Source organism: Oncorhynchus mykiss, chromosome 19, assembly GCF_057628025.1.
Source record: "Oncorhynchus mykiss isolate SJ-2025 chromosome 19, ASM5762802v1, whole genome shotgun sequence".
NCBI classification, from domain to species: domain Eukaryota; kingdom Metazoa; phylum Chordata; class Actinopteri; order Salmoniformes; family Salmonidae; genus Oncorhynchus; species Oncorhynchus mykiss.
The window spans coordinates 2,451,773-2,512,631 of NC_143040.1; the positions used below are offsets into that span (position 1 = coordinate 2,451,773).

Here is a 60,859-nt window from a genome sequence, read left to right on the forward strand (position 1 = left end):
CAGAGTACAATTCATTACTAGAGACATACAGGTATTCTATCCTACCTACTGCATACAGAACGGAGAACAATTCCAACGGGATATCAGAGATGCAGAAGAAGAGTATTCATGTGGTGATGATGTATGCTGTGTTGGATTGCTCAGCCTGCTGGGTAAACGTCCCCTTAATTCTACCATCATGTCCTCATGTTACTGACCCTACTACACTACATATGACACAACCACTTCTCACACTATTAGGACATCTATTCTGACTTACTTCAGCTTCATCAGTTTATATGTGGGATCCCTCAGAGCAGCTGAAAGCAGTCCCCCTGCAGAGTCTCCTGGGTGATTGTAGCTCAGGTCCAGCTCTTTCAGGTGGGAGGGGTTTGACCTCAGAGATGAAGACAGAGCAGCACAGCCCTCCTCTGTGACCAGACAGCCAGACAGCCTACAAAGAGACACACAACAGCTGTCTAGGTTGGTGTACGGGTGTCAATCATCTTGTAGGACACCAATTCATTTGTACACGACACAAATATTGTGATGAAACATCAGATTTTGAGAGTTTTTGTTTTACTAAGCTCAGTACCGACCTGAATGTAACAGCTGTACTTACCCAAGTGTGTGTAGTTTACAGTCTGGATCCTCCAGTCCAGCAGACAGCAGTGTAACTCAGCTCAGTACCGACCTGACTGAAACAGCTGTACTTACCCAAGTGTGTGTAGTTTACAGTCTGGATCCTCCAGTCCAGCAGACAGCAGTGTAACTCAGCTCAGTACCGACCTGACTGAAACAGCTGTACTTACCCACGTGTGTGTAGTTTACAGTCTGGATCCTCCAGTCCAGCAGACAGCAGTGTAACTCAGCTCAGTACCGACCTGACTGAAACAGCTGTACTTACCCCAGTGTGTGTAGTTTACAGTCTGGATCCTCCAGTCCAGCAGAGAGCAGTGTAACTCAGCTCAGTACCGACCTGACTGAAACAGCTGTACTTACCCCAGTGTGTGTAGTTTACAGTCTGGATCCTCCAGTCCAGCAGACAGCAGTGTAACTCCTGAGTCCTGCAGGTCATTGTCTCTCAGCTCCAGTTGTTTCAGTTGTGAGTTGGGTGAACTCAGGACTGAGGCCAGATCTGAACAGCAACCCTCTGTCAGACCACACTGACCTAGACTAGAGGGCAGAAGAGCACATGATTAACAAATGTTCAAACACACATAATAACTCATTGTCAAGTTATTTAACTCACACTAGTGTCTGTATGTTGCAGAGTGGACTGGTTAGTCCAACACAGAGCAGCTCCACTCCTCTGTCTCCCAGGTCATTGTAGCTGAGGTCCAGTTCTCTCAGGGGGGAGTTTGGTGTCTGCAGAGCTGAGGTCAGAATCTCACAGGATTTATATGTGAGGTAACAGTCAGCCAGTCTGGAGAGAGGAGATATGTTGATTCACTGTTAAATATGCAAAGATTTAACAATAATGAGATGCATTAAGACAATAACAGAAGGACATGATTTACCAATGTTAAAACATACTTTATTTATTCATATATTTTTAGTATACGTTTTTACAAGATGAGTGATGAGAAGAGAATCGTCCAGCTCATTGGGTCTCTCTCTACACCCCCTATATGCCATGTCTTGAAATATGCAGACAGATGGATTAAAAGTATGTTTACATTGTAATACTTCTGACAGACAACTTCTATCTCCTCCCATAACTTTAGGAATTATAGCATTCCCAGAAAGCATGAATTATTGACTCATTGTTAGTTTTACACTTAAGACATGGCTCTGTCGTTGTGCTGTAGAATTTGTTAATTTTGTCTTGTGTAACAAATTCTATACATTACTTTATACTGGATTAACCGCACATTTTTGCTGACTTTAATTTCATTAGTTATGTTCCAACATTCCCTCCATCTTGTGCCAATTTCAGTTATTTTTAAGTCTTGGTTCCAATAGTAAAACATTTTTTTTTCTCTAAAAACAAATACTAACTCACACAAGATATTTAACCTTAGTTTGATATATTTATCACATTCGATTAATGTTTCTGCATATTTACCAAGATGTTCAAATAATGTTAAAAACCTAACACATACTAGCTACATACAAAATATATAAACACTATAGAGACAGTGGATACTGGAGATATTTAACTCACACTAGTGTCTGTATGTTGCAGAGTGGACTGGTTAGTCCAACACAGACCAGCTCCACTCCTCTGTCTTCCAGGTCATTGTAGCTGAGGTCCAGTTCTCTCAGGGGGGAGTTTGGTGTCTGCAGAGCTGAGGTCAGAGTCTCACAGGATTCATATGTGAGTTCACAGTCAACCAGTCTGGAGAGAGGAGATATGTTGATACACTGTTAAATATGCAAAGATTTAAGAATAATGTTATTCATTAAGACAATAACAGAAGGAAATGATTAAACAATGTTAAAAACATACACATACTTACTATATACAAAATATATAAACACACAGTGGATACTGAAGATTACGGACATATTCAATCAATCCTTATCCCAGTCTGCTGTTCCCACATGCTTCAAGAGGGCCACCATTCTCCCTGTTCCCAAGAAAGCTAAGGTAACTGAGCTAAACGACTACCGCCCCGTAGCACTCACTTCCGTCATCATGAAGTGCTTTGAGAGACTAGTCAAGGATCATATCACCTCCACCCTACCTGACACCCTTGACCCACTCCAATTTGCTTACCGCCCAAATAGGTCAACAGACGACGCAATCGCAACCACACTGCACACTGCCCTAACCCATCTGGACAAGAGGAATACCTATGTGAGAATGCTGTTCATCGACTACAGCTCAGCATTTAACACCATAGTACCCTCCAAACTCGTCATCAAGCTCCAGACCCTGGGTCTCGACCCCGCCCTGTGCAACTGGGTACTGGACTTCCTGACGGGCCGATCCCAGGTGGTGAGGGTAGGCAACAACATCTCCCCAAAACCTCACACTCAACAAAACAAAGGAGATGATTGTGGACTTCAGGAAACAGCAGAGGCAGCACCCCCCTATCCACATCGATGGGACAGTATTGGAGAGGGTAGTAAGTTAAGTTCCTCTGCTTACACATCATGGACAAACTGAATTGGTCCACCCACACAGACAGCATCGTGAAGAAGGCGCAGCAGCGCCTCTTCAACCTCAGGAGGCGGAAGAAATTTGTCTTGTCACCAAAAGCACTCACAAACTTCTACAGATGCACAATCAAGAGCATCCTGTCGGGCTGTATCACCGCCTGGTACGGCAACTGCTCCGCCCACAACTGTAAGGCTCTCCAGAGGGTAGTGAGGTCTGCACAACGCATCACCGGGGGAAAACTACCTGCCCTCCAGGACACCTACACAACCCGATGTCACAGGAAGGCCATTAAGATCATCAAGGACAACAACCACCCGAGCCACTGCCTGTTCACCCCGCTATCATCCAGAAGGCGAGGTCAGTACAGGTGCATCAAAGCAGGGACCGAGAGACTGAAAAACAGCTTCTATCTCAAGGCCATCAGACTGTTAAACAGCCACCACTAACATTGAGTGGCTGCTGCCAACACACTGACACTGACTCAACTCCAGCCACTTTAATAATGGGAATTGATGGGAAATGATGTAAAATATATCACTAGCCACTTTAAACAATGCTACCTTATATAATGTTTACATACCCTACATTATTCATCTCATATGTATACGTATATACTCTATATCATCTACTGCATCTTTATGTAATACATGTATCACTAGCCACTTTAACTATGCCACTTTGTTTACATACCCTACATTACTCATCTCATATGTAAATACTGTACTCGATACCATCTACTGCATCTTGCCTATGCCGTTCAGTACCATCACTCATTCATATATCTTTATGTACATATTCTTTATCCCTTTACACTTGTGTGTATAAGGTAGTAGTTTTGGAATTGTTAGGTTAGATTATTCATTGGTTATTACTGCATTGTCGGAACTAGAAGCACAAGCATTTCGCTACACTCGCATTAACATCTGCTAACCATGTGTTTGTGACAAATGCATTTGATTTGATTTGAGATATTGAACTCACACTAGTGTCTGTATGTTGCAGAGTGGACTGGTTAGTCCAACACAGAGCAGCTCCACTCCTCTGTCTCCCAGGTCATTGTAGCTGAGGTCCAGTTCTCTCAAGGGGGAGTTTGGTGTCTGCAGAGCTGAGGTCAGAGTCTCACAGGATTCATGTGTGATTTTACAGTCAACCAGTCTGGAGAGAGGAGATATGTCGATTAGAGGTCGGCCGATTAATTAGGGCCGATTTCAAGTTTTCATAATCGGTAATCAGCATTTTTGGATGCCGATTATGGCCGATTAAATTGCAATCCATGAGGAGACTGCGTGGCAGGCTGACCACCTGTTACTCCATGAGGAGACTGCGTGGCAGGCTGACCACCTGTTACTCCATGAGGAGACTGCGTGGCAGGCTGACCACCTGTTACACAAGTGCAGCATCAAAAGGACCTTGTTGCTGCAAGGAGCCAAGGTAAGTTGCTAACTAGCATTAAACTTACCTTATAAAAAACAATCTATCTTCACATGATCACTAGTTAACTACACATGGTTGATGATATTACTAGGTTAACTAGCTTGTCCTGCGTTGCATATAATCAATGCGGTGCCTTATAATTTATCATCGAATCACAGCCTACTTCGCCAAACGGCTGATGATTTAACAAAAGCGCATTGCCGAAAAAAGCACAATCGTTGCACAAATGTACCATAAACATCAATGCCATTCTTAATCAATACACAGAAGTATATATATTTTTTAAACCTGCATATTTAGTTGAAAGAAATTCATGTTAGTGGGACATATTAACTAGGGAAATTGAGTCATTTGATAGAGCAGTCTGACTGAGCGGTGGTAGGCAGCAGCAGACTCGTAAGCATTCATTCAAACCCCTTTACTCCGTTTCCCGGCAGCTCTTCGCAATGCTTGACGCCGTTTATGACTTCAAGCCTATCAACTCCTGAGATCAGGCTGGCGATACTAAAGTGCCTATCAGAACATCCAATAGTCAGAGGTATATGAAATACAAATGGTATAGAGAGAAATAGTCGCGGCGTCATAATTCCTTTGCGGCTGAACTCGAAAGGGGTTCCTTCATTATTTTACCGTTCGTGTCTTCCATAGAGAATGTCTTGATCTACTTCAAATACGGTCTGTGTTTTGTGAAGGCTTAAAACGCCTCGGAGTTTTGATAGTCGTGTAAATCTCGCTAGGATAAGGTAACGTTTGTCAACATATTTTCAGAAATCCACTCTACAATTTAAAAACAAATCATCGTTAATATTTAGCCAATACTGATCAGAGTTACCTTGTCCTATGGATATCTACACAGTTATTAAATTGGCAAGGTGGTGTAAACCTACACGAAACACAGACCTGATTTGAAGTGAATCTAAACATATCCTATGGAATATATGAATGAAGGAACCGCTTTTCAGATTTTGCTGGAAGGTGTCATGGGATTTATGACTCACACTTTGGTAGTCAATACATACCATGTCCATTATTAAAATAGGATTTCCTGCATATAGAAATTACAGTTGTTTTCAACATTCATCACAGGTAACTTCAACTCTAGTTGAATTATTCAAACAGTTGAGAGTATTTGTGTCTCCTAAGCAGACTCTTCAGTATCCCTGTCACTTCAGAGAGCTGTGTGTGTGTGTGTGTGTGTGTGTGTGTGTGTGTGTGTGTGTGTACGATTATATTAATTTTACAGATAGCAGAGAAAAGCAGAGCACCAGTGTGGGACAATGACATTGAATTGGCACCAGGGAAAGCAAGGTGTCTAATTTGTGATAAAAAATACAAAATTGTCCAATTAATCGGTTTCGGCTTTTTTTGGTCCTCCAATATTCGGTATCGGTGTAAAAATCATAATCGTTTGACCACTAATGTCGATACACTGTTAAATATGCAACCCTTTAAGAATAATGAGATACATTAAGACAATAACAAAAGGACACATGATTCACCAATGCTAAAAACATACTATCTCACTCGAGATATTCAGCCTTAGTTTGATATATTTATCACATTGTATGTATGTTTCTGCATATTTACCAAGATATTCAAATAATGTTAAACATACACATACTAACTAACTACAAACTATATAAACACACAGTAGATACTGAAGATATGTAACTCACACTAGTGTCTGTATGTTGCAGAGTGGACTGGTTAGTCCAACACAGAGCAGCTCCACTCCTCTGTCTCCCAGGTCATTGTAGCTGAGGTCCAGTTCTCTTACGGGGGAGTTTGGTGTCTGCAGAGCTGAGGCCAGAGTCTCACAGGATTTATATGTGAGTTTACAGCTTTCCAGTCTGGAGAGAGGAGATCATCTGTTAGATATACAAATCCTTCATTATAATGATACTGTATACATCAACTCAATAACATAACTTACAGTGCTCTCTTACAGGTTCTCACTACCGACAGCAACCTCTGATAACCTTTCTCTGATGTGTTGTATGTCTTCAGGTCAAACTCCTCCAGCACCTCCTCTGACATCAGTAACAGGTAGGCCAGGGCTGAACATTGGTCAGGTTCTAGTCTTGTTTCTGAAAGAGTTCCTGAATGCAGGGAGGTCTGCATGTCTTCAACAAGAGAATTGGCACCAAGTTCATTCAGACAGTGGAACAAGTTGATGATCCTTTCTGGTGAGGATTCCTGGTTGATCTTGTCTGAAAGGTACCTGACTGTTCTCTTAACTGTTTCCTCATTGGTCTGTGTTGTACTTCCTGTCTGTGTCAGAAGGCCTGGTAACAGATTCTGATTGGACTCCAGTGAGAGACCCAGAAGGAAGCGGAGGAACAGGTCCAGGTGTCCATTTTCACTCTTCAAGGCCTGGTCCACTGCTGTCCTGTGTAAGTCAGACAACTGGATTGACTCCTTCTCTTCATCATAACTAGTGACTTCTTTTCTGATTGACTCCTCTTCATCATAACTAGTGACTGCTTTTCTGATTGACTCCTCTTCATCATAACTAGTGACTGCATTTCTGATTGACTCCCTCTCTTCATCATAACTAGTGACTGATTTTATGATTGACTCCTCTTCATCATAACTAGTGACTGCATTTATGATTGACTCCTTTTCTTCATCATCATCATCACGAGTGACTGCTTTTATGATTGACTCCTCCTCCTCATCATCACTAGTGACTGATTTGGGGGAGAAAACATTTTCCTTCTTGCCGAGACATGATTCTAAAGCATGCACTGCTGCTAGAAACTCCTGCATGCTCAGATGCACAAAGCTGTAGACCTTGTCTTGGTACAGCCCAGATTCTTCTTTAAAGATCTCTGTACACAATGCTGAGTACTCTGATGCCTCTGTGACATCAAGGCCACACTCTCTCAGGTCCTCCTCATAGAAGATCAGGTTGCCCTTTTGCAGCTGTTGGAAAGCCAGCTTTGACAGTTTCAGGATCATCTCTTTGTCTGACTGAGACAGTTCCTTTGGGTTTGTCTCTGTGGTTTTGTTGTACTTCCTGTTCTTCACAATGATTTGGATGAGCATGAAGTGTAAGTACATCTGGGTCAGAGTTTTGACGACTTCATCCTTCTCTGCCCCTTTCAGTACCATCTCAAGGACAGTGGCTGATATCCAACAGAAGACTGGCATGTGGCACATGATGTGGAGGCTCCTTGATGTCTTCATGTGTTTGATGATTTCATTGGCCAGATTCTGATCTGGGATCTTCTTCCTGAAGTACTCCTCCTTCTGTGGATCATTGAAACCTCTTACCTCTGTCACCTGGTCAACACACTCAGGAGGGATCTGATTGGCTGCTGCAGGCCGTGTGGTTATCCAGAGGAGTGCAGAGGGAAGCAGATTCCCCTCGATGAGGTTTGTCAGCAGCACATCCACTGAAGTTGGCTTCGTGAGATCACAGCACTTCTCATTGTTTTTGAAGTCTAGAGGAAGTCGACACTCGTCCAGACCATCAAAAATGAAAACAGTTTTGCTTTCACCATCTTCAATGCTGTCAATCTCTTTCAGCTCTGAGAAGTAGTGGGAAAGAAGTTGCATGAGACTGTATTGGTCCTTTTTCAGGTTCAGATCACGGAAAGGAAGAGGAAACATGAAATGAACGTCCTGATTTGCTTTTCCCTCTGCCCAGTCAAGGATGACCTTCTGCACAGAGACTGTTTTTCCAATGCCAGCGATTCCTTTGGTCAGCACAGTTCTGATTGGTTTGTCTTGTCCAGGTAAAGGCTTGAAGATGTCGTTGCATTTGATTGGTGTCTCTTGTGTGGTTTGTTTCTTGGATGCCATCTCTATCTGTCTAACCTCATGTTCATTATTGAGCCCTCCACTTCCACCCTCTGTGATGTAGAGCTCTGTGTAGATGTCCTTGAACAGACTTTGGTTTCTATGGTGTCCAATTCCTTCAGATATGTGTTGATACTTGTGTTTCAGTTTAGCCTTAATGTCTTGTTGGACTGTCAGCAGAGTTTGACCTGTAGGAAAACAATGAGAGTTGGGACTCATAAGTTGGTGTGTTTTATAAGGGCCTTTGTACCATTCTTTGTGATATTGTATGAAACACAGTCTTACTTCTTCTGTCCAGAAGGTTGTGTGTGATTTTTAATGATTCCTCACTGTCCAAACTCTCCACTGCCTTATTGTCATCTGGTAATGGTTCCTGGCTGAAAGCAGGTGGCTGATCACTCTTCATTGATACCAGGCTGGTTGTAGGTGACTCTGCTCTGGGCTTCTGGACACTGAACAAAACAGGGAGACAGATCACCTCATCAATATCACATTAATACCTCATCTACTTCATTTTAACAACTGTATAATGGAACTTCTAGAAGTCCTGATATTTATTTTAAAGCTACAGTCTGCAATTGGTAAATCCATGTTTGGCCATTTAAATGAATTATGTAGATCTACATTCCATGTCATTTGGGAACACTTTTCATTAGTTTTCATTAGTTAGATTTTTTTAATAGCAATGTATATTTTGCAATTCATCTCTTACTTCTTTGAACTGGTGTCTTGACTCATTTTAGAGGCAGTGGTCCCCCCCTCTCTCTCCCCAGAGAGACTCATTTTAGAGGCAGTGGTCCCCTCCTCTCTCTCCCCAGAGAGACTCATTTTAGAGGCAGTGGTCTCCTCCTCTCTCTCCCCAGAGAGACTCATTTTAGAGGAAGTGGTCCCCTCCTCTCTCTCCCCAGAGAGACTAATTTTAGATGTAAGTCACAGCTCACTCAGCTGCAATAAGAAATAACAGAACAGTCAATATTTCTGAACATTGTTGAAGAACCATTAACAACACATTTACTGTCTGAGGTCAAAGAGTTCAATCAGACTTTATATTGTATTCAAACATACACAGTCCACTATGTTATTAAAGATACACAGTCCACTATGTTATTGAAGATACACAGTCCACTATGTTATTAAAGATACACAGTCCACTATGTTATGAAAGATACACAGTCCACTATGTTATTAAAGATACACAGTCCACTATGTTATTAAAGATACACAGTCCACTATGTTATTAAAGATACACAGTCCAATATCTTATTAAAGATACACAGTCCACTATGTTATTAAAGATACACAGTCCACTATGTTATTAAAGATACACAGTCCACTATGTTATTAAAGATACACAGTCCACTATGTTATTAAAGTCACACAGTCCACTATGTTATTAAAGATACACAGTCCACTATGTTATTAAAGATACACAGTCCACTATGTTATTAAAGATACACAGTCCACTATGTTATTAAAGATACACAGTCCACTATGTTATTAAAGATACACAGTCCACTATGTTATTAAAGATACACAGTCCAATATGTTATTAAAGATACACAGTCCACTATGTTATTAAAGATACACAGTCCACTATGTTATTAAAGATACACAGTCCAATATGTTTTTCATTTGATTTGACTTGGATCCCGATTAGCTGACTCCATAACAACAGCTAGTCTACCTGGTTGGATCCCCATTATCTGACCCCATAACAACAGCTACTCTACCTGGTTGGATCCCCTGACTCCAAAACAACAGCTAGTCTACCTGGTTGGATCCCCTGACTCCAAAACAACAGCTAGTCTACCTGGTTGGATCCCCTGACTCCATAACAACAGCTAGTCTACCTGGTTGGATCCCCTGACTCCATAACAACAGCTAGTCTACCTGGTTGGATCCCCTGACTCCATAACAACAGCTAGTCTACCTGGTTGGATCCCCTGACTCCATAACAACAGCTCGTCTACCTGGTTGGATCCCCTGACTCCATAACAACAGCTAGTCTACCTGGTTGGATCCCCTGACTCCATAACAACAGCTTGTCTACCTGGTTGGATCCCCTGACTCCATAACAACAGCTAGTCTACCTGGTTGGATCCCCTGACTCCATAACAACAGCTAGTCTACCTGGTTGGATCCCCTGACTCCATAACAACAGCTCGTCTACCTGGTTGGATCCCCTGACTCCATAACAACAGCTAGTCTACCTGGTTGGATCCCCTGACTCCATAACAACAGCTAGTCTACCTGGTTGGATCCCCTGACTCCATAACAACAGCTAGTCTACCTGGTTGGATCTCCATTAGCTGATCCCATAACAACAGCTAGTCTACCTGGTTGGATCCCCTGACTCCATAACAACAGCTAGTCTATCTGGTTGGATCCCCATTAGCTGACTCCATAACACCTGGGGTCCAAACACAACTAACTAAAAGACATTACAGACATCGACTTTACAGTTTACATTGAAAGAAGGTAGTAGACATTATAAACATTTACCAAGTAGACATTACAGACTGTTAAAATAGCTGACAGGTATTTCTTCCTAACCCTTCGGCCTCATCAAGCAGCTCTTCCGAAAGATCAGAGTGAACACTTTGTCTGAGATTGCTGGTGTTGTGAAGAACAGCACAGTGACAGGGGTCACCATCCCACAGCTGGTTGGACTGGAGGATGGTACGGTGCAGGTGGAAAGCTATGGCTGGCAACAACACCTGACTCCGGTCTTCAGGCCACTGCCACAGATAAAGCAGAACCAGTACTTCAGGTGAATATCATTTTCATTGCATTGTATGAGGTTATTCTTCATATCTAAACTAGGGAGGTGAATTGATGTTATGCAAGGTTGTAATGTCTGTCTCAATTGGTTTAGTTATTTCCTGTTTTGCAGCATTGATGCTCTGAAGCCTGGTGTTGTTGTCAGCAAGGAGCATTGGGACTCAGTCGGGACCAGGTTTCTGTAGAGACCCATCCACGTTGCTAGATGTGGCTGGGGGTTATAGCATTTCTATCACATGACCCATCCTCGTTGCTAGATGTGGCTGGGGGGTATAGCATTTCTATCACATGACCCATCCACGTTGCTAGATGTTGCTGTGGAGTATAGCATTTCTATCACATGACCCATCCACGTTGCTAGATGTGGCTGGGGGGTATAGCATTTCTATCACATGACCCATCCACGTTGCTAGATGTGGCTGGGGGGTATAGCATTTCTATCACATGACCCATCAGTTTAGTGTCTGGATTAGCATCATCTAACATTTATACAATATTTATATCTGGACACTTTCTGTTGATCTGGAATTGTTCCTTATTTTAAGCTACTACTTTTAGTCGTAATCTTTGCTACACTACTCACGGTTTATCACATGACCTCACATGTGAATCCTTAAACTGATGGGTGGGGCTAAGACTTAAAGGGGGTGTGAACAATGCTGAATGGGTGGTGACAAAGGAGAGCTCTCCAGTAGGTGCACCAAAATTCAGGGGCCATTTTCTCAATGGTGGGGTTTCAACTTTCAAAGCAGAATTACTTTGCCATTGTTCCTCAAATGCAGAGTATGATATACATTTTTGTATCTCTGTCTCTGATTTTTTTCCAATGTAAAAAACACATTTTCAAATGTTGCTATATAAGACTGAATCAAGGAGGTCGGTCACGTAAAGATTTAATGCCCCTTACCGCGCGTCACTTTTTACCGAATTGATGAGAGGGACTATTGTTCCTAAAAAAAAACTACTTTAGATAATAATCACCTTAATGTGCTGTCAATCACCGATTACAATAATACCATACCTCCTAGCTCTGTAGCCTTTGTCAAATCACATTGGATCTTATTGATTAGGCTAATCACTATGAATCAATACCAACGTAAATAAGCCTAAAATATTAATTCTTGAACGTTTAAATCAATATTGTATTAACTTGGCGGATGTCTTAAACCCTAAATCATCTCTCTCTTTATGATGAACTAACTTCTCAAAAATACTTTTCTACATTACATTGTAAAAGAAAGCTACAAACATCTGAAACATTTTTCTTCGACGATAACGTCCGTTACTTCCTCTACTTCCTTATACAAATATTTCCTGTTTCAACTAGTGATGGGTCGTTCGATAACGACAGGTTGTTTTTGAACGGATCTTTTTGGTGAACGTCGGTAACCGAATTGCATCGGTGAAAGAGCCGTTCATTTCGCTCCCTGGTTTACATACAGCTACGAGGTGCTTTTTGAACTCAAAACAACGATTACCTGCAGATAAATTACACAATAATTCTCTGAAGAGGGTGAATCCTTACTGCAGAAACAATAAATAGTGGGCCGAGCGCGTCATTCTTGTCAAGGCTTTGTAGTGCGTAAAAAACAAACAGTTGATCTAATCATTTAAATACTAGTTATTGAAAAAAAAAAAAACGCCCACTTAATTCTTTGGCCAAAACTTTTGTATTTTCCTGATGTATGAATTTTAGTGACGTTGCCAGTTCTTGTTCCTGAATGTGTTTCGTTATTTGGTCCTCAAAACTTGAACTCGAGATTTACCATTTGGAGATTGCAGCGTTTCCCGGAACCATATGATTGGTCGGGTAAGCTAATGCGTCATCACACTCCCTCATCTGATTGGTCGGGTAGGCGGACCTTCTGACTTTGTGGATGTGGTAACTAGTGAGCAAAGCAGATCACCACCTTTCTGAGTTTATCAACTTAATGTCGCATTCAAAACCACAGGGATCTCGGTAAAAAACTAAATCTGACTGGGAAAAATCGATTTGAACCGTCCTCTTTCTCGAGAGCTGACATCGTATTTTTCAGAGCTCCCAGTTGTTGTGATCGCGGCAAAAACTTTTCACATGAGCCCTTCATTTGGTTTCAATACCCATTGCCGCACGTCACTTTTACTTGCCCGAATTGACGAGAATTACTTTTATTTTTCAAAGAAACTAGTTTACGTGATACACGTCTTCCTCCGGGAAGTGAAAGAGCGCAAAGACAATAATCACGTTCATGTGCAGTCAATCGCCCACACCCTACCTACCTCATAGCCCTGTAGACTGCAATATAACATTGATTCATATTGACTAGGCTGATCAATATGAATCAGCATCAATGTAAGGAAGCCTAAAATAATCATTATTGAAAGTTTAAATCAGTATTGTAATAACTTAACAATTCTGCAGATGTCTTACCCCTCTCTGTGCGATGGCCTCACTTCTCCGAACCACTTTTCTCCATAAAATTGTAAAAGAACGGTACAGTACAAACCTTAGAAACATTTTTCTTCTACCGATATTGTCCATTTTTTCTTTTACTTCCTTATAAATGTACTTCCTATTTCAACACAGTGGGCTGGTTCAACATGGATCAGTTTATATTATATATTCACATTCATGTCATGTAACGTTTTCATACACTTAATGCAAGTATTCAGCCCATAAATTCATATTCTATCTGGTACAAGTGCATTTTGTATTATTTTATATCAGGATTTGTTTGAGTGATGTTTTACAGTGCTACCAGCAGAGGGCAGTGTGACAACAACCAGGTTCGGCAGAAGGACGCAAGACGGTCATATCTGTGTTGTTATGGTAACATGATAGGATGGGTAACCAATGACAGACAATGATTCTGCAAACCCCCCAAAATATTGCTTATAATGTATAGCATATGAAGTTAAAAAATAGACTATTTATAATGTGAAGTTACATTGAACTAATCACACTAATCAAAGACACATTCACACACAGAGACCAACACACATTCAGAGATAGACATGCACAGACAAATACATTCCATTACTTTTCCTGTCATTTATTGAAAATGTATTTGACAGAGATACTTCACATCAATCATCATTTCTGTAAATGTGACAGATTTAGCCAGCTAGCTAGTTTAACTGTAGTCCCTGGGCAGGTAGATCTACGTAGGTTGAACAGCTCCTTATATGTCCTTCAGACACTCTCAAGTCATTGGTAAAGGAGTGACAGGTCACACAGCTCCTTATATGTCCTTCAGACACTCTCAAGTCATTGGTAAAGGGGTGACAGGTCACACAGCTCCTTATATGTCCTTCAGACACTCTCAAGTCATTGGTAAAGGGGTGACAGGTCACACAGCTCCTTATATGACCTTCAATGGTCAATGTGTTCCAGACATGAGGCTCTCACTGAGAAAACTGCTGATAGACTGAGATGATTGTGTTGATATTCAGCCTCTCTCATGAACCTCTAACAGGCCAACACTGTACAATATATTCATAAAATACATTTGTGGTTTAAAGTTGAATGCCAAATTCTCAGAGCCAGTTTCCCAGACACATTCACAGTGATTATGCAAATACAGTAAGTACATTCCAATAACATCACAATACACGTTTACAATCCATATATAACACGTGTTTACAATCTCCTCCAATAGGGTGTCATTTCAGATGGTAATCCTAGACTCCCCTCATCTCCTCCAATAGGGTGTCATTTCAGATGGTAATCCTAGACTCCTCATCTCCTCCAATAGGGTGTCATTTCAGATGGTAATCCTAGACTCTCCTCATCTCCTCCAATAGGGTGTCATTTCAGATGGTAATCCTAGACTCCCCTCATCTCCTCCAATAGGGTGTCATTTCAGATGATAATCCTAGTCTCCCCTCATCTCCTCCAATAGGGTGTCATTTCAGTTGGTAGTCTGTTTTCTTATACTCATACTAACCACACTATCTGTACTATTTGTGTGTTTGAGCATATAGTACACTTATTGGTCATAGTATGATATAGTTTAGTATGCCAAAAGTTCCCGGATGTCGTACATATTCGCCAAAATATGAAATTTACACGCAGAGGACACTAATTCCTTAATTTTGGGCCCATAATGCAATTCTTCATGAAGTGGGCGGGGCTTCACATAGTTTTCAGATTTGAAGAAAATAGTGGAAAGTATGTTGCTGAAGTCCAACGAGAGCGGATACAAATTCATTGCTTTAACTAATTATGACAAATGTTAAGAAAATGTTGAGCAATGTAAGAAAGTAATTACTTTTCAAATAAGTTACCTTACACGTAATGTTGGCTGATAATTTGCTAGCTACGCTGTCCTTACGAACCACACATCATATCATTACAGCTGTATGTACCGGTATGTTAGCTACCTACCTAACGCTACAGTAGTTGGCTACTTATACATCACACGTGTCAGTATATTAACTACAGGCCAACTAACTACTCAACGTTTATTGACTTGATTATTCCCGTCATTCTTAGCTTAGCTAAATGGTATAGTCGTTGTGTTTTCGTAAATTCTCTCTGTTTCTACTCCGATTTCAGAGCATCTCGCCTGAGAGACCAGAGCGCAGAATAATGAATTTACGAGGCGCTCAACACCCGTTGAATATGACCAGTGTCAGTAAACATCGGGGGAAAAAAACGTAATTAAATTGTTTCCAGCAGCACAAGAAAGCTCAAATCAACCCTACTCCTCTGTCTGAGCGTCCAGATTTAATTTAATAACACACCCAAAGTCTAACAATGTCTAACTAGTAATTTGTTACGCTAACTAGCTAGCAAGAGGTTGCATAGCAACAGCATCAACTTCCGGTAGAGAAGGCAACGAGCTGGTCGGTTACAGTATACTAAAATTAACTAATAGTATGTAGTATATAAATCATTAAGTATGTAGTATACAGTATACTAAAATGAACTAATAGTATGTAGTAAATAATCATTAAGTATGTAGTATACAGTATACTAAAATAAACTAATAGTATGTAGTATATCCTCATTAAGTATGTAGTATACAGTATACTAAAATGAACTAATAGTATGTAGTATATAATCATTAAGTATGTAGTATACAGTATACTAAAATGAACTAATAGTATGTAGTATATCCTCATTAAGTATGTAGTATACAGTATACTAAAATGAACTAATAGTATGTAGTATATACTCATTAAGTATGTAATATACAGTATGTTAGTATGGGTATTCAAACACAGCTCTAGACTCCTCTACCCCCTCATCTTGGCACACAAGACTGTCACCTCTAAACCAGAGACAATCACACAAACTCTGACTGTTGTCTACGGTCACACCCTCAAATAGCACCCTCCTCCTTATATAATGTACTGCTTCGCCCTATTCCCTATGGAGTGCACTAATATGACCAGGGCCCATAGGGCTCTCTATGGGGAATAGGATGCCATTTGGGACAGCTTTGGCTGATCAGTAAAGGTCGAGGGTCATGCTCAGGGGGTTGCCATGGAGATAGAGGAATATGTAGAATTAAAACGGGACCGCCAAACCTACTCCTGGAGAGATACTACTGGCCGTGCAGGCTTTCACTCCGACCCTGCTCTAACACACCTGATTCTACTAATCAGTCTAATCAGAACCGTGACTGGCAGAATGAGGTGTGTTAGAGCAGGGCTGAAGCAAAAGCCTGCAGACCCAGTAGCTCTCTGGGAGGAGGGTTGATATCACCAAGACCACTTTAGGTTCATACGGCATCAACTAGCTTTCTGATTGGTTTACCGGCCATCAACTAGCTTTCTGATTGGTTACCTCACATATAAAGCTAATTTAATGCCATAAGCAGATTTCCGTTGTGTGTAGTTGTGATTTCAACTGTAATCTCAGTTCATGATTGGATCTTGGTCACCCCTTTTATATTCTTTGTCTGGTATTTTTGAACAGGTGTGTTATGATCCTAGCAGATGTGTGTATGAATGATCACATAACAGGTGTGTATGTAACAGGTGTGTATGAATGATCATGTAACAGGTGTGTATGCAACAGGTGTGTATGCAACAGGTGTGTATGCAACAGGTGTGTATGCAACAGGTGTGTATGCAACAGGTGTACATGTAACAGGTATCTTTGTAACAGGTGTATATGTAACAGGTATCTTTGTAACAGGTGTGTATGAATGATGACATAACAGGTGTGTATGTAACAGGTGTGTATGTGACAGGTGTGTATGAATGATGTAACAGGTGTGTATGTAACAGGTATCTTTGTAACAGGTGTGTATGAATGATCACATAACAGGTGTGTATGTAACAGGTGTGTATGTGACAGGTGTGTATGAATGATGTAACAGGTGTGTATGTAACATGTATCTTTGTAACAGGTGTGTATGAATGATCACATAACAGGTGTATATGTAACAGGTGTGTATGTGACAGGTGTGTATGAATGATGTAACAGGTGTGTATGTAACAGGTATCTTTGTAACAGGTGTGTATGTAACAGGTGTATATGTAACAGGTATCTTTGTAACAGGTGTATATGTAACAGGTGTGTATGAATGATCACATAACAGGTGTATATGTAACAGGTGTGTATGTGACAGGTGTGTATTAATGATGTAACAGGTGTGTATGTAACAGGTATCTTTGTAACAGGTGTGTATGTAACAGGTGTGTATGTAACAGGTATGTAACAGGTGTGTGTACAGTAAACTACCCAGAAACAGAATACTTTCTCTTTATCATGTTAAAACTCAAACAAGAGCACTATGGAACCATTTTAGAAACCAAAAACTATATTTAATTGGTCTAGGATCAGGATCAACACTGTTACTACCCATTCTACCATTAGGTTGGTACCCCAACACTGTTACTATCCATTCTACCATTAGGTTGGTACCCCACCAGTGTTACTATCCATTCTACCATTAGGTTGATACCCCAACACTGTTTCTATCCATTTTACCATTAGGTTGGTACCCCAACAGTGTTACTATCCATTCTACCATTAGGTTGATACCCCAACACTGTTACTATCCATTCTACCATTAGGTTGGTACCCCACCACTGTTACTATCCATTCTACCATTAGGTTGGTACCCCAACACTGTTACTATCCATTCTACCATTAGGTTGGTACCCCAACACTGTTACCATCCATTCTACTATTAGGTTGGTACCCCAACAGTGTTACTATCCATTATACCATTAGGTTGGTACCCCAACACTGTTACTATCCATTCTACCATTAGGTTGGTACCCCAACACTGTTACTATCCATTAGGTTGGTACCCCAACACTGTTACTGTCCATTAGGTTGGTACCCCAACACTGTAACTACCCATTCTACCATTAGGTTGATACCCCAGCACTGTTACTATCCATTCTACCATTAGGTTGGTACCCCAACACTGTTACTATCCATTAGGTTGGTACCCCAACACTGTTACTGTCCATTAGGTTGGTACCCCAACACTGTTACTACCCATTCTACCATTAGGTTGATACCCCAGCACTGTTACTGTCCATTAGGTTGGTACCCCACCAGTGTTACTATCCATTCTACCATTAGGTTGATACCCCAACACTGTTTCTATCCATTATACCATTAGGTTGGTACCCCAACAGTGTTACTATCCATTCTACCATTAGGTTGATACCCCAACACTGTTACTATCCATTCTACCATTAGGTTGGTACCCCAACACTGTTACTATCCATTCTACCATTAGGTTGGTACCCCACCACTGTTACTACCCATTCTACCATTAGGTTGGTACCCCAACACTGTTACCATCCATTGTACTATTAGGTTGGTACCCCAACAGTGTTACTATCCATTCTACCATTAGGTTGGTACCCCAACACTGTTACTATCCATTCTACCATTAGGTTGGTACCCCAACACTGTTACTGTCCATTAGGTTGGTACCCCAACACTGTTACTACCCATTCTACCATTAGGTTGATACCCCAGCACTGTTACTATCCATTCTACCATTAGGTTGGTACCCCAACACTGTTACTATCCATTAGGTTGGTACCCCAACACTGTTACTACCCATTCTACCATTAGGTTGATACCCCAGCACTGTTACTATCCATTAGGTTGGTACCCCAACACTGTTACTGTCCCCATTCTACCATTATGTTGGTACCCCAACACTGTTACTATCCATTCTACCATTAGGTTGGTACCCCAACACTGTTACTGTCCATTCTACCATTAGGTTGATACCCCAACACTGTTACTATCCATTCTACCATTAGGTTGGTACCCCAACACTGTTACTATCCATTCTACCATTAGGTTGGTACCCCAACACTGTTACTATCCATTCTACCATTAGGTTGGTACCCCAACACTGTTACTATCCATTCTACCATTATGTTGGTACCCCAACACTGTTGATCTGAAGCTGTGAACAAAGACAGGGGTCAATCTCCCGAAGAAGGTTGATCATCCTGGAACACGACTCATTTCCTTTTCTCAACACCATGTCGATGATGTCACGTGCCTTCTCTGCCCTCTCAGCTATCACCTTCACTGACTCCATTTCCTCCTGGTTGATGACTGTGTGTTGCAGGAGTCTGTCCAGCAGACCATCCAGGACAGGTCCTGATACTCGTTTCACAAACTCTGTCCGTACAAAACGCAGCTGCTGCTCTGCAGAACCAGTCAGACTACTCTCAGCCGGACCTCCTGCCCCCAACACAGCACCTGAGAGAGTCAGGTTACAAAATAATTACATTTGTACATTTACATTTCAGGCATTTAGAAGCAGACTCCTAAAATAAAAGTATTGAGAAAACATTCTGTTTTACAATAACGACCTGAACATATCACATATTCACATTTAGGGACGGTTTCACAGACATAGAAAAACAGACTGGGGCATTCAGAACCAGGCTAATCTACATCAACTCCTGGAGGAGATGTCATTGGGGCATTCAGAACCAGGCTAATCTACATCAACTCCTGGAGGAGATGTCATTGGGGCATTCAGAACCAGGCTAATCTACATCAAGTCCTGGAGGAGATGTCATTGGGGCATTCAGAACCAGGCTAATCTACATCAACTCCTGGAGGAGATGTCAATGGGGCATTCAGAACCAGGCTAATATACATCAAGTCCTGGAGGAGATGCCATTGGGGCATTCAGAACCAGGCTAATCTACATCAAGTCCTGGAGGAGATGTCATTGTTCTTGAAGACAGTATTTTATAATCAGGACTAGTCCAGGTCCTACAGTAAACCATGTTGACTGACCCTCAAGTCATTGGTTTGTACCTCTCCTGTTTACTTACTAGTTGAATGGGTTTCAGTGATGAATTCATCTGAAAGAAACAAAAATATGTTTTATCACTCTAAATAGCATCTGTCAGAAAAAGTTATAATTGACATATTCTCCTACATTTTTGTAGAGTTTCTTTCCATACTATACTCTCATCATCACCGATTAACTCCATCTCAATCCCTGTAATTTCCATATCCACCTTGAAAAAGCTTGGTGTGGTGACTCTATGTATGAGATGAATCCTCTGGGGGGAGGGAGGGGGAGAGAGAGCGAGGGAGGGGGAGAGAGAGCAAGAGAGAGAGAGAGGTTAAACAAAAACATGGTTAAACATTAATTAAAAACACAACTCTAAATCTTCCGCCACAGTAACTAAATATAACAGCCTCTGAATAACCCACATACTCAAACAGATCAATGTTAACCATTTTGTAACCGGCAAACTCAACCCTCAATCTGGCTGTCAACATCCCCTCCAGCATTCCCACCACGTCCACAGACCCCTGTCCCCGAATACTGTTCTTTCATGTCTATCAAATTGATAATTTAGCTGCCCCCTGACACAAAGTTAAGTAAGAGAACTATACCCCTTCTACTAAACCTGTACTTTGTCCCAAATACGAACATTTGGGAAGAGAAAACTTCTCCCATAGCTGAGAACCAACCAGTGATTAGGTCAATCATCCCTACCAACCTGGGACACTGTAAGAACAGATGTGCCAGAGTTTCAGACTCAGCACAGAATGGACACCCCTCCCCAACATGGTGAAAACTCTCCAAGCCTGTATAACAGACTCATAGAATAGAGTCAGACCAGACAAATCACCCCCCTCCAGCTTTAAGAGGAAACTGTCCAAGCCTGCATAACAGACTCATAGAATAGAGTCAGACCAGACAAATCACCCCCTCTAGCTTTAAGAGGAAACTCTCCAAGCCTGCATAACAGGCTCATAGAAGAGAGTCAGACCAGACAAATCACCCCCTCTAGCTCTATGAGGAAAAGGTGCTTGTCTAAGCCAAACAGCCTGCTCTCCTCATCAATGTGTCGGCTGTATCCACCCAGCTAGAACCGTCACAGTACAACAGTCTCTGGGCTGCATGAAGCCAGAAAGCCATGATCCAAGAAGAGATGTCCACCAGGCCTTGTGTAACAGTTTAGACTTTACGCCCATCCCCTCGCCCCAACCTGGGCGCGAACCAGGGACGCTCTGCACACGTCAACAGTCACCCTCTTGGCATCGTTACCCATCGCCCCACAAAAGCCGTGGCCCTTGCAGAGCAAGGGGAACCACTACTTCAAGGTCTTAGAGCAAGTGACGTCACTGATTGAAATGCTATTAGCGCGCACCACCGCTAACTAGCTAGCCATTTCACACCGGTTACACTCACCCCCCTTTTGACCTCCTCCTTTTCCGCAGCAACCAGTGATCCGCGTCACGGCACCAATGTAACAGTTTAACTTTAGACAATATATCAGTCCTGAAATTGGGCATCCCTGCCTGATGCCCCTTTGTATGGGGATGCGGCAGCTCAACCCACCCTCCCACCACAGACCACAGACTCCCCTCTGCCACATCCCTCTCAACACTCCCCTCCTGTACCACATCACTAGTACAGGGCATCTCCTCCACTACCTGGGAGACTAGCCCCACCTGAACCCCCTCCTGTACCACAACACTAGTACCGGGCATCTCCTCCACTACCTGGGAGACTAGCCCCACCTGAACCCCCTCCTGTACCACATCACTAGTACCGGGCATCTCCTCCACTACCTGGGAGACTAGCCCCACCTGAACCCCCTCCTGTACCACATCACTAGTACCGGGCATCTCCTCCACTACCTGGGAGACTAGCCCCACCTGAACCCCCTCCTGTACCACATCACTAGTACCGGGCATCTCCTCCACTGCCATCCCCATTTCCAGTGACATCCCCATGTGGGTCGCCATCCCAACCAAAACAATTCAACAAGAAATACAAGATATCTAATTCTACCACTGAAAAAAACCTGAATCAGCGGCAAAAAGGAAACCACCCAGAAAAGTAACCACAGGCGATCTAACTCCAGGCAACACTCACACTCGCTCATACAATACCCAGCATGCACCAAACACTGCCAGCATGAACAGAGACAGAGAGAGAGAGATATGTGACTTAAATGTCAGATTCATGTTCTTAGTCTACTAAAACTGTACCTGTGGAGTGATGGAGGTTGAACAGGGAATGTTCAGTCTGAAGTAACTATTCAGTTTGAAGGACCGCTCTGGTCTTGTGATGGGAATCCTTTTAGACCCTTGAAACTTTATTTCCTGTTGTTCCACAGCCTGCGAAACGAGGCACGGAATGCCCAGCCAGTCAATGTATAGTCTAATTCAAACATTATTCAGAAAACTAGCAACACACTTATCTTCATTTAATGAGTGTCAACATAACTAACCAGTGGTACAGTTTAAGGTCATCTCTATAATAATGGTACCTCACCTGTATCTGGCCGGGGTCACTGGGAAACAGGTATAGGCGTTGAATTAGTTTTTCCTTTATCACTGTCAGATAGAGCATCAGCTCACAGTGGACATCTATGTTCCAAGACAGTAATCTCAGTATAACAGAGATAGCTGAGAACTTGGGATGGAGAATCTTAGCATGGAATCTGGTGACATCATGCACTTCCTCTAAAGACACTCCATGTTCCTCTACATGAAGAATCTTCATCTCATTCCTCAGGGAAGGGTTGGTCCCTGAACAACACAATAAAAAGGAGACAGAAAGACAAATATTGTATTATTCATCCACCTAAAATACAAAGATTATGCAGTACCAGATCACAGTAAACTCAAACTCCCATAATAGTTCATTCATTCAGGAAGTTAAACTCAGTTACATGGAAATGTCTTTCTGAATACTATTTCTATATGGTTTTACCTAAACAGACACAGTGTGGCAGATGAACTTCCTCCAGTTCACCTAACTCCATAGTGATGTCCAGCAATGGACCACCTTGTGTGTACTGCATGTCTTTCAGAAGTTGACTGTAGGGTTCCCAGTTCCTGAAGTGATACTTCAGAATGACATCTCTCTCACACAGCCAGCGGAGCCCAGACACTGTGCACTCATAACTCCCTTTGGGTGTCCTGTGTCTGAGAGCAACAACAAGATGTGGTAGAGAGGGTCAATGGTCAAATGGAGAGGTTGGATTAGAAGACTATTCCCAAAGGTAATGGGGAAATACAATAGCAAGTGGAATGAAATGTTAAAAGTAGTTATTTTACCTGAACATTGTCACTCCCTGGACAGTGGAAGTCAAGGGTTCAATCTGATGCCAGTGTGTGGAGTCCTGAACAAGGACAAGCATGTCTGTAATACATATGTATTAGTACTTGTGTTTTATTCTCCGGTCTATTTTGATCCTGTGTTTGGATCCCTGTGTGTTGGGTTGACCGTGTTTTTTGTGCTCCGGAGAATGAACTGTCGAATCACTGAAACCTGCTCTCTGCGCCTGATTCCACCCACCTTGATAAAACGTGACACTATAACTAATGTATTTAATCAATGTTTCATGGAATGCTGGTGATTTATCAATTGAACTGTCTAATGACAAAATATGACAACAGCTAAAATCCTGCATGCCTCCAAGCACAACACAGGACTGTCTATATCCAAGTATGAATGGTTGATCAGTACACACCTGGCTTTGAGACTGTGTTTATATTACTAAAGCAGAACACAGGACAGTCTATATCCCAGGATGAATGGTTGGTCAGTACACACCTGGCTTTGAGACTGTGTTTATATTACTAAAGCAGAACACAGGACTGTCTATATCCCAGTGTGAATGGTTGGTCAGTACACACCTGGCTTTGAGACTGTGTTTATATTACTAAAGCAGAACACAGGACTGTCTATATCCCAGTATGAATGGTTGGTCAGTACACACCTGGCTTTGAGACTGTGTTTATATTACTAAAGCAGAACACAGGACTGTCTATATCCCAGCATGAATGGTTGGTCAGTACACACCTGGCTTTGAGACTGTGTTTATATTACTAAAGCAGAACACAGGACTGTCTATATCCCAGTATGAATGGTTGGTAAGTACACACCTGGCTTTGAGACTGTGTTTATATTACTAAAGCAGAACACAGGACTGTCTATATCCCAGTATGAATGGTTGGTCAGTACACACCTGGCTATGAGACGGTGTTTATATTACTAAAGCAGAACACAGGACTGTCTATATCCCAGTATGAATGGTTGGTCAGTACACACCTGGCTTTGAGACTGTGTTTATATTACTAAAGCAGAACACAGGACTGTCTATATCCCAGCATAAATGGTTGGTCAGTACACACCTGGCTTTGAGACTGTGTTTATATTACTAAAGCAGAACACAGGACTGTCTATATCCCAGTATGAATGGTTGGTAAGTACACACCTGGCTGTGAGACTGTGTTTATATTACTAAAGCAGAACACAGGACTGTCTATATCCCAGTATGAATGGTTGGTCAGTACACACCTGGCTTTGAGACTGTGTTTATATTACTAAAGCAGAACACAGGACTGTCTATATCCCAGGATGAATGGTTGGTCAGTACACACCTGGCTTTGAGACTGTGTTTATATTACTAAAGCAGAACACAGGACTGTCTATATCCCAGTGTGAATGGTTGGTCAGTACACACCTGGCTTTGAGACTGTGTTTATATTACTAAAGCAGAACACAGGACTGTCTATATCCCAGGATGAATGGTTGGTCAGTACACACCTGGCTTTGAGACTGTGCCTGACTCCTGCAGGTATGTAAAAGTAAGAATTGACATTATGACTTACCTCAACATGTTCACAAGTCTTACAGCTCTGAGGAATCCCTGAAGTCAAAAGTAGTTATTTAAAATGGACAATCTCATGTAATAATGAATTAATAATTATTAAATAGACTTGTAATAAAATGAATAAAACTAAGCAACAGTCTCAGAATGTACACTCATTAGCAGACCATAATCTGACATAAGTGTTATATTAATTAATGTTTGTGGAAGCAGGAAACAACATCGTTCTGGTCCGTGTTTTGTAGATGTTGGGGTCTGATTTCTGCTAGATCCTAGGATGATCTCTTCACTCTCTAACAGAGTGTCAGCCAAGAAGTTTAGCATCGTGTTACAAAGCTCTTAGTTGTTGCGGAAATCGGCCCACAATACCGTTTACTTTGTGCATCTACGTCATATCGCTGACAATACCTTTAAGTTTGTTTTGAACAAATAGATCATGATTGTGTTCCTTGCCTGGGAATCAAGTGTAATGATTGCTTTCATCGTATTTGGATTTTAAAACAATAAAATTAGTTTACTCACATTTCTCAGGTCCAGACTTGATCCAACACTCTCCATCATGGTCTCTGGTGTTCTCAGGTCCAGGCTTGATACAACACTCTCCACCATGGTCTCTGGTGTCCTCAGGTCCAGGTTTGATCCAAAACTCTCCATCATGGTATCTGGTGTTCTCAGGTCCAGGCTTGGTCCAACTCTCTCCACGATGGTCTCTGGTGTTCTCAGGTCCAGGCTTGGTCCAACTCTCTCCACCATGGTCTCTGGTGTCCTCAGGTCCAGGCTTGGTCCAACTCTCTCCACGATGTTCTCTGGTGTTCTCAGGTCCAGGCTTGATACAACTCTCTCCACGATGGTCTCTGGTGTTCTCAGGTCCAGGCTTGGTCCAACTCTCTCCACCATGGTCTCTGGTGTCCTCAGGTCCAGGCTTGGTCCAACTCTCTCCACGATGGTCTCTGGTGTTCTCAGGTCCAGGCTTGATCCAACTCTCTCCACGATGGTCTCTGGTGTTGGTAAAGCAGAAGGATAGACTGATTCAACTAAATATATTATATTTAGTTATATTATTATTTTATTATTTAACTAGGCAAGTCAATAAGATAAGAACAATAAGAAAAATATCTTATTTAAAATGGCGGCCTACAACAGCCAGAACCTCCCCTACCCCAGACCCTCCCATACCCCAGAAACTTCCCTACCCCAGAAACTCCTCTACCCCAGACCCTCCCCTACCCCAGAACCTCTCCTACCCCAGACCCTCCCCTACCCCAGATCCTCCCCTACCCCAGAACCCTCCCTACCCCAGACCCTCCCCTACCCCAGACCCTCCCCTACCCTAGAACCTCCCCTACCCCAGACCCTCCCCTTCAGACCCTCCCCTACCCCAGACCCTCCCCTACCCCAGAACCTCCCCTGCACCAGACCCTCCCCTACCCCAGAACCTCCCCTTCCCCAGACCCTCCCCTACCCCAGCCAGATCATCCGCTACCCCAGACCCTCCCCTACCCCAGAGCCTCCCCTACCCCAGCCAGACCCTCCCCTACCCAGAACCTCCCCTACCCCAGACCCTCCCCTACCCCAGAACCTCCCCTATCCCAGACCCTCCCCTACCCCAGCCAGAGCCTCCCCTACCCCAGCCAGAACCTCCCCTAACCCAGAGCCTCCCCTACCCCAGCCAGAGCCTCCCCTACCCAAGTCAGACCCTCCCCTACCCCAGCCAGACCCTCCCCTACCCCAGAACCTCCCCTACCCCAGCCAGACCCTCCCCTACCCCAGAACCTCCCCTACACCAGCCAAACCCTCCCATACCCCAGAACCTCCCCTACACCAGCCAAACCCTCCCATACCTCAGACCCTCCCCTACCCCAGCCAAACCCTCCCCTACCCCAGACCCTCCCCTAACCCGGACAACGCTAGGCCAATTGTGCGGGATCGAACCCTGGTCTGCGACACTCAGGATCCCTCAGGTGGACATTGCTTATAGATGTGAAGTCACCAGGTATCATGAGTTACATTCCCCCCTAGAGAAAGTCACCAGGTATCATGAGTTACATTCCCCCCTAGAGATGTGAAGTCACCAGGTATCATGAGTTACATTCCCCCCTAGAGATGAAGTCACCAGGTATCATGAGTTACATACCCCCCTAGAGATGAAGTCACCAGGTATCATGAGTTACATTCCCCCCTAGAGATGTGAAGTCACCAGGTATCATGAGTTACATACCCCCCTAGAGATGTGAAGTCACCAGGTATCATGAGTTACACACACCCCTAGAGATGTGAAGTCACTAGGTATTATGAGTTACCTTCCCCACTAGAGATGTGAAGTCACCAGGTATCATGAGTTACATACCCCCCTAGAGATGAAGTCACCAGGTATCATGAGTTACATTCCCCCCTAGAGATGAAGTCACCAGGTATCATGAGTTACATACCCCCCTAGAGATGAAGTCACCAGGTATCATGAGTTACATTCCCCCCTAGAGATGTGAAGTCACCAGGTATCATGAGTTACACCCCCCCCCCCCCTAGAGATGTGAAGTCACCAGGTATCATGAGTTACATTCCCACCTATAGATGTGAAGTCACCAGGTATCATGAGTTACACCCCCCCTAGAGATGTGAAGTCACCAGGTATCATGAGTTACACCCCCCCCCAGAGATGTGAAGTCACCAGGTATCATGAGTTACACCCCCCCCCCCCCCCAAGAGATGTGAAGTCACCAGGTATCAACCTCCACACACATACGTCCCCCTCATAAAACACTGAGATTGTGCCAATCCTAACTGTCTGTAGGTCCAACAGAACACATTAAAAAAACACCACTACTACTAATCTAACTGTAGAAATGATTCCATGGGAAAACAAATGATGAAACATTGCTATGACTCACCTCTGAATGTGTTGGTCATCTATCTGACACAGGGTCACTGAGGAGGAGGAGTAAACCCCAAATCCAGGATAGAGGGGTTCAGTGAATGTGGTGTGTTCTGTGTGAAGGTGTGTCAGTGTACCAGAGGAGGACACACTATAGAAGGACAAAGTACCAGCTGGCCAGTCCAGATACACTCCAACTCTGTGAGAATAACGACCAGAGATGGATCTGCTGACTCCAGCATGGATAAATTCATAAGCACTATCATAGCAGTATAAACACCAGGACTTCCTATTGAGTCCAATCCAACTGTCATCCTCCCGACCCTTCCTCTTCATTCCTTTGTACACCACACCAATGTCAGCCATGTCACCATCCCTCTCCACCTCCCAGTAATAACGACCTCCAGAAATTACTTCACTGCAGACAACTTGGCAATGACAATCAAATCTGTCTGGATGGTCTTCATAATGCTGCTTCTTCACCACCTGTGTCACCTTCCTGTTCCCCTCAGACAGTATCAGGTTTGGGTTTACTGTATTTGGGTCCAGGGTGAGATGACAGGCATCTGTAGATGAAAGGAGAGTTTAATCAAACCACATCTTCACATAAAATGTTGTTTTGTCGGAACAGAACAAGTATTGATTGGTTACTATGTTACTATAGTTCTGAGTATTCAGTTAATTAGGATTGAAGAGACTTACATTTCCTCAGCCCTGATTTCAGCCTGCACTCTCCACCATGATCCACACTGTAGGAGAAACAGGTTATTGACTGACAAAGACCTAATAAAGCAGTCAACATTTAAACCATATTGTTGTGTTCTGGTGCACTATCCCAGTTCATTACTATCCTACCTACTGCATACAGAACAGAGTAAAATTCATTACTAGAGACATACAGGTATTCTATCCTACCTACTGCACACAGAACGGAGTACAATTCATTACTAGAGACATACAGGTATTATATCCTACCTACTGCATACAGAACAGAGTACAATATGACTACACTACATATGACACAACCACTGCTCACACTATTAGGACATCTATTCTGACTTACTTCAGCTTCATCAGTTTATATGTGGGATCCACCAGAGCAGTTGAAAGCAGTCCCCCTACAGAGTCTCCTGGGTGATTGTAGCTCAGGTCCAGCTCTTTCAGGTGGGAGGGGTTTGACCTCAGAGCTGAAGACAGAGCAGCACAGCCCTCCTCTGTGACCAGACAGCCAGACAGCCTACAGAGAGACACACAAACAGCTGTATAGGTTGATGTGCTGGTGTCAATCATCTTGTAGGACACCCATAAATTTGTCCATGACACAAACAATGTGATAAAAAATAAGATTTTCTGATAATTTGTTTTAATTGTTGTAAGCTCATTACCGACCGGACTGAAACAGCTGTACTCACCCCAGTGTGTGTAGTTTACAGCCTGGATCCTCCAGTCCAGCAGACAGCAGTGTAACTCAGCTCAGTACTGACCTGACTGAAACAGCTGTACATACCCCAGCGTGTGTAGTTTACAGCCTGGATCCTCCAGTCCAGCAGACAGCAGTGTAACTCCTGAGTCCTGCAGGTCATTGTCTCTCAGCTCCAGTTGTTTCAGTTGTGAGCTGGGTGAACTCAGGACTGAGGCCAGATCAGAACAGGTACCCTCTGTCAAACCACACTGACCCAGACTAGTGGGCAGAAGAGCACAGGATTAACAAATGTTCAAACACTCATAATAACTCATACTGAAGATATTTAACTCACACTAGTGTCTGTATGTTGCAGAGTGGACTGGTTAGTCCAACACAGAGCAGCTCCACTCCTCTGTCTTCCAGGTCATTGTAGCTGAGGTCCAGTTCTCTCAGGGGGGAGTTTGGTGTCTGCAGAGCTGAGGTCAGAGTCTCACAGGATTTATATGTGAGTTTACAGCTTTCCAGTCTGGAGAGAGGAGACAATATGTTAGATATACAAATCCTTCATTATAATGATACTGTATACATCAACTCAATAACAGAACTTACAGTGCTCTCTTGCAGAATTTCACTACTGGCAGCAACCTCTGATAACCTTTCTCTGATGTGTTGTATGTCTTCAGGTCAAACTCCTCCAGCACCTCCTCTGACATCAGTAACAGGTAGGCCAGGGCTGAACATTGGTCAGGTTTTAGCTCTGTTTCTGAAAGAGTTCCAGATTGCAGGGAGGTCTGCAAGTCTTCAACTAGAGAATTGGCATCAAGTTCTTTCAGACAGTGGAACAAGTTGATGATCCTTTCTGGTGAGGATTCCTGGTTGATCTTGTCTGAAAGGTACCTGACTGTTCTCTCAACTGTTTCCTCATTGGTCTGTGTGGTACATCCTGTCTGTGTCAGAAGGCCTCGTAACAGATTCTGATTGGACGCCAGTGAGAGACCCAGAAGGAAGCAGAGGAACAGGTCCAGGTGTCCAATCTCACTCTTCAAGGCCTGGTCCACTGCTCTCCTGTGTAAGTCAGACAACTGGATTGACTCCTCTTCATCATTGTCATCCTTTTTGTCTTCATCGGAATCATCATCATCGGAATCATTGTCATCGAATGACGTCAACTTGTCAGGCTTCAACTTGCATGACCAGAATTTGAATCGGCTGTTTTCATAATAATCTTGACCCTTAGTGACTGCTTTGGGGGAGAAAACATTTTCCTTCTTGCCCAGACATGATTCTAAAGCATGCACTGCTGCTAGAAACTCCTGCATGCTCAGATGCACAAAGCTGTAGACCTTGTCTTGGTACAGCCCAGATTCTTCTTTAAAGATCTCTGTACACAATGCTGAGTACTCTGATGCCTCTGTGACATCAAGGCCACACTCTCTCAGGTCCTCCTCATAGAAGATCAGGTTGCCCTTCTGCAGCTGTTGGAAAGCCAGCTTTGCCAGTTTCAGGATCATCTCTTTGTCTGACTGAGACAGTTCCTTTGGGTTTGTCTCTGTGGCTTTGTTGTACTTCCTGTTCTTCACAATGATTTGGATCATGAAGTGTGAGTACATCTGGGTCAGAGTTTTGGGGACTTCATCCTTCTCTGCCTCTTTCAGCATCATCTCAAGGACAGTGGCTGATATCCAACAGAAGACTGGCATGTGGCACATGATGTGGAGGCTCCTTGATGTCTTCATGTGTTTGATGATTTCATTGGCCAGATTCTGATCTGTGATTTTCTTCCTGAAATACTCCTCCTTCTGTGGATCATTGAACCCTCGTACCTCTGTCACCTGGTCAACACACTCAGGAGGGATCTGATTGGCTGCTGCAGGCCGTGAGGTTATCCAGAGGACAGCAGAGGGAAGCAGATTCCCCTTGATAAGATTTGTCAGCAGCACATCAGCTGAGGTTGGCTTCGTGACATCACAGCATTTCTCATTGTTTTTGAAGTCTAGAGGAAGTCGACACTCATCCAGACCATCAAAAATGAAAACAGTTTTGGTTTCACCATCTTCAATGCTGTCAATCTCCTTCAGCTCTGAGAAGTAGTGGGAAAGAAGTTGCATCAGACTGTATTGGTCCTTTTTCAGGTTCAGATCACGGAAAGGAAGAGGAAACATGAAATGAATGTCCTGATTTGCTTTTCCTTCTGCCCAGTCAAGGATGACTTTCTGCACAGAGACTGTTTTTCCAACACCAGCGATTCCTTTTGTCAGCACAGTTCTGATTGGTTTGTCTTGTCCAGGTAAAGGCTTGAAGATGTCGTTGCATTTGATTGGTGTCTCTTGTGTGGTTTGTTTCTTGGATGCCATCTCTATCTGTCTAACCTCATGTTCATTATTGAGCCCTCCACTTCCACCCTCTGTGATGTAGAGCTCTGTGTAGATGTCCTTGAACAGACTTTGGTTTCCATGGTGTCCAATTCCTTCAGATATGTGTTGATACTTGTGTTTCAGTTTAGCCTTAATCTCTTGTTTGACTGTCAGCAGAGTTTGACCTGTAGGAAAACAATGAGAGTTGGGACTCATAAGTTTGTGTGTTTTATAATGGCCTTTGTACCCTACTTTGTGATATTGTATAAAACACAGTCTTACTTCTTCTGTCCAGAAGGTTGTGTGTGATCTTTAATACACCCTCACTGTCCAAACTCTCCACTTCCTTATTGTCATCTGGTAATGGTTCCTGGCTGAAAGCAGGTGGCTGATCACTCTTCATTGATAGCAGGCTGGTTGTAGGTGTCTCTGCTCTGGGCTTCTGGACACTGAACAAAACAGGGAGACAGATCACCTCATGCTGTCAATCTCTTTCAGCTCTGACAAGTAGTGGGAAATATGTTGCATCAGACTGTATTGGTCCTTTTTCAGGTTCAGATCACGGAAAGGAAGAGGAAACATGAAATGAATGTCAAATCAATACCTCATCTACTTCCTTTCAACAACACATATCTTTAAGAGAACTGTATATTTTACATTTAATCCCTTACCTCTTCGAACTGGTGTCTTGGGTAATTCTGGAGGCAGTGTTCCCCTCCTCTCTCTCCCCAATTAGACTCATTTTAGAGGCAGTGGTCCCCTCCTCTCTCTCCCCATATAGACTACTTTTAGAAGCAGTGTTCCCCTCCTCTCTTTCCCCAGAGAGACTCATTTTAGAGGCAGTGGTCTCCTCCTCTCTCTCCCCAGAGAGACTCGTTTTAGGTGTAAGTCACAGCTCACTCAGCTACAATAAGAGATAACAGAACAGTCAATATTTCTGAACATTGAAGAACCATTAACAATGACAACACATTTACTGTCTGTGGTCAAAGAGTTAAATCAGAGAATTAATGGTGCATTTAAACATACGCAGTCCAATATGTTATTAATTTGATTTGACTTGGATCCCGATAAGCTGAGTCCATAACAACAGCTAGTCTACCTGGTTGGATCCCCTGACTCCATAACAACAGCTAGTCTACCTGGTTGGATCCCCTGACTCCATAACAGCAGCTAGTCTACCCGGGGTACACACAACTAAAAGAACATTACAGTTTAGACTGAAAGACGGTAGTAGACATAATGAACATTTACCAAGGATACATTACAAACAGTTAAAATAGCTGGCAGGTATTTGTTCTATACCAAGTGTAAGGTTCTGCTTTTTCTTTGTGTTCTGGAACATAGCCCTGTTTCTTTGTGTTCTGGAACGTAGCCCTGTTTCTTTGTGTTCTGGAACGTAGTCCTGTTTCTTTGTGTTCTGGAACGTAGCCCTGTTTCTTTGTGTTCTGGAACGTATCCCTGTTTCTTTGTGTTCTGGAACATAGCCCTGTTTCTTTGTGTTCTGGAACGTAGCCCTGTTTCTTTGTGTTCTGGAACGTAGCCCTGTTTCTTTGTGGTCTGGAACGTAGCCCTGTTTCTTTGTGTTCTGGAACGTAGCCCTGTTTCTTTGTGTTCTGGAACGTAGTCCTGTTTCTTTGTGGTCTGGAACGTAGCCCTGTTTCTTTGTGTTCTGGAACGTAGCCCTGTTTCTTTGTGTTCTGGAACGTAGCCCTGTTTCTTTGTGTTCTGGAACGTAGCCCTGTTTCTATGTGGTCTGGAACGTAGCCCTGTTTCTATGTGTTCTGGAACGTAGTCCTGTTTCTTTGTGTTCTGGAACGTAGCCCTGTTTCTTTGTGTTCTGGAACGTAGCCCTGTTTCTATGTGGTCTGGAACGTAGCCCTGTTTCTTTGTGTTCTGGAACGTAGTCCTGTTTCTTTGTGTTCTGGAATGTAGCCCTGTTTCTTTGTGTTCTGGAACGTAGCCCTGTTTCTTTGTGTTCTGGAACGTAGCCCTGTTTCTTTGTGTTCTGGAACGTAGCCCTGTTTCTTTGTGTTCTGGAACGTAGCCCTGTTTCTTTGTGTTCTGGAACGTAGCCCTGTTTCTTTGTGGTCTGGAACGTAGCCCTGTTTCTTTGTGTTCTGGAACGTAGCCCTGTTTCTTTGTGTTCTGGAACGTAGCTCTGTCTTTCATTTATGTTAATTGATTTCACCTCTGTTCGTTTCTCATCTGGTCTCATCAGCTCCCTATTTAGTTCAGTTCTTTCTGTTTGTATGTTTGTGAGGTAGTGTTTGATTTTTTTGACTTTCTACCTGTGTTTTACCATTTACTGCTTGTGACCATGATTCCTGCCTTCTGTGAATGCTTAATAAACATCTGCTGTGCTCTGCGTGTGAATCTTCTCCCTGAATATTCATTACCGCTCACCTAAAAACGGAATGGATTCAGCAGTGCTACTGCGGCGCCTAACCCAGCAAGAGGAGTTTATGGAGGAAATGTGCCATCTTCTCCGCCAGCCTATCCCTTCTCCTCTGATGCCAGGTATCGTAACCCAGCAAGAGGAGTTTATGGAGGAAATGTGCCATCTTCTCCGCCAGCCCATCCCTTCTCCTCTGATGCCAGGTATCGTAACCCAGCAAGAGGAGCTTATGGAGGACATGTGCCATCTTCTCCGCCAGCCTATCCCTTCTCCCCCTATGCCAGGTATCATAACCCAGCAAGAGGAGCTTATGGAGGAAATGTGCCATCTTCTCCGCCAGCCTATCCCTTCTCCCCCTATGCCAGGTATCATAACCCAGCAAGAGGAGCTTATGGAGGAAATGTGCCATCTTCTCCGCCAGCCTATCCCTTCTCCCCCTATGCCAGGTATCATAACCCAGCAAGAGGAGCTTATGGAGGAAATGTGCCATCTTCTCCGCCAGCCTATCCCTTCTCTCCCTATGCCAGGTATCATAACCCAGCAAGAGGAGTTGATGGAGGAAATATGCAATCTTCTCCGCCAGCCTATCCCTTCAACCTCCGATGCCAGGTATCGTAACCCAGCAAGAGGAGTTTATGGAGGAAATGTGCCATCTTCTCATCGCCGACCTCCGAAGAACAGGAACCCGAAACCTTCTCGTTCCATGATTCCGTCATCCTGTCAGTTTTCCAGAGCCCATGCAGTTGGGCCGTGCTCCTCTCCCGTGTATTGAACGTCAAAAGCGAATCCAAGAAGGGCTCTGCCTATACTGTGGAGGGAAAGATAATTTACTAAGGCATTGCTCTGTCCCCCCACAGAGAGATGAGAAGGGTCCCTCCACTGCCATGCAGGTAGGCGTGTCCTTTTTTCTAAATATCTCCTAGGACCAATTCTCCGTCCCAGTATTGATGACAGTGAAGGGGGTTACCAAGTCCGTAGAAGGCTCGATAGATTCAGGAGCAGCAGGTAAATTCATCGATCAACAGCGAGTGCAAGAGCTTGACATTGATCTAACACCCGTCACCCTCCCTTACGGATTAACACCCTGGATGGGCAGCCATTAGGCACGGGCTTCATCACGCACCTGACCACAGAGCGTCACCCCTCCCTTAAGGATTAACACCCTGGACTGGTAGCCATTGGGCACGGGGTTCATCACGCACCTGACCACAGAGCGTCACCCCTCCCTTAAGGATTAACACCCTGGACTGGCAGCCATTGGGCACGGGGTTCATCATGCACCTGACCACAGAGCGTCACCCTCCAGATTAGAGTCTTCCACACCGAAACCATTAAACTCATGGAACTCTCATTCCCCATATAGCCACTCATCCTCGGACACCCCTGGCTTTGTCATCATGACCCTGCCATCTCGTGGCAATAAGGTGAACTACTATCCTGGTCTTCTACTTGCTTCTCCAGTTGTCTCAGCCTACCCTGCAGAGCCACCACCATAGAGGACCCTGCCTCGGCAGTGCCACCCACCATACCATCTGCATACGCCCAGTACAGCAACGTCTTCAGCAAAGTCAAGGCCTCCACACTGCCACCACATTGTCCAGGAGACTGCTATTGATTTACTCCCTGGAGTGTCCCCACAGAATGGCCATGTTTAACCCCTGCCTATCCCAGAAAATGAGGCAATGGAGAACTACATTGATGAATAACTCAAAAGATTTCATTCGTCCTTCTTCCCCGACTGCGTCCAGCTGCTTCTTCGTTGGAAAAAAAGAACGGTGGTCTCCGTCCATATATTGATTATCGTTCCCTGAATGATGTCACGGTCAAGAACTCTTCCTTTGTACCCAGCAACCCTTGAACAAGTGGGCCGTGTCAACATCTATACTAAACTCGACCTGCGAAGTGCATATAACCTTGTCCGTATACGTTAAGGAGACGAATGGAAGACGGCCTTTATCACCACTCGAGGGCACTATGAACACCTGGTCATGCCCTACGGCCTTACGAACTTCCCCGCCATCTTCCAATCCTTTATGAACAAGGTTTTCCAGGATATGATCAACCGCTTTCTCATCGTCGACATTGATGACCTCCTGATATACTCCTACTCCCTGAAGGAACACATAAAGCATGTGAAAACGGTTCTTCAACGGCTCCTTGACCATAACCTTTTATGTGAAGACTGACAAGAGCGCCTTCCATGTGAGCTTCCTCGGCTTCGTGCTGACACCTGGACGGGTCAGCATGGATGAGAACAAAGTCATCGCCGTCAGCAACGAGCCCAAACCGCTCCCCTCACTGCCCTTACCAGCCAAAAGACCTGGACCCTTCAATGGACTGATACAGCCCTGACTGCGTTCAGCCTGAAACGCCTCTTCATCTCAGCTCCTGTCATTCTCCAACCTGATCCGACCCTTCCTTTCACCCTGGAGGTGAATGCCTCCAAAGTAGGAGCAAATACTCTCTCAGCGGGTGGGAACACCTTCCAAATCACAACTCTGGGCCTTCTTCAGGAAGTTATCCCCCGCTGAGAGGAATACGATGTGGGGAACAGAGAACTCCTCTCCATCAAGCTGGCTCTCGAGGAGTGGCGCCACTGGTTGGAGGGCGCACAACATTAACTTTCTTGTCCTAACAGATCATTGTAATATGGAATATATCAGAGGGGCCAAGAGGATAAACTCCAGACAAGCCTGCTGGGCTCTTCACACGCTTCCATTTTCATGTTACTTATATCCCTGGAAAGAAAAACGTACAAGCTGATGCTCTCTCTCGCCAGTTTGACCTTCCGATCAGTAACTAAGACCCTACACCCATTCTTCCTTCTTGCATTATGGGACCAGTACAGTGGGAGGTTCACTCTGCCGATACAAGAGACCCAAACCTCAGACCAGGCTCCTCCTGAGACACCAGCTGGGGCAATGTTGTCACACGTCCTTGGGGTCAGGACATCCAGACATTACACGAACCACCGAACTTCTAGCCCGGAAATTCTGGTGGTCCACACTGGCATCCGACGTAAGGGATTACTTACTCACCTGTCCAGTCTGTGCCCAAACCAAACGCCCCCCATCATCTTCCTTCTGGGAAGCTTCAACCTTTGCCAATCCCTCACAGACGTTGGTCCCACAAATCTGTTGACTTCATCACAGACCTTCCTGAATCGTCTGGCAATACCACAATCCTTGTCATAGTAGACCGTTTTTCAAAAATGTGTAGTCTAGGTCCTCTTCCTCATCTACCTAATGCCATGGAATTGGCGGAGTGCATGTTCCAGCAGGTGTTAAGGGTGTATGGGATTCCAGAGGACATCGTCTCTGACCACAGGCCCCAGTTTGTCTCCCGGGTGTGGCGAGCCTTCTGTGACTGATTGGGGGTCGCCCTCAGTCTCTCCTCCGGGTAACACCCCCAGACCAACGGGCAGACGAACATCTGAACCAAGAAATAGGGAAGTACCTCCGCCAACAATCTTCTGCCTCTCCACACAACTGGAGTCGGTATATGTCCTGGGTTGAATACGCTCAGAACTCACTCATGCACTCATCCCTCTACATTACTCCATTTCAGTGTGTCCTTGGTTAACAACCACATGTTTCCCTGGGAGGTGGAGCCTGGTACTGTCCCAGCTGTCGACGACTGGTTTCGGCGTAGTGAGCGGATATGGGAAACCGCTCACTGGCATCAGCAGGAAGCCTCTAATACCCAGAAATGCTTTGCTGACAGACGCTGCTCTTTCACCCCGGACAGCGTGTGTGGCTTTCTACCAGAGACATCCGGCTCCGCCTCCCCTGCAAAAAGTTCTGTCCTCGCTTCATTGGTCCCTTCAAGATAACCCATCGCATCAACCCTGTCACGTACATCCTCCAGTTACCCTGTCAGTATAAAATCTCCTCGTCCTTCCATGTCTGTTAAAACTGGTCACCTACAGTCCTCTTCATCCTCCAGTCTACCCTGTCAGTATAAAATCTCCTCATCCTTCCATGTCTGTTAAAACTGGTCACCCACAGTCCTCCATCCTCCAGTCTCAACCCGCAGTGCGCCCCCATGTGTCTCTGTTAAAACTGGTCACCTACAGTCCTCTCCATCCTCCAGTCTCAACCCGCAGTGCGCCCCCATGTGTCTCTGTTAAACCGGTCACCTACAGTCCTCCATCCTCCAGTCTCAACCCCCAGTGCGCCCCCATGTGTCTCTGTTAAACCGGTCACCTACAGTCCTCCATCCTCCAGTCTCAACCCGCAGCGTGCCCCCATGTGTCTCTGTTAAACGGGTCACCTACAGTCCTCCTTCCTCCAGTCTCAACCCGCAGCGCGACCCCATGTGTCTCTGTTAAACCGGTCACCTACAGTCCTCCATCCTCCAGTCTCAACCCGCAGCAGGACCCCATGTGTCTCTGTTAAACCGGTCACGTACAGTCCTCCATCCTCCAGTCTCAACCCGCAGCGCGCCCCCATGTGTCTCTGTTAAACCGGTCACCTACAGTCCTCCATCCTCCAGTCTCAACCCGCAGCGCGCCCCCATGTGTCTCTGTTAAACGGGTCACCTACAGTCCTCCATCCTCCAGTCTCAACCCCCAGTGCCCCCCACCGTTGAACATCAGAGGGGAACCTGCTTACGCCATACAGGCCATCCTTGATTCCAAACGCCTGAGAGGTCTCATCCACTACCTAGTGGACTGCAAAGGTTATGGGCCTGAAGACCGGGACTGGGACCCCGACCAAGAGGGGAGGGGCTAGTTAAAATTGTCCCTTTCCTAAATTAGCCATGGATTGAGAGAGGGATTCTAACTTGTGGTTTAACTTAATTCTCCATACTGGCCAATGATTATAATGGTGATTCTGATCCAACCATTTATTCATACAGTGTTCTGGCCTGAGAGGATAGACGTTAAATATAAAGCAAGATGTAGAAGGCTCATGTTAACTAGCTAAAGTTACCCATGAATCGAAGTTAGGCCGGCGAGCAAGCATTTTAGCCATGTAGCCTAGACAATGAACAAGAAAAGTGTGTACTGTATGACAGAGTGATAGACCGTTTTGTCAACATGACAGAGAGGAGGATGTCATTGGTGTTTCTCTACGATTAGGGTGAGTCAACATGTTTTTTTTCTACTTGTATGAACGTGCAGTAACTAAATTAATAGTTTAGTGGTCCAAAAATGTCGGAAACATGAACTTGCTTGACCCTGCTGTAGGTCATGTAACTGTCTTTTAAATACAATATGCTTTGTGGACTTAACCGGACAGATGTTGCGCTCTGGTTCTGTGATAAAACAAAGGTGTGGTTGAATTCTTATTGTCCCGGGACATAGTAATTATATATTAATAACAGTGATTTTACCCACGCACCGATACTGGTTTGACCTCATAATTGGCGTGGATGTAATGTGGACACCCCCGCTTTAGGCTTCTGTAGGACTGAACCGGCCAAGTTGATGTAAGAGCTACGGAATGTTTTAATTATAGGCTATGTCCGGGCGTTATCCGTTTTTATATTTTTTAATTTGTATCATGTCATTCATTATCAGCCACTATCGAGAACCAGGGTCAGTAATACCCACGTACATTTATAACTGTCACTTGAGTGTTCGTTTCCTTCTAATTGTATCTTCCATTGTTGCATCATTCCATTCTGTTCACCTTTCTGTCCTCTGTCACGTCAGTGTAAGTTGTTCCTGAGGGTCGTTAGCATCAGGCTAAAGTTGTGCAACAATGTGGAACATATCGCCTGTTTTGAGTCATTTTGGAACTCAGACCCCACGGAGCGGGTTAAACCTGTCGCCTGGTGCTCGGTTCGCGACGACTGGACCGTTGTCATACGGTTCCTTTATTAGTGAGAATTAGGGGTAGATGTACAGGACCCCTCCCTATTCAACCTCTATTGTACACCTTCCAATGTTTCATGTATTCAACTTGAATATGACAACTTTCAGGATTAATCAAACCGCTGTATTTATTATTTATCAATATATTTCGTGTGAAAATGCTGTTGAATGATAACTGCAAGTGGGTGTTTTCAGTGATTAAATTACATTTATTCAGCGCACGTGAAGGAACCACGCCTGCAAAGCCCGTTATGCAACTTAATAAGGTAAGTCTGAATATAAACTGATAAGAATTGTGTAGCAAAGGCGTGCACGAGAAGGGCGTAGTTGGAATAGTGCCCTTAGTGAATACACACATGCACTCAGTTTATCTCGCCCGCTGTACTGGGTTTTGCATTCAGAAGAAAGGCGTGCCAACAACCACTGAACCAGTGGGTAACATTCTGCAACGGTGCACCGGCCAATTTATATCGAGCGCACAGCAGTGAGCAAAACGGACCACCACTTTCCTGATCGGTGTCGCCAGAAAGCATTTTCAACGTTGATTTAGCCATACAATCATACAATAGTTTCTATGCCCATTGTTGCACGTTACTTTCTCTTGACTGACTTGTCGAAACAGAGCGTTTTCTTTAGTGACAGCTTCACATAATTCCGAGTCATGTCTTCTAACGTAGTTTCATCATGCGGATAATAATCACGATAATGCGCTGTCCGTCGCCTTTACCAATAATACCCTACCTCATAGCCCTGTAGCCTACAACACCACATTGGATCATATTGATTAGGCTAATTAATATGAATCAACACCAATGCAAATAAGACAAAACTTGCCATTCTTGAAAGCTGAAATCTATGTATTGTATTGTATTAACTTTACAATTCTTCAGACGTCTTTCCCTTAAATCATCTGTCTCTTTATGAAAGCCTAGCTTCTCCACAACACTTTTCTACATTAAATTATAAAAGAACGTAACAAACCTCAGATGTTTTTGTCTTCTACCCGTAAAGTCCATTTCTTCCTCTACTTCCTTAAACATGGACTACCTGTGTTGGGACATGAGGTGGAGGGAGGAGACAGGGAGAGGTGGAGGGAGGAGACAGGGAGGGAGGAGAGGGAGGAGGAAGGGAGAGGTGGAGGGAGGAGAGAGGGAGAGGGAGGAGACAGGGAGAGGTGGAGGGAGAGAGAGGGAGAGGGAGGAGACAGGGAGAGGTGGAGGGAGAGAGAGGGAGAGTGAGGAGACAGGGAGAGGTGGAGGGAGGAGGGGGAGGAGGCAGGGATAGGTGGAGGGAGGAGAGAGGGAGGAGACAGGAGACAGGGAGAGGTGGAGGGAGGAGAGAGGGAGAGGTGGAGGGAGGAGAGGGAGGAGGCAGGGAGAGGTGGAGGGAGGAGAGAGGGAGAGGGAGGAGACAGGGAGAGGTGGAGGGAGGAGGCAGGGAGAGGTGAAGAGAGGGAGAGGTGGATGGAGGAGAGAGGAAGGTAGAGAGGCATAAGGGATGTACTGTAAAAGTAGTGCATTATATAGGGAAAAGGGTGTCATTTGAGGGTACGCACTCTATACACTGTGTAGTAACATAGGACCTTATAGATTATTTACAAAGGATCTCTCGCACGCACGCGCGCGCACACACACACACACACACACACACACACACACACACACACACACACACACACACACACACACACACACACACACACACACACACACACACACACACACACACACACACACACACACACTTCTTTACCAATGACTTGAGAGTGGCTGAAGGACATATAAGGAGCTGTTCAACCTACATTGATCTACCTGCCCGGGGACTACAGTTGAAAACTAGCTATCTGGCTAAATCTGTCACATTTACAGAAATATTGATTGGTGTGCAGAATCCCTGTCAAATACATGTAGTACATTCTGTGTGTGTCTTTGTATATACTGTGAATGTGAGTTGGTCTCTGATTACTGTGATTAGTTCAATGTAACGTCATCTACTATACATTCTAATCAGTCTGTTTTGGGTTTGCAAAATAATTGTATATCATTGGTTACCCTTCCTATCATGTTACCACCCAGATGTGACTGACTAGCTCAGTGGTTCCCAACCTTTCCCATTCTGGAGACCATCAAATCACCATCAAAAGCTCTTGAGGGCCACCATTCACGGAGTCGCTGATATTTTTCCACATCAAATATATTGCGGGTTAAATTCTGTCAATAGGTGTGAATGTAACAAGTCCTGTAAAGAATATTATTATTATAAACTATTTGCATTGTGAAAAGGAAGGAATATATAATTTAATTATAATACTGTTAATCCTCCTAACTGTTATTAATATTGAATAATAAAATACTAAAATCTAAAAATAATTGTGGACTAGCTGCACCACCCCAACGGTTGGGACAGGTTGGGAACCACTGGTGCAGAGTCCTTTCTGTCAAATCAGGTCGTTGTGTCACACTGCCATCTCCTGGTAGCACTGCAAAACATCACCTAATTAAAGCAAATCAGGAAATAAAACATTTAACTGCACTTTTACTAGTTAGAATCTTAATTTATGGGCATGAATACTGGTATTAAGTGTAGACTTTACATGACATAAATATCAATAAACAAACCTATAGGTGTTAAATCCGCCCACTGTGGTGAAACAGGAAGTCCATTTATAAGGAAGTAGAGGAAAGAGTCTCTTATTATAGCTCAATGGTGCTGCTACAAGTCCGTTGGGTGGGGGGGAGCAGGGTAAGAGTCCGTTGGGTGGTGGGGGGGCAGGGTAAGAGTCCGTTGTGTGGTGGGGGTGGCAGGGTAAGAGTCCGTTGGGTGGTGGGGGCAGGGTAAGAGTCTGTTGGGTGGGGGGGGCAGGGTAAGAGTCCGTTGTGTGATGGGGGTAGGGTAAGAGTCCGTTGGGTGGTGGGGGCAGGGTAAGAGTCTGTTGAGTGGTGGGGGCAGACTAAGAGTCTGTTGGGTGGTGGGGGCAGACTAAGAGTCTGTTGGGTGGTGGAGGCAGGGTAAGAGTCTGTTGGGTGGTGGGGGCAAGGTAAGAGTCTGTTGGGTGGTGGGGGCAGGGTAAGAGTCTGTTGGGTGGTGGGGGGGGCACGGTAAGAGTCTGTTTGGTGGTGGGGGGAAGGCTAAGAGTCTGTTGGGAGGTGGGGGTTAGGGTAAGAGTCCGTTGTGTGGTGGGGGAAAGGTAAGAGTCTGTTGGGTGGTGGGGGCAGGGTAAGAGTCTGTTGGGTGGTGGGGAAAGGGTAAGAGTCTGTTGGGTGGTGGGGGGCAGGGTAAGAGTCTGTTGGGTGGTGGGGGGAAGGCTAAGAGTCCGTTGGGTGGTGGGGAGGCAGGGTAAGAGTTTGTTGGTTGGTGGGGACAGGGTAAGAGTCCGTTGGTGGTGTGGGCAGGGTAAGAGTGTGTTGGATGGTGGGGGGGGGGGGGGGGGGGCAGGGTAAGAGTCCGTTGGTTGGTGGGGGGGGGGCAGGGTAAGAGTCCGTTGGTTGGTGTGGGCAGGGTAAGAGTCTGTTGGGTGGTGGGCGCAGGGTAAGAGTCTGTTGGGTGGTGGAGGCAGGGTAAGAGTCTGTTGGGTGGTGGGCGCAGGGTAAGAGTCTGTTGGGTGGTGGGCGCAGGGTAAGAGTCTGTTGGGTGGTGGTGGGGGCAGGGTAGGAGTCATGTTTGGGTGTGGTAAATGAGGAAGTGTTCCATGCGGTCATCAGCAACAAACCAGCTTTGTTTTTATTTAGTTTACATTTTTCTCCCTGCTTATCATAGTTTTGTTTCTGTCCTGTTGTGTTCAAAAATACAATTCTGGTACAAACCCCCCCAAAACACTAATGTGTTGTTTGTTAAACTTTATTTTCTAGTTTATTTTATGCACTTTGAGGTTACTCTTTTAATCAAAATAATGAATATTATTACTGTTATTAATAGTATTATTCATTACCTGGGGCCTCATTTATTAATCTTACATAGGCTAATAATCTGTGCCTAAAACATGCTGTGGATCCTTTCCACAGAGTGTGAGATATGTATCAATATACATGTTATCTTGACAGTGTTCAGCCCCATGACCATGGTACGTACAGAACAGTGCCACGTGGTGGAATAGGGGAACTGCTATCGTGGTGGGGGGCAGGGTAAGAGTCCGTATTCGATATCTGACACTAGCACCTCTATTCAATATCTGACACTAGCACCTCTATTCAATATCTGACACTAGCACCTCTACTCAATATCTGACACCATCACCTCTATTCAATATCTAACACCATCACCTCTATTCAATATCTGACACCAGCACCTCTATTCAATATCTGACACTAGCACCTCTATTCAATATCTGACACCATCACCTCTATTCAATATCTAACACCATCACCTCTATTCAATATCTGACACCAGCACCTCTATTCAATATCTGACACTAGCACCTCTATTCAATATCTGACACTAGCACCTCTATTCAATATCTGACACTAGCACCTCTATTCAATATCTGACACTAGCACCTCTATTCAATATCTGACACTAGCACCTCTATTCAATATCTGACACTAGCACCTCTATTCAATATCTGACACTAGCACCTCTATTCAATATCTGACACTAGCACCTCTATTCAATATCTGACACTAGCACCTCTATTCAATATCTGACACTAGCACCTCTATTCAATATCTGACACTAGCACCTCTATTCAATATCTGACACCATCCACTGTAACAGTCCTCTTCTTGCGTTGTGTAACAATCAATCATCGACACAAACTCCAACTTATATGTGATGTTCGAATAACATTTACAATCTGACTATACCTGGTCAGACCCAACTCAATGTACCATAGTGCCCATGTCAATCAGGATCTCTCCCTGGTCAGACCCAACTCAATGAACCATAGTGCCCATGTCAATCAGGATCTCTACCTGGTCAGACCCAACTCAATGTGCCATAGTACACATGTCAATCAGGAGCTCTCCCTGGTCAGACCCAACTCAATGAACCATAGTGCCCATGTCAATCAGGATCTCTCCCTGGTCAGACCCAACTCAATGAACCATAGTGCCCATGTCAATCAGGATCTCTACCTGGTCAGACCCAACTCAATGAACCATAGTACACATGTCAATCAGGAGCTCTACCTGGTCAGACCCAACTCAATGAACCATAGTACACATGTCAATCAGGAGCTCTACCTGGTCAGACCCAACTCAATGAACCATAGTGCCCATGTCAATCAGGATCTCTACCTGGTCAGACCCAACTCAATGAACCATAGTACACATGTCAATCAGGAGCTCTCCCTGGTCAGACCCAACTCAATGAACCATAGTACACATGTCAATCATGAGCTCTCCCTGGTCAGACCCAGCAGTTGTCTTATATATGCCATACACAGATATATTACTATATTATATTTATAATTTATTCATGATTCATTACCATTTTGTTCCATCCATGTGACCGACCAATACTGGTTCATAGCATTTGACAGACCAACACGTCACCAGTCTTCTTCTCTCTAAACTGAGACCTTGAAACTGAGATATCTCGTTCTCAAAACAACGTCTGGCCTTACTGCCAAATTACAGCTACTGATAGTAAGGATTTGTACAGTCAGCCACTTGCATGAACACACAAATTAGTTTACAGAACAGCACATGAATAAAACACAGACATTTGTTAAAATAATAGCACAAACATAAACATTTACATTACAATCATTTAAGTGTCTTTGTCCACAGACTAGGAGACAGGCCTCAGCATCTTCAGATTAGGTGAAGAAGTGTCTTTGTCCACAGACTAGGAGACAGGCCTCAGTATCTTCAGATTAGGTGAAGAGGTGTCTTTGTCCACAGACTAGGAGACAGGCCTCAGCATCTTCAGATTAGGTGGAGAAGTGTCTTTGTCCACAGACTAGGAGACAGGCCTTAACATCTTCGGATTAGGTGAAGAAGTGTCTTTTGTCCACAGACTAGGAGACAGGCCTCAGTATCTTCAGATTAGGTGAAGAAGTGTCTTTGTCCACAGACTAGGAGACAGGCCTTAACATCTTCAGATTAGGTGAAGAAGTGTCTTTGTCCATAAACTAGGAGACAGGCCTTAACATCTTCAGATTAGGTGGAGAAGTGTCTTTGTCCACAGACTAGGAGACATGCCTCAGCATCTTTAGATTAGGTGCTACAAAACAGAGGATGGAGAAGGGAAGAGAGAGATCAGAAATTATGGAGAAGAATGAGGAGTGAGATACACCTGAGATAATGATGTGATGATGGTCCTATGATACACCTGAGATAATGATGTGATGATGGTCCTATGATACACCTGAGATAATGATGTGATGATGGTCCTATGATACACCTGAGATAATGATTTGATGATGGTCCTATGATACACCTGAGATAATGATGTGATGATGGTCCTATGATACACCTGAGATAATGATTTGATGATGGTCCTATGATACACCTGAGATAATGATGTGATGATGGTCCTATGATACACCTGAGATAATGATTTGATGATGGTCCTATGATACACCTGAGATAATGATGTGATGATGGTCCTATGATACACCTGAGATAATGATTTGATGATGGTCCTATGATACACCTGAGATAATGATTTGATGATGGTCCTATGATACACCTGAGATAATGATGTGATGATGGTCCTATGATACACCTGAGATAATGATGTGATGATGGTCCTATGATACTCCTGAGATGATGATTTGATGATGGTCCTATGATAGAAGTCCTAAGACACATTTATTACAGGCAGCAACACAAAAACATGCTTCCATTCTGAAAAGTACTTTCTCTTTGATCTGGGTAGCTATGTTGTTATTTGACCTATATTTAATCATTCCACATATTCAAGGGAGGGAGAAAAGAAACCGGTCTTACCTAGATTCACTCAAGAACTTAACAAGATGGTGTTCATGTTCACTGAGAGCTTTGAGACAAGCTCCCATCACTTCTGGTCCTTTAGGGAGGACTGCATTCAGTAGTTCTCTCATTCGCTCCTGTTCAGTTGTTTCAGCTTTTATTCTGGAGTACTCTTCATCACCAATCATGCTCTTTGACGACAGATCATCTGCTATTGGCATTGGGTTTTTGACTCCCTGAATGAGTTCAGCCCTGTGTTTCTGAAGAAACTCCTCAGCAGGAATCCCAAGGAGTGTTAATGCTGAAGGGGAGGTCAATTAAATTAATATGGTTTTAGGGTTAACAGCAGCTGTTTCTACATCTTGCAGTCTCTCCAGTTACCATTCCTCTGATAGTCATTTCTTGAATAGAGCTGACTCCAGGGTTGTAGGCAATTCCAATTGAAGTCAGTCAAAAAATAAAAATGAAATTCCTATTGGGTTTATTGAGAAGTCACTGACAGTAAAAAGTAGATGCCCTTTTCCAGTTATTGAATTGGAATTTCAGTTCACTTCCTGAATTGACTGATTTATTTGGAATTGACACCTACCCTGGCTGACACGATTGTCTATTCTACATAACATACAGAGCCTGGCAAAAGTGTTCATACCCCTTGGATTTCTCTATTGTGTTACATAGTGGGATTCAGATGGATTTAATTGTAATGTTTTGTCAACAGTCTACTGAAAATACTCCGTAATGTCAAATTGGACCTGTCCCCCATACATACAACAGCTGGAAGGTCCCTCAGTCAAGTATCGCATTTCAAGCACAGATTCAACTTTCTACAAAGACAAGGCCTCATTTACAGTAACTTTGTAAGTATTTATATCATTACACCTTCATCACCCACTGAACACGACTCATGAAGACCTTCATCACCCCACTGAACACGACTCATGAAGACCTTCATCACCCCACTGAACACGACTCATGAAGACCTTCATCACCCCACTGCACCCGACTCATGAAGACCTTCATCACCCCACTGAACACGACTCATGAAGACCTTCATCACCCCACTGAACACGACTCATGAAGACCTTCATCACCCCACTGAACACGACTCATGAAGACCTTCATCACCTCACTGAACACAACTCATGAAGACTTTCATCACCCCACTGAACACGACTCATGAAGACCTTCATCACCCCACTGAACACGACTCATGAAGACCTTCATCACCCCACTGAACACGACTCATGAAGACCTTCATCACCCCACTGAACACGACTCATGAAGACCTTCATCACCCCACTGAACATGACTCATGAAGACCTTCATCACCCCACTGAACACGACTCATGAAGACCTTCATCACCTCACTGAACATGACTCATGAAGGTCTTCATCACACCACTGAACACGACTCATGAAGACCTTCATCACCCCACTGAACACGACTCATGAAGACCTTCATCACCCCACTGAACACGACTCATGAAGACCTTCATCACCCCACTGAACATGACTCATGAAGACCTTCATCACCCCACTGAACACGACTCATGAAGACCTTCATCACCCCACTGAACACGACTCATGAAGACCTTCATCACCCCACTGAACACGACTCATGAAGACCTTCATCACCCCACTGAACACGACTCATGAAGACCTTCATCACCCCACTGAACACGACTCATGAAGACCTTCATCACCCCACTGAACACGACTCATGAAGACTTTCATCAGTGTCCTTCATCCCAACTTGAAGATGTTAGCTCTATAACCCATTTTATAAAACTCGTCCACAAAAACAAACTTACATGGTGGATGAGAGTCGTTGCTGTACACATCTGAAAGACAAACAAGATAAAATATCATAAAACATTTTAATAGCATCTGTTAGAAAAGGACATTGATGATTGACATACTGTTCATGTATAGTATTTCTTACCCTTTGATAACACTGATTTCCATACTGTCCTCTCATCATCCCCGATTAACTCCATCTCAATGTCCACCCCTGTGTTTCCCATTATCATCTGGCAACAGCTTGGTGTGGTGTCTGCAGGTAACAGCTGAATCTTCTGTAGGAGGCCATATGGTGCAACGATTGAGACAACAGACAGAGAGAGAAAGAAATAGTGAAATAGAATGATATTCCAGTTATTCATATACAATATGACAGATTCATGTCCTCAGCCTGATAAAACTACACCTGTGGATTGATGGACGTGGAGAGGGGATTCTTGAACGCAAACCAACTGTTTAGCTTTAAGGACCCGTTTGGACTTGACAGGACGAATTCTGAAAATCCTTTGGACACCTGATTTTTCTCCCGTTCCTGAACAGCCTACAAAATGAGCAATGTAGTAGTCAGTCAGAACAATGTAGTCTCGCAATTCACACAACATGCAGCTCACTGAGCAATCCATTTTTTGTCAACAACAACAAATGTGTTTGCTTTTGTTTTACTATCCCTATTTTACCAGGATATTATTTTAAAGGTGTACCAGGTACGTTGACTGAGAGGAGATTCTCTTTTACAGCAACGACCTGGAGAAGAGTTACAGGGGAGAGGAGAGGGGGAAAATGAGCCAATTGGAAGCTGGGGATGATTAGGTAGCCATGATGGTATGAGGGCCAGATTGGGAATTTAGTCAGGACACCGGGATTAACATCCTCACTCTTACGATAAGTGCCATTGGATCTTTAGTGACCATTGAGAGTCAGGACACCGGGGTTAACATCCTCACTCTTACGATAAGTGCCATGGGATCTTCAGTGACCATGGAGAGTAAGGACACCGGGGTTAACATCCCCACTCTTACGATAAGTGCCATGGGATCTTCAGTGACCATGGAGAGGCCTCCCGTTTAACATGCCATCTGAAAGACAGCGCCCTACGCAGGGCAATGTCCCCTTCACTGCCCCGGGCATTGGGTTCTCCTTCGACCAGAGGGAAGAGTGCCGTCTACTGGCTCTTCAAATGAACGAGACAGAAATAGATTTCTCACAGAGCTGCACGTTGTCTTTGTAATCTAGAGATTTTCAACAAACTATCAGCTTTCCTTCAGTAGGTTTCAACATCCTGTTGTCACTTCAGTGATAGTGGCTCACCTCTTTCTGACTGGAGTTTCTGAGGAGCAGGTACAGCCTTGAAATGACTGTTGACTTTTTTACTGCCATATAGAGGACCACGTCACAGTGGACATCTAAGTTCCAAGACAGTAATCTCAGTATCAGAGCGATAGGTGAGAACTTGGGATGGAGAATCTTAACATGGAATCTGGTGACCTCATGCACTTCCTCTAAAGACACTCCATGTTCCTCTACATGAAGAATCTTCATCTCATTCCTCAGGGAAGGGTTGGTCCCTGAACAACACAGTACAAAGGAGACAGAAAGACAAATATTGAATTATTCATTATTCTAAAAAAACACAAAGAATATGCAGTACCAGATCACAGTAAACTCAAACTCCCAGAATAATGAATTCATTATTTCAGGAAGTGAAACTCAGTTACATGGAAATGTCTTTCCTGAATACTATTTCCATATGGTTTTACCTAAACAGACAAAGTGTGGCAGATGAACTTCCTCCAGTTCACCTAACTCCATAGTGATGTCCAGCAATGGACCACCTTGTGTGTACTGCATGTCTTTCAGAAGTTGACTGTAGGGTTCCCAGTTCCTGAAGTGATACTTCAGAATGACATCTCTCTCACACAGCCAGCGGAGCCCAGACACTGTGCACTCATAACTCCCTTTGGGTGTCCTGTGTCTGAGGACAACAACAAGATATGGTAGAGAGGGTCAATGGTCAAATGGAGAGGTTGGATTAGAAGACTATTCCCAAAGATAATGGGGAAATACACTAGCAAGTGGAATGAAATGTTAAAAGTAGTTATTTTACCTGAACATTGTCACTCCCTGGACAGTGGAAGTCAAGGGTTCAATCTGAAGCCAGTGTGTGGAGTCCTGAACAAGGACAAGCATGTCAGTAATACATATGGGGCCTGTTTCCTGGACACAGATTGAGTCTAGTGCTGGACTAAAAAGCATGCTCAATGGAAGTTTCAATAGAAAGTTCTATAAGGTCCAGGACTAGACCTAATCTGTGTCTGGGAAACTGGCCCATTAACCAAAGTAACTCATCTAATGTATTTATTCAATGTTACATGGAATGCTGGTGAATTATCAATTAAACTGTCTAATGACAAAATATGACAACAGCTAAAGTCCTGCATGCCTACAAGCAGAACACAGGACTGTCTATATCCCAGCATGAATGGTTGGTCAGTACACACCTGGCTTTGAGACTGTGTTTATATTACTAAAGCAGAACACAGGACTGTCTATATCCCAGTATGAATGGTTGGTCAGTACACACCTGGCTTTGAGACTGTGTTTATATTACTAAAGCAGAACACAGGACTGTCTATATCCCAGTATGAATGGTTGGTCAGTACACACCTGGCTTTGAGACTGTGTTTATATTACTAAAGCAGAACACAGGACTGTCTATATCCCAGTATGAATGGTTGGTCAGTACACACCTGGCTTTGAGACTGTGTTTATATTACTAAAGCAGAACCCAGGACTGTCTATATCCCAGTATGAATGGTTGGTCAGTACACACCTGGCTTTGAGACTGTGTTTATATTACTAAAGCAGAACCCAGGACTGTCTATATCCCAGTATGAATGGTTGGTCAGTACACACCTGGCTTTGAGTCTGTGCCTGACTCCTGCAGGTATGTAAAAGTAAGAATTGACATTATTACTTACCTCAACATGGTCACAAGTCTTACAGGTCTGAGGAATCCCTGAAGGCAAAAGTAGTTATTTAAAATGGACAATCTCATGTAATAATGAATTAATAATCATTAAATAGAATTGTAATAAAAATGAATATAAGTGAGCAACAGTTTCAGAATGTACACTCATTAGCATACCATAATCTGACATAAGTGTTATATTAATTAATGTTTGTGGAAGCAGGAAACAACATCGTTCTGGTCCATGTTTTGTAGATGTTGGGGGCCTGATTTCTGATAGATTCTAGGATGAGAGCTTAAAGGTAGAGTCAGCTAAATGATGATGTACGAGAAGCACCACAGATATTGTGATGAGCAAGATGCTGACCCACTATGCTGTTACCTTTGTGCATCTACGTCATATCGCTGACTCTACCTTTAATTTTGTTTTGACCAAATAGATCATGATTTTGTTAATTGCCTGGGAATCAACTGTAATGAACGCTTTAAAAATATTTTGAGTCATAAACAATTATCAGATAACACTCACATTTCTCAGGTCCAAACTTGATACAACACTCTCCACCATGGTCTCTGGTGTTCTCAGGTCCAGGCTTGGTCCAACACTCTTCACCATGGTCTCTGGTGTCCCCAGGTCCAGACTTGATACAACTCTCTCCACCATGGTCTCTGGTGTCCTCAGGTCCAGACTTGATACAACACTCTCCACCATGGTCTCCGGTGTCCTCAGGTCCAGACTTGATACAACTCTCTAAGCCATGGTCTCTGGTGTCCTCAGGTCCAGGCTTGATCCAACACTCTCCACCATGGTCTCTGGTGTTCTCAGGTCCAGGCTTGATCCAACTCTCTCCACCATGGTCTCTGGTGTCCTCAGGTCTAGGCTTGATCCAACACTCTCCACCATGGTCTCTGGTGTTCTCAGGTCCAGGCTTGATCCAACTCTCTCCACCATGGTCTCTGGTGTCCTCAGGTCTAGGCTTGATACAACACTCTCCACCATGGTCACTGGTGTCCTCAGGTCCAGGCTTGATCCAACTCTCTCCACCATGGTCTCTGGTGTCCTCAGGTCCAGGCTTGATACAACACTCTCCACCATGGTCTCTGGTGTCCTCAGGTCTAGGCTTGATACAACTCTCTCCACCATGGTCTCTGGTGTCCTCAGGTTCAGACTTGATCCAACTCTCTCCACCATGGTCTCTGGTGTCCTCAGGTCCAGACTTGATCCAACTCTCTCCACCATGGTCTCTGGTGTTGGTAAAGCAGAAGGATAGACTGTGATTAAACTAAATACAACTTATAAAGGCTTGATATAGCATACATACAGTCTTCATAAGCAGTACAAAGGGTGTATAAAGGGTGACAGATCAGGTCCCTATGTAGGGTGCATTGCCTAAATGTGACATAACCCACTATGTCACCTTCCATAAAGTCAATACTGATGGTGATATTTAACTAGGCACAATCTAACTGTCTGTAAGTCCAACAGAACACATTAAAACACACCACTACTACTAATCTACCTGTCTGTAGGTCCAACAGAACACATTAAAACACACCACTACTACTAATCTAACTGTCTGTAGGTCCAACAGAACACATTAAAACACACCTCTACTACTAATCTAACTGTCTGTAGGTCCAACAGAACACATTAAAACACACCTCTACTAATCTAACTGTCTGTAGGTCCAACAGAACACAACACACCACTACTACTAATCTAACTGTCTGTAGGTCCAACAGAACACATTAATACACACCACTACTACTAATATAATTGTAGAAATGATTCCAGAGGAAACAAATTATAAATCATCGCTATGACTCACCTCTGAATGTGTTGGTCATCTATCGGACACAGGGTCAATGAGGAGGAGTACATTATAAACCCAGGATAGAGGGGTTCAGTGAATGTGGTGTGTTCTGTGTAGAAGTGTGTCACTGTACCAGAGGAGGACACACTATAGAAGGACAAAGTACCAGCTGGCCAGTCCAGATACACTCCAACTCTCTTAGAAACAGGACAAGTATCTGGTCGACTGTATCTGATGACTCCATTATGGTAAAAGTTATAAGCACTATCATAGCAGACTAAACACCAGGACTCCTTATTGTGTCCAATCCTACGGTCAATCTTCCCTCCCTTCCTCTTCATTCCTTTGTACACCACACCAATGAAAGCCCCGTCACCATCCCTCTCCACCTCCCAGTAATAACGACCTCCAGATAAGCCTTCTCTGCAGAGAACTTGGGGATGAAAGTCAAATCTTTCTGGATGGTCTTCATAATGCTGGTCCTCCACCACCCGTTTCAACTTCCTGTTCCCCTCAGACAGTCTCAGGTTTGGGTGTGCTGTATTTGGGTCCAGGGTGAGATGACAGGCATCTGTAGACAAAAGGAGAGTTTAATCAAAGCACATCTTCATATAAAATGTTGTTTTGTAGGTACAGAACAAGTATTGATTGGTTACTATGTTACTATAGTTCTGAGTATTCAGTTAATTAGGATTGAAGAGACTTACATTTCCTCGGCCCTGATTTCAGCCTGCACTCTCCACCATGATCCACACTGTAGGAGAAACAGGTTATTGACTGACAAAGACCTAATAAAGCAGTCAACATTTAAACCATATTGTTGTGTTCTGGTGCGCTATCCCAGTTCATTACTATCCTACCTACTGCATACAGAACGGAGTACAGTTCATTACTAGAGACATACAGGTATTATATCCTACCTACTGCATACAGAACGGAGTACAGTTCATTACTAGAGACATACAGGTATTATATCCTACCTACTGCATACAGAACGGAGTACAGTTCATTACTAGAGATATACAGGTATTATATCCTACCTACTGCATACAGAACAGAGTACAATTCATTACTAGAGACATACAGGTATTCTATCCTACCTACTGCATACAGAACAGAGACATACAGGAATTCTATCCTACCTACTGCATACAGAACAGAGTACAATTCATTACTAGAGACATACAGGTATTCTATCCTACCTACTGCATACAGAACAGAGACATACAGGAATTCTATCCTACCTACTACATACAGAACGGAGTACAATTCATTACTAGAGACATACAGGTATTCTATCCTACCTACTACATACAGAACGGAGAACAATTCCAACAGGATATCAATCAGAGATGCAGAAGAATAGTATTCATGTGGTGATGATGTATGCTGTGTTGGAGTGCTCAGCCTGCTGAGTAAACTTCCCCTTAATTCTACCATCATGTCCTCATGTTACTGACCCTACATATGACACAACCGCTGCTCACATTATTGGGACATTTTTTCTGACTTACTTCAGCTTCATCAGTTTATATGTGGGATCCACCAGAGCAGCTGAAAGCAGGCCCCCTGCAGAGTCTCCTGGGTGATTGTAGCTCAGGTCCAGCTCTTTCAGGTGGGAGGGGTTTGACCTCAGAGCTGAAGACAGAGCAGCACAGCCCTCCTCTGTGACCAGACAGCCAGACAGCCTACAAAGAGACACACAACAGCTGTCTAGGTTGGTGTACGGGTGTCAATCATCTTGTAGGACACCAATTCATTTGTACACGACACAAATATTGTGATGAAACATCAGATTTTGAGAGTTTTTGTTTTATTAAGCTCAGTACCGACCTGAATGTAACAGCTGTACTTACCCAAGTGTGTGTAGTTTACAGTCTGGATCCTCCAGTCCAGCAGACAGCAGTGTAACTCAGCTCAGTACCGACCTGACTGAAACAGCTGTACTTACCCAAGTGTGTGTAGTTTACAGTCTGGATCCTCCAGTCCAGCAGACAGCAGTGTAACTCAGCTCAGTACCAACCTGACTGAAACAGCTGTACTTACCCAAGTGTGTGTAGTTTACAGTCTGGATCCACCAGTCCAGCAGACAGCAGTGTAACTCCTGAGTCCTGCAGGTCATTGTCTCTCAGCTGCAGCTGTTTCAGTTGTGAGTTGGGTGAACTCAGGACTGAGGCCAGATCTGAACAGCAACCCTCTGTCAGACTACACTGACCCAGACTAGAGGGCAGAAGAACACATGATGAACACGTTTAAAATATCCAAATAATAACATATAATGAAGATATTTAACTCACACTAGTGTCTGTATGTTGCAGAGTGGACTGGTTAGTCCAACACAGAGCAGCTCCACTCCTCTGTCTCCCAGGTCATTGTAGCTGAGGTCCAGTTCTCTCAGGGGGGAGTTTGGTGTCTGCAGAGCTGAGGTCAGAATCTCACAGGATTTATATGTGAGGTAACAGTCAGCCAGTCTGGAGAGAGGAGATATGTTGATTCACTGTTAAATATGCAAAGATTTAACAATAATGAGATGCATTAAGACAATAACAGAAGGACATGATTTACCAATGTTAAAACATACTTTATTTATTCATATATTTTTAGTATACGTTTTTACAAGATGAGTGATGAGAAGAGAATCGTCCAGCTCATTGGGTCTCTCTCTACACCCCCTATACGCCATGTCATGAAATATGCAGACAGATGGATTAAAAGTATGTTTACATTGTAATACTTCTGACAGACAACTTCTATCTCCTCCCATAACTTTAGGAATTATAGCATTCCCAGAAGAGCATGAATTATTGACTCATTGTTAGATTTACACTTAAGACATGACTCTGTCGTTGTGCTGTAGAATTTGTTAATTTTGTCTTGTGTAACAAATTCTATACATTACTTTATACTGGATTAACCGCACATTTTTGCTGACTTTAATTTCATTAGTTATGTTCCAACATTCCCTCCATCTTGTGCCAATTTCAGTTATTTTTAAGTCTTGGTTCCAATAGTAAAACATTTTTTTTTCTCTAAAAACAAATACTAACTCACACAAGATATTTAACCTTAGTTTGATATATTTATCACATTCGATTAATGTTTCTGCATATTTACCAAGATGTTCAAATAATGTTAAAAACCTAACACATACTAGCTACATACAAAATATATAAACACTATAAAAACAGTGGATACCGAAGATATTTAACTCACACTAGTGTCTGTATGTTGCAGAGTGGACTGGTTAGTCCAACACAGAGCAGCTCCACTCCTCTGTCTCCCAGGTCATTGTAACTGAGGTCCAGTTCTCTCAGAGGGGAGTTTGGTGTCTGCAGAGCAGAGGTCAGAGTCTCACAGGATTCATATGTGAGTTCACAGTCAACCAGTCTGGAGAGAGGAGATATGTTGATACACTGTTAAATATGCAAAGATTTAAGAATAATGTTATTCATTAAGACAATAACAGAAGGAAATGATTAAACAATGTTAAAAACATACACATACTTACTATATACAAAATATATAAACACACAGTGGATACTGAAGATTACGGACATATTCAATCAATCCTTAACCCAGTCTGCTGTTCCCACATGCTTCAAGAGGGCCACCATTCTCCCTGTTCCCAAGAAAGCTAAGGTAACTGAGCTAAACGACTACCGCCCCGTAGCACTCACTTCCGTCATCATGAAGTGCTTTGAGAGACTAGTCAAGGACCATATCACCTCCACCCTACCTGACACCCTAGACCCACTCCAATTTGCTTACCGCCCAAATAGGTCCACAGACGACGCAATCGCAACCACACTGCACACTGCACACTGCCCTAACCCATCTGGACAAGAGGAATACCTATGTGAGAATGCTGTTCATCAACTACAGCTCAGCATTTAACACCATAGTACCCTCCAAACTCGTCACCAAGCTCGAGACCCTGGTTCTCGACCCCGCCCTGTGCAACTGGGTACTGGACTTCCTGACGGGCCGATCCCAGGTGGTGAGGGTAGGCAACAACATCTCCCCAATAACCTCACACTCAACAAAACAAAGGAGATGATTGTGGACTTCAGGAAACAGCAGAGGCAGCACCCCCCCTATCCACATCGATGGGACAGTATTGGAGAGGGTAGTAAGTTAAGTTCCTCTGCTTACACATCATGGACAAACTGAATTGGTCCACCCACACAGACAGCGTCGTGAAGAAGGCGTAGCAGCGCCTCTAGTAGTGAGTTCTGCACAACGCATCACTGGGGGCAAACTACCGGCCCTCCAGGACACCTACACAACCCGATGTCACAGGAAGGCCATTAAGATCATCAAGGACAACAACCAACCGAGCCACTGCCTGTTCACCCCGCTATCATCCAGAAGGCGAGGTCAGTACAGGTGCATCAAAGCAGGGACCGAGACACTGAAAAACAGCTTCTATCTCAAGGCCATCAGACTGTTAAACAGCCACCACTAACATTGAGTGGCTGCTGCCAACACACTGACTCAACTCCAGCCACTTTAATAATGGGAATTGATGGAAATTGATGTAAAAGATATATCACTAGCCACTTTAAACAATGCTACTTAATATAATGTTTACATACCCTACATTATTCATCATTATACATTATTCATCTCATATGTCTACGTATATACTGTACTCTATATCATCTACTGCATCTTTATGTAATACATGTATCACTAGCCACTTTAAACTATGCCACTTTGTTTACATACCCTACATTACTCATCTCATATGTATAAACTGTCCTCGATACCATCTACTGCATCTTGCCTATGCCGTTCTGTACCATCACTCATTCATATATCTTTATGTACATATTCTTTATCCCTTTACACTTGTGTGTATAAGGTAGTAGTTCTGGAATTGTTAGGTTAGATTACTCATTGGTTATTACTGCATTGTCGGAACTAGAAGCACAAGCATTTCGCAACACTCGCATTAACATCTGCTAACCATGTGTATGTGACAAATGCATTTGATTTGATTTGAGATATTGAACTCACACTAGTGTCTGTATGTTGCAGAGTGGACTGGTTAGTCCAACACAGAGCAGCTCCACTCCTCTGTCTCCCAGGTCATTGTTGCTGAGGTTCAGTTCTCTCAAGGGGGAGTTTGGTGTCTGCAGAGCTGAGGTCAGAGTCTCACAGGATTCATGTGTGATTTTACAGTCAACCAGTCTGGAGAGAGGAGATATGTCGATTAGAGGTCGGCCGATTAATTAAGTTTTCATAATCGGTAATCAGCATTTTCGGATGCCGATTATGGCCGATTAAATTGCAATCCATGAGGAGACTGCGTGGCAGGCTGACCACCTGTTACACAAGTGCAGCATCAAAAGGACCTTGTTGCTGCAAGGAGCCAAGGTAAGTTTCTAGCTAGCATTAAACTTACCTTATAAAAAACTATCTTCACATGATCACTAGTTAACTACACATGGTTGATGATATTACTAGGTTAGGCGTTGCATATAATCAATGCGGTGCCTTATAATTTATCATCGAATCACAGCCTACTTCGCCAAAAATGATTTAACAAAAGCGCATTGCCGAAAAAAGCACAATCGTTGCACAAATGTACCATAAACATCAATGCCATTCTTAATCAATACACAGAAGTATATATATTTTTTAAACCTGCATATTTAGTTGAAAGAAATTCATGTTAGTGGGACATATTAACTAGGGAAATTGAGACATTTCTCTTGCGTCAGGGTATACCGCCTGGCTCGTTGCGAACTGTGTGAAGACCATTTCTTCCTAACAAAGACCGGAATTAATTTGCCCAAGTTTTACATAATCATGACATAACATTGAATGTTGTGCAATGTAACAGCAATATTTAGACTTAGGGATGCCACCCGTTAGATAAAATATGGAATGGTTCCGTATTTCACTGAAAGAATAAACGTTTTGTTTTCTAAATGATAGTTTCCGGATTTGACCAAAGGCTCGTATTTGTGTGTTTATTATATTATAATTAAGTCTATGATTTGATATTTGATAGAGCAGTCTGACTGAGCGTTGGTAGGCAGCAGCAGGCTCGTAAGCATTCATTCAAACAGCACTTTACTGCGTTTCCCAGCAGCTCTTAGCAATGCTTGACGCTGTTTATGACTTCAAGCCTATCAATTCCTGAGATCAGGCTGGCAATACTAAAGTGCCTATAAGAACATCCAATAGTCAGAGGTATATGAAATACAAATGGTATAGAGAGAAATAGTCGCGGCGTCATAATTCCTTTGCGGCTGAACTCGAAAGGGGTTCCTTCATTATTTTACCGTTCATGTCTTCCATAGAGAATGTCTTGATCTACTTCAAATACGGTCTGTGTTTTGTGCAGGCTTAAAACGCCTCGGAGTTTTGATAGTCGTGTAAATCTCGCTAGGATAAGGTAACGTTTGTCAACATATTTTCAGAAATCCACTCTACAATTTAAAAACAAATCTTCGTTAATATTTAGCCAATATTGATCAGAGTTACCTTGTCCTATGGATATCTACACAGTTATTAAATTGGCAAGGTGGTGTAAACCTACACGAAACACAGACCTGATTTGAAGTGAATCTAAACATATCCTATGGAATATATGAATGAAGGAACCGCTTTTCAGATTTTGCTGGAAGGTGTCATGGGATTTATGACTCACACTTTGGTAGTCAATACATACCATGTCCATTATTAAAATAGGATTTCCTGCATATAGAAAGTACAGTTGTTTTCAACATTCATCACAGGTAACTTCAACTCTAGTTTAATTATTCAAACAGTTGAGAGTATTTGTGTCTCCTAAGCGGACTCTTCAGTATCCCTGTCACTTCAGAGAGCTGTGTGTGTGTGTGTGTGTGTGTACGATTATATTAATTTTACAGATAGCAGAGAAAAGCAGAGCACCAGTGTGGGACAATGACATTGAATTGGCACCAGGGAAAGCAAGGTGTCTAATTTGTGATAAAAAATACAAAATTGTCCAATTAATCGGTTTCGGCTTTTTTTGGTCCTCCAATATTCGGTATCGGTGTAAAAATCATAATCGTTTGACCACTAATGTCGATACACTGTTAAATATGCAACGCTTTAAGAATAATGAGATACATTAAGACAATAACAAAAGGACACATGATTCACCAATGCTAAAAACATACTATCTCACTCAAGATATTCTCAACCTTAGTTTGATATATTTATCACATTGTATGTATGTTTCTGCATATTTACCAAGATATTCAAATAATGTTAAACATACACATACTAACTAACTACAAACTATATAAACACACAGTAGATACTGAAGATATTTTACTCACACTAGTGTCTGTATGTTGCATAGTGGACTGGTTAGTCCAACACAGAG

General features: G+C 43.5%; 4 protein-coding genes across 6 annotated transcripts; all 4 read right to left on the reverse strand.

Annotated features, from left to right (window-relative positions):
• Positions 1-6,451: 6,451 nt before the first annotated feature.
• LOC149974654 (protein NLRC3-like) lies at positions 6,452-8,590 on the reverse strand. The gene has a single exon (XM_090209799.1). The coding sequence runs from the start codon at positions 8,543-8,545 to the stop codon at positions 6,452-6,454; it is 2,094 nt and encodes a 697-aa protein (XP_090065925.1). The 5' UTR covers positions 8,546-8,590.
• Positions 8,591-19,046: 10,456 nt separating this feature from the next.
• Positions 19,047-29,742, reverse strand: LOC110528612 (NACHT, LRR and PYD domains-containing protein 1 homolog). Of its 2 annotated transcripts, XM_090209827.1 has the most exons (11): positions 28,764-28,863; positions 28,078-28,627; positions 25,739-25,947; positions 25,191-25,228; positions 23,631-23,695; positions 23,284-23,498; positions 22,843-23,099; positions 22,557-22,685; positions 20,482-20,608; positions 20,375-20,404; positions 19,047-19,787 (listed from the first exon to the last, which is right to left on the reverse strand). In XM_090209827.1, the coding sequence occupies exons 1-11, from the start codon at positions 28,861-28,863 to the stop codon at positions 19,453-19,455; spliced, it is 2,055 nt and encodes a 684-aa protein (XP_090065953.1). In that variant the 3' UTR covers positions 19,047-19,452. The 2 variants fall into 2 exon arrangements, with proteins under 2 accessions (XP_090065953.1, XP_090065952.1); XM_090209826.1 differs by lacking the exons at positions 19,047-19,787; positions 20,375-20,404; positions 20,482-20,608; ... (2 more) ...; positions 23,284-23,498; positions 23,631-23,695 and adding an exon at positions 29,125-29,742 and having other exon boundaries at positions 24,927-25,228; positions 25,712-26,091; positions 28,764-28,810.
• Positions 29,743-30,071: 329 nt separating this feature from the next.
• Positions 30,072-41,101, reverse strand: LOC149974655 (protein NLRC3-like). Its single transcript, XM_090209856.1, has 4 exons — positions 41,021-41,101; positions 32,492-32,724; positions 32,103-32,269; positions 30,072-32,005 (listed from the first exon to the last, which is right to left on the reverse strand). The coding sequence occupies exons 2-4, from the start codon at positions 32,650-32,652 to the stop codon at positions 30,072-30,074; spliced, it is 2,262 nt and encodes a 753-aa protein (XP_090065982.1). The 5' UTR covers positions 32,653-32,724; positions 41,021-41,101.
• A 4,776-nt stretch (positions 41,102-45,877) lies between these two features.
• Positions 45,878-55,964, reverse strand: LOC110528610 (uncharacterized). 2 transcript variants are annotated; one of them, XM_090209825.1, is made up of 12 exons: positions 54,201-54,315; positions 53,509-54,064; positions 52,209-52,924; positions 51,690-51,727; positions 50,816-50,880; positions 50,469-50,683; positions 50,020-50,276; positions 49,118-49,252; positions 48,854-48,986; positions 48,723-48,752; positions 46,930-47,212; positions 45,878-46,201 (listed from the first exon to the last, which is right to left on the reverse strand). In XM_090209825.1, exons 1-12 carry the CDS (start codon positions 54,298-54,300, stop codon positions 46,195-46,197), a joined length of 2,535 nt encoding a protein of 844 aa, XP_090065951.1. In that variant the 5' UTR covers positions 54,301-54,315; the 3' UTR covers positions 45,878-46,194. The 2 variants fall into 2 exon arrangements, with proteins under 2 accessions (XP_090065951.1, XP_090065950.1); XM_090209824.1 differs by lacking the exons at positions 45,878-46,201; positions 46,930-47,212; positions 48,723-48,752; ... (3 more) ...; positions 50,469-50,683; positions 50,816-50,880 and adding an exon at positions 55,008-55,964 and having other exon boundaries at positions 51,516-51,727; positions 54,201-54,247.
• Positions 55,965-60,859: the final 4,895 nt, after the last annotated feature.

Bases quoted from the DNA above. Each gene is read 5' to 3' on its own strand.
- LOC110528610 (XM_090209825.1), bottom strand. From the start codon at position 54,300: ATGTTGACTGCTTTATTAGGTCTTTGTCAGTCAATAACCTGTTTCTCC. The intron at 48,753-48,853 runs GTAAGAAATACT...TTTGTCTTTCAG, and splicing joins GAAATCAGTGTTATCAAAGG to ATGTGTACAGCAACGACTCT. The intron at 47,213-48,722 runs GTAAGTTTGTTT...CCTCCCCTTCAG, and splicing joins CAACGACTCTCATCCACCAT to CATTAACACTCCTTGGGATT.
- LOC149974654 (XM_090209799.1), bottom strand. From the start codon at position 8,545: ATGAGTCCCAACTCTCATTGTTTTCCTACAGGTCAAACTCTGCTGACA.
- LOC110528612 (XM_090209827.1), bottom strand. From the start codon at position 28,863: ATGTTGACTGCTTTATTAGGTCTTTGTCAGTCAATAACCTGTTTCTCC. The intron at 25,229-25,738 runs GTTGGATCAAGT...TTTTGACTTCAG, and splicing joins CAGAGACCATGATGGAGAGT to GGATTCCTCAGAGCTGTAAG. The intron at 19,788-20,374 runs GTAAGTAAACAG...TGACTCTCTCAG, and splicing joins CACTGAAACCCATTCAACTA to GTGCTGTGTTGGGGGCAGGA.
- LOC149974655 (XM_090209856.1), bottom strand. From the start codon at position 32,652: ATGAGTCTCTCTGGGGAAAGAGAGGAGGGGAACACTGCTTCTAAAAGT. The intron at 32,270-32,491 runs GTAAGGGATTAA...TGTTTTGTTCAG, and splicing joins CAAGACACCAGTTCGAAGAG to TGTCCAGAAGCCCAGAGCAG. The intron at 32,006-32,102 runs GTAAGACTGTGT...GTTTTCCTACAG, and splicing joins CAACCTTCTGGACAGAAGAA to GTCAAACTCTGCTGACAGTC.